This window comes from Amblyomma mixtum, chromosome 5 (assembly GCF_055824585.1).
Source record: "Amblyomma mixtum isolate Tamu chromosome 5, ASM5582458v1, whole genome shotgun sequence".
NCBI lineage: Eukaryota > Metazoa > Arthropoda > Arachnida > Ixodida > Ixodidae > Amblyomma > Amblyomma mixtum.
The window spans coordinates 134,161,493-134,222,440 of record NC_143016.1 but is presented as its reverse complement, the minus strand read 5'-3'; the positions used below and the strand labels follow the sequence as shown (position 1 = coordinate 134,222,440).

The 60,948-nt window shown below is 43.3% G+C and overlaps 2 protein-coding genes across 2 annotated transcripts; both read left to right on the top strand.

Moving 5' to 3' along the window:
- Positions 1-1,745: 1,745 nt before the first annotated feature.
- On the top strand, positions 1,746-7,785 carry LOC149343806 (uncharacterized). Its single transcript, XM_089547073.1, has 3 exons — positions 1,746-1,785; positions 4,152-4,303; positions 6,497-7,785. The coding sequence occupies exons 1-3, from the start codon at positions 1,746-1,748 to the stop codon at positions 6,836-6,838; spliced, it is 534 nt and encodes a 177-aa protein (XP_089403199.1). The 3' UTR covers positions 6,839-7,785.
- A 14,769-nt stretch (positions 7,786-22,554) lies between these two features.
- On the top strand, positions 22,555-28,626 carry LOC149343805 (uncharacterized). Its single transcript, XM_089542497.1, has 3 exons — positions 22,555-22,640; positions 26,040-26,191; positions 28,110-28,626. The coding sequence occupies exons 1-3, from the start codon at positions 22,589-22,591 to the stop codon at positions 28,449-28,451; spliced, it is 546 nt and encodes a 181-aa protein (XP_089398623.1). The 5' UTR covers positions 22,555-22,588; the 3' UTR covers positions 28,452-28,626.
- Positions 28,627-60,948: the final 32,322 nt, after the last annotated feature.

The window sequence follows — 60,948 nt, the reverse complement described above, 5'->3', positions numbered from 1 at the left end:
CTATCAAGCAGAGGTTCCGTAGAATTTCGTCTAAATAATTACGCGGCCTTAATGTATGCTTGTGCGCTCACAGGATTTCATATATTTTTTTTTTCAACAGAACGCCACCGTTTTCAAGCCTGTCACAATGAAGCAAGCTATTGGTACCATCTGCATTTTCAGTGTTTTCCTTTTCGCAGGTAAGAGTTGGAGATGCTGTCGCACAGACATCCCCTCACAGTTAAAAGTATATGCTATCCCTCAACACTGGTACAGGCATCGCAGGCTAGCACAGGGTTTCTCACTGGAACCGCTTTTGCCCCGTGAAGTCACATACAGGGCTTCTTTAATACCACAGCTGTTCGGAGGTGAAGCGGCAATGAACACTATTGCGCGGTCCCCGCACTCGATCTACACATGCATTGAAGAAGAAAAAGAAAGCCGCTTACGGGGCATCTGTCCACTCACCTGATTTAAAACTGTCATCAAGAACGGTGGCGTAGAAACGCTCAAGGACATTGAATTCTGCCAATTTCAAATAATACACTTCGAGATACAAACCCACTTTTGTGGAAGCGACCCCGCTGTCGGCGCTTGAAGGTTATCCACTAACAGCATTATCAATTTCAACTTTTGTAAAAATTGCATTTTACCAAATTTACTGACCGTCTAAAACCTTATTTGAAACAACGCTCGCATCTGCCAGTATATCGCATGACCCTAAACCAGGGGTCATATAATAGATGTCGGGCATTACAGCACAACAGACATCAGAAAGCACGGCCCGAACGCCTGTGCCGTGGCCTGGTGTAAATGAAAAGTTGTATTGGCATGTTCTCCTGACTAGGCGAGGTGAATTGAACACACAGCCCCCTTCTTAGAATCCGGCTGCTGTCACACGTCAATTGTATGTTACCTAAAAAAAATATTCTGGATGAATAAATTTCACATCTAAAGGACAAAGGCTCCCCAAGCAAACCTGTCATTTGAATTGCGCTCATTAGAAGCTTGAAAGAAGGGAACTGTATTAGTCTTCACGAATGCTCTTCAAATGACTTCGAAGGTTTTAAACGCAAATTTCCTTTTAGTGTGAAGAGCATAAATAAATATGTAGAAATTTGCAGCCATCAGAGCTTTGTTCTCTTCGGATGTGACGTGACCACTTCCCAAGCACGAAGAGCGCCTTATTTTCCAAGCGCTATTAAGGCCATTTAGCATGGTGCGCACCGCTACCACATAGCGCGTAGAGCACGTTGTCAGTTAGCGTGCACAGATCACCTTGACGGCGCCAGATGGCGACAAGGGGCTGTAAGCTGCACGCATGCCTTCCGCTTCGGTACCAATCAGCGTGTGCGCACTGGCGACGCGAGGTGTGCGTTCAGAACGCTAAAAGACACCTTTGTTGCTGCGAATCTGAAGCGCATCTCTGCAACGTAGTCAGGTCTTCACGCAGATGTTGTCGTAAAAGCGGCTTTACAGAACTGTAATACGTTGAGGAAAAAACAGCTAGAGTTAGTACAATCACTTGAAGCAGAAACCAAAGAATACAGGACGCTCATTACTGCATTCAACCCAAACTAATGCTTTAATGCGAAAACATTACTTGTCCCATTACGGGAAAAGCAGCCGGCGTGCGTGTGCGTGCCTGTGCACTCGCAGATGGTGTGAAAAATTTGAGTGATGCCATGAAAAATAGGGTGACCTCATCAAGTGGCCGTAGAACGCACAAAGACAGCCTAGCACCGACAATACAGACAATCCCATAAATGTCGTTCGCTTGGATATTCTCATCACTGGCCGACCTCCGTGAGGCGTTTTTCTGACAACATTCGTACCAAAACCGTGACGCAACTGTTTCTCGTTCAGCGGTTCAGGTGGTGTCATACGGTTTCTAGTTGCATATAGTTCGCATGCGTTAGTGAAGTTGGAGGCTAGCTTGCAACAGGGATTGGAACCGATGATATATGCACCTTCAATTATATGACTTGCCAGACTTTGTCCCTTTCCTTAAGGTGCTGTTGAGATGTCCACCGAGATGTGAGAGAGTTACTGTGCTATATTATATACTTCCCTCAAAATACAATTTTTGTATCAAAACTGTTACGCAACTGTTTGTAGCAAAGCCTTCCGGATGTTGTGTGTGTCAGTGCACCCAGGGACAGTAATTCTTTCGCATTCGCACACGAAGCCACTGTAGGTGCCTCTTACGAGTTTTTTCTTTATTTTCTCATGTCCTCGGGGCTGGTCTGGCAGATCCTCCCTATTCCAGGCTAACATCATAAACTACTTTCCAAATTGAGAAGCCTAGGAATTAGTGAAAATGTAGTATTGTGGATTCAGGCATATATAAAACCGTTATCAAAGAGTACGAATCGGAAAAGTGAATCGGGGAAGTGTGAAGTTGTGTCTGGAGTGCCGCAGGGGTCTGTTTTGGGCCCACTATTGTTTTTATTGTATGTTAACGATATTCCTTCTAATATTAACACGCCTGTAAAAATTAAACTATTCGCCGATGATTGTCTAATTTACACGCGTGTAGCCTGCGCGGAAGATCAGATTAAACTAAATAAATGCCTGCAATCATTAAACTCGTGGTGCCAAAGATGGGGCATGGTAATTAACTACAAAAAATCTACATACACTCACGTAACTAAAAAACAGAACGTGATCAGATTTGAATATAATATTAGAGAAAATACCTTGGTCGAGGTACAGAGTTTCCGATACTTGGGGGTGACAGTGACGCATAATTTAGACTGGCGTATTCACATTGAGAATATCTATTCAAAAGCATATCAGAAGCTTTGCTTTCTTAGGAGAAAACTTCCAAACGCGACTAGAGAAATTAAGTTAGTCGCCTACAAAACGTTTATACGACCAGTTCTGGAATATGCGAATGCTGTGTGGAGCCCCCACCAAAAATGCTTAAAAAAGAAGGTAGAAAGAATACAGCGGATTTCAGCACGTTTTATATGTTCCAAGTATCGCCGTACTGACTCGGTTACAAAGATGATGCAGCAGTGTGAATTGGAAACGCTGGAAACTAGAAGAATAAAACATCGACTCAAACTTTTTTCCAGATAATGCAAGGGGCATTAAAAATAAATAAAGAACATTATTTGAAAGCGCCTCTAAAACATGGTTCCCGAAAAAACCACAGCAGGGTACTACAGCCTATTAACACACGTACGGATGTGTACCGGTATTCCTTCTTCCCTGATGTAATTGAAATGGGGAACAAATTGCCAAGAGATGTTGTGGAGAGTGCTAACGTGCAACAATTTGAGCTAGGTGTGATATGTTGTTGAGAAATGGTGCACAAATATTGAACTCTGACTCATGATTGCTCATTGAAGTGCTTATGAAGTCTATTTGTTTTTGTTCCCTCCCTGTAACGACCCTCTTTTGAGGGTTAACAGTATGACCAAATAAATAAATAAAAATAAATAAACACCCCTGTTTGTGCATCTGCCTTTCTAGCGAGAGTCATGGAGTTTGGCTATCGCTTTGAAGGGCGTGACAAAGTTCCAATCCTGTTCGTGGAAACAAAAAAAAGAGCTCAGCGTTTGATGTATTGCGCACATAATGAAGACCGGGCACTTGCGTCGTTTTCTTATTCTGGACTCATGTCTTCTACGGAGGACGCAGTGAGAGCGGAGTAAGTAATTATGTGGTGGTGGCATTGCAGTAGCAGCATTCTAACAACTAGTATCACTACGTTCCCGACTTCCTGATGTTCACGACGAAATGTTTTGCCTGGACCGCAAGTAGTGCTATGTATATTTGCTCTGCAACTAAATGAATTTGCATTTTTACAGCAAGACTCTTAAATTGGTTCCAACAAATGAAGGTGACTCATATTAGTGGTCTTCAAATATCCCCGAATCTTGCATTCTACTGCACTGTCATCATATGAGTAATTCAAGCGAATGTTAGAAATATTTTTTGTTCTCTACTATTCACTCTCTTATTCTCTACGACCACATTATTTAAAGAGCAGATGAGCCTAATGAAGAAGAGACCATATATTTTTTCACTTGTAATAACTTCAACAGACGTCAACTAGAGACAGCGAGGCACACATCATTTAATCGAATAAGCTAGCTAATCTATCAAGTATCATCACTGAACAGTTCACTGCTAACTCAAGGTGGTCTTTCTCTCCGTTCCAGCGTCGGCCTACAAGCTTTCCGAAGATGATTACAAGTTGGATGCTTTGGTCGATGAACAATTCAAAGGCGACGCCGAGGAGGCGATCCTTGTTGGCCAAATCTTGCGCGTCGCGGCACAAGACATCTCCCAGACTCACGAAGAGGGGCTTGAGGTAAGAAAAAGCGCCGTTCGAAACGTTCATTTGACAACATTCAAAAACCATTAAACATTGCGGAGGTATCACGAGCATTTGTGCTGCTGCAGTAAGACGAAACTCTCAGTAACCAGGACAATAAGGCTTGTTTTGTGGCAATTTGGTTAAATGTGAGCACGTGACTATTTAAGACACGCAACGCCGGGCTTTTGACCGAGACACCGAAACACGGGCAGAGAAGGCAGAGCCTCTCCAGTTGCATTCATGTTCCGACTTCTCGCGTATGTGTGTTGCGTGCATCAGTACAACAATTTTGTGGTACTTTCGTTTGGGGAAGTTTGCCCAGTAATGTGAACTTCATTAAGCCCATTATTTTTGGACATTAGTGCGACGGTGTATTCTCCTTAAGACAGGATATACAGGAACTCACTGAATGAAGCTAAGGGGATCTCCTTTCAAACCGGGTGGTGGCATCCGCAACCAGGCTTGGAATTTTTAGCGCTTTATTTGTCTACTATCTTTCCTCCGTATAATCAATAAGAGGGTCCCTGTATATGTTCCCGCAGAAAGCAAATTAGCGCGAAAATCCGCATTACGTTCAATGCTGTGCCGAAAACCCGCTCCAAATAAGGCCAGGATTCATGATTTGGGCATCGCCGGCGATGTTCTGTACTTCGCTTGCTTTTTCTTAGGCAGCCTGTTGGGTTAGATACGAAGCAACACGATTTCCTTGAAATGTTTAAATTTGATTCCACTGATCCAACAGCACAGCACTCTTTCAAATAAGACTATGCTAAAAGATCGATCTACACATCAATCGTTCAAAAATATTCGGCGATCTGGCCTTTGTTTTGCTGCATTATGATATGAGAGTGATCACCATACATTAAATTAAGCATAACAAAAAGATACAACACCAGTACCTGAGCATATCGGCAGATGACGCCAGATGCCTGCAGGTGGCGCCTCAGAGCAATCTGCGCAAACGAACAATCAGCGCTACACGTGTGAATGGGACTCCTCCGTAACGAAATGGATGATATAATAACATAAGCGGGGTGATGTGATGTCCGCTTCGAGAATAGCGTTACGAGTGGCGCGGAGAAAAATGTCGCGCTATCCTGCTCCCTGTGAGACCATACGAGTATATCACCATATGCCGCCACCTAGCGCCACCTTTTGGCTGCCCGCAGCAAAAAACAACGTAACTCAAAAGAAATTTTCGCAAGAGGTAGCTTTAGAGCAGGGTGAGATTCTCCGCGAGCATATTGAAAGTGATATCGTGCTCATCACATGCGCTGCTATATGTGACGTGCAAAACAATTCTTGCGGTCCCACCAAATACCTCTCACGCCGACCGCACGTCAGTGGCGTGCACGAAACATTTCGGATTCCCGCCGCAAATTTGGATATTCAGCGCCTTACGCACCTGATATAAACCACGATGACTAAAATTGTTTGGGAATGAATTTCTGGGCTTGGCACTCAAAAAAAAAAGAATGAAAGCGAGCAGCCTCGCCAGTTTCCCGCCGTGGGTATGTGCCATTAAGACTGAGGACATCATCATCATCAAAAGCAAAATGCACTATGTAGGTTGCTCTTCGACTTGAAGCATGTTCATCGCTCCGTTAATTCGCATTTATTTCGCCTTTGTTGGTTCTTGATGTCAAGGTTTGCACAAATAATTTTACAGCTTATTTCTGAAATTCAGGGTAGTATCAAACTAAAAAAGAGCTCAGTAAAAAAAAAAAACCTTGGCAGCATCAGTTACCAGTAAGTTTCCGGAATAGTGCGGCCACTGAACACCACTTCTTAAGGAAAGAACATGTTAAGCTTAGATGAAGCTGCTCACTTAAAGTCACGGATTAAGCATACTGAATGTCAGGATAGCCATGCATCCGCTCTGTGGTACGGAGTTTCCTTCACTGAATAGACCCCCGCTTTAGCTACATCACTGTTAAGACACCACCAAAGTGTGATCTCGGAGACTTGTCTTTCACCTATTAACGGAAAACGATGTAATCGGCTGCGATTTATAGGACACTGCTTAAATACACAAAAACCTGTAACCTGCTGTAAACCTGCTTTCGAGAAAAAGAACGTACCGAGGAATGACAAAAGAAAAGCACTGGACGGTGACGTGAAGATTACGTGATTTGTCGAAATCGTAGTGCTTCCGATACCTTACTCTTCGCCTTTTTATTCTTCCAGACGGAGGAGTACTCTCAACGCGGTTTTTGGGCGAAGATCAAGGAGGGAATAAAAAAGGCCGCCCTCAAAGTCAAGGGCTTCTTCAAAATGGTAGGAAAAGAGGTCAAGGAATCTGCGAAAGAAGTCGCAAACGCCGCCGCCAAAGCCGCAATGGAGGCAGCGAAAGAAAAGGCTAAAGAGAAAGCCCTAGTGCTTGTAAACAAAATGTTTGACCAAACTGCGGCCACTTACAGCTTGGAAATTTCCGAAAACAACGCAGACTTCGTGAAATATTTCTGCGAACGAATGGACACCGTGGGACAGCGCCTCATTGAGAACGGAGAGAATCGACTTGCTCAGTAACACTGCTTTGCGCAATGCTGGCCGCTAAGCTGGTTACGTTTAGATATGAAACTGCCTCACCCCGCTCTTACATTGGTGTTTTTGTCCAGAATGGATTTGTTGAAGGGGCTAAACATTTGCGAATAAATCACAATCACCAAGTGTACGATGGCTTCATGTTGACTTTACACTCATTATAGTGGTCTGGTGGTCTATCAGGATAGTTGTCACAACACAATTGCTGTGTTCGCACGATGTACGCATCCTTTCTTGGCGGCTGGATGATGAAACTACTTTTTTTTCCAAACGTCCTTGCTTATTATTGATCTTCACGGTTTTCCCAATTAACAGGCAGCATTGCTTACCCGGTGCCTAGTCTTAACACATTACCAGCCTTATCCAGTGGCCTTAGTGGGCATGGAAGCTGTCACGCACTTGATGCTCGCACGACTTGGTGTGGGACGCATGTGCCGCCTGGTGAATGATGCCAAAAAGAGGCCTATGTGAAAAATTAAGCACACCAAACCTCTCGTTAAATGTGAAGTTGGTGTGGTGTACAGCATTAGGCTGCATTAACGACGCTTGCTGACCACATTCGCCGTTGCTCACACAAAGCAGCATGCAAGCTGTTTTTGGAAAGGACACGTGTGTTGCGCAAGTTTAAGACTCAAAAGAACCGGGAAATATTTTAAGCTTTTAGTATAATCAATGACAAATAATACTGCGTCAGCGGTCCTTCTGTGGCGCAATGCGAAAAAGAAATAGATTACCTCAAGGCAAAAGTTTTGGTTCAGCCAGGCAGGCGATAGATAGAAGGTGCGCCGATCTGGAAAATATGAGTGGCATGGCTCTCGTGCCTTCTGCATTTGGTTTGGTATTGTATTGTTATCTGGTCGCGGATTACTATCTCTTTGCTCCCCCTTTTTACATAAAACCTGTTTGTGGAATAAACCTCAGTTGAAATCCGGCGTTCGTCCTGTCTCCTCTATCTTCGTCCGTGTCTTTCTTCGCCGCAGGAATGTCTCACAATTGTACTAGCAACTAACTAGCCCAGCTTCTGCACGCTTAATGACTTGGTGTCACTCGCTGACACCCATGCGTAGATGTAAGTGTACTCCTGTTTGAAGAGGGACAAATCAAAACATTTGTTCATTTTTAGGTTAGAGGTCGCGACTCAATGTTGGTGTCACAGCTTTCATTTGGATCGATTGGAAAAACGTTCATGCCTGCACAAATGATTGAAAAACTTTTTTTTTCGTGCTGTTTATCTCCTCACGGCATGGTTATGGGTAAACGATTAAAAAAATGATATTTTTATGAATAAAAAGAAGTTTGAAGACCGAATGAAGCCCATGAGAGACTGATGACATGGTGTCTGCTTCCAGAAATCATAAGATCGGGAGAATCCTGTAAAAGATCCACTTTAGCTTCGTGTCGGAATTTTGTCGCCTTTATAAAGTTGGACAGACCCACAGTAGACGCTAAATGTCGGATTCAACATCATGGGATAGGCACTGAACACCAGGGATTGGGAAACAATCCTGGCAAAATTTCTTGTTGGATGCAGATTGTAATGAACTACCGTGCCAATGTGTGTCATCTTCGATAGCTGCGGTGGGACAACATTAGGGTGCAAATAATGATAATCCTTTACAACCTAATTCTAATGGGAAATCAGAATTGGACGGAGCTACTGTGGGGTTTCTTCGGTTATTCAACTGACGTCATCGAATGTGCAGTGGAGAACTATAATGGAAGCATTTCCCCAATGAAAAGGATAGCATGTTTGTGAACACATCCACCCCATCGCCTTGCAAAAGATGGCGGTTTATGAGGGGCTTCTCTTTTGACAGTGTAATCTGTATGGTGTTTTTACCTTTATTTTTGTCGTTGTTCATTGATTTCATCTTTTTTACACGATTTGTTTCTTTTACTATGTTGAACTTCGGTTTTTGATCGTCTACTTGCTTGGATCAAGTTTCTTGCTCGACGATTAACCTAAGTAGCTTACAAAAAATTTTGCTTGTTATTGCGGCTCTATAGCTAGTCATGATGAATTTCAGTGCAAATCCACTAGGGTGAAAACAACTAGGGCCAAAAATCTACAGAATGAGAATGGTATGGTGTGCATTCTGCAGGTACTCTCAGGTGATGAATACCAGTTTTCCTGTACATTTTCCAGACCTCTGCAAGAGGGTGAACGCAGAGATATCCGAAGCCGATAAGATCAGCTAGTCCAGCCAGGAGCGTGCACCAGGCGATGGCCATGCGGCTCGCGCATATTCCTGTCGTCTTCCTTACACTGAGAATATTTCATTCAAAATTTGCCGCCATCTTTTTAAAAGTCCGACGCCCGTACGCATAAGGACTCCGTGATCATAATGTTCAGTTTAACAGCAGCGCAGCCTGGCTTGAGAGATTCAGGCCCAAAATGATAAGCCAACGCAGGTAGCTTGCTTACAAAATCAACCGGGGATGGCGACACCTGTATTTCATTTTCTGCTTTTACTGGGTTGTATCAAGTGAGGCTAGCTTAGCAGATTAGCCGGTATTAAATGGGATGTCATAGGGCTTAGTGAGGTTAGGAGGACAGATGAGGCGTATACAGTACTAAAGGGCAGGCATGTACTGTGCTATCGTGGATTAGCACATAGGCGAGAACTAGGTGTGGGATTCCTCATTAATCAGGATATAGCTGGCAACATCGAGGAGTTTTACAGTATTAACGCGAGAGTGGCAGCTATCATAATTAGGCTTAATAAGAGGTACAAGCTGAAGGTGGTGCAGGCCTACGCGCCTACATCAATCCATGATGACCAGATAGTTGAAAGCTTCTATGAGGATGTGGAATCAGCAATGATCAAAGTAAGATCACAGCACACTGTACTGATGGGCGACTTTAATGCAAAGGTAGGTAAAGAGCAGGCTGGAGACAAGGCGGTAGGTGACTATGGCATAGGCTCTAGGAACAGTAGGGGAGAGTTATTAGTAGAGTTATTAGTAGAGTTCGCAGACAAAGAAGTTACGGATTATGAATACCTTCTTCCGCAAACGAGCAAACAGGAAGTGGACGTGGAAGAGCCCTAATGGTGAGACTAAAAATGAAATAGACTTCATACTGTGTGCACACCCTGGCATCGTAGAGGATGTGGAGGTCCTTCGTAAGGTCCGTTGTAGCGACCACAGAATGGAAAGGTCTCGTGTTAGCTTAGATTTCAAGAGGGAACGGAGGAAACTGGTGTAGAGAAAGGCTATTAACGAGTTAGCATTAATAGGGAAGGTAGAGAAATCCAGAATGTCGCTGCAAAAACCGATTTTCCGCTTTAACTTAAGAAGACGACCGTAGTGTTGAAACAATGAATCTTACAGCTATCGTTACAGAGTGTGCCGCAGAAGTAGGTGGTAAGATGGTTCGACAGGATACCAGTAAGCTATCTCAGGAGACTAAAGATCTGATTAAGAAACGCCAAAGCAAGAGGACGTCTAACTCCACAGACAGGATAGAACTAGCAGAGCTATCGAAGTTAATAAATAAGCGCAAGGTAGCCGACATAAGAAAGTTTAACATGGAGAAAATCGAGCATGCGCTAAGGAACGGAGGTAGCCTAAAATCAGTGAGGAGAAAACTGGGCATAGGTAAAAACCAGATGTATGCGTTAAAAGACAAACCAGGGAATGTCATCAGCAATATGGATGAGATAGTTGAATTAGCCGAAGAGTTCTACACACATCTATACTGTAGCGAATGTAATCATCAAGTTACTGAGGGAGGCAGTCGAGCACAACAATGGGACATCCTGCCAGTAACGAAGGAGGAAGTAAAGAAAGCCTTAGGAGCAATGCGAAGAGGGAAAGCAGCTGGTGAGGATCAGGTAACAGCAGATTTGTTGAAGGACGGAGGAGAGATTGTGCTACAAAAACTAGCCACCCTGTATACGCAACGCCTTCTGACCACGAGAGAACCAGAAGCTTGAAAGAACGCTAACATTATCTTAATTCATAAGAAAGGAGACGTCAAGGACTTAAAGAATTACAGACCAATCAGCTTATTGTCCTTTGCCTACAAGGTATTTACTAAGGTAATCGGTAATAGAGTCAGGACAACCTTGGACTTTAGTCAACCAAATGATCAGGCAGGCTTTCGTAAAGGATACTCGACAATAGACCACATTCGGTTTGGTTTAGTTTATGGGGTTTAACGTCCCAAAGCGACTAAGGCTATGAGAGACGCCGTAGTGGAGGGCTCCGGAAATTTCGACCACCTGGGGTTCTTTAACGTGCACTGACATCGCACAGTACACGGGCCTCTAGAATTTCTCCTCCAAAGAAATTCCAGCCGCCGCGGCCGGGATCGAACCCGCGTCTTTTGGGTCAGCAGCCGAGCACCATAGCCACTGAGCCACCGCGGCGGCCAATAGACCACATTCACACTATCAATCAGGTGATAGAGAAATGCGCAGAATATAACCAACCCCTATATATAGCCATCATTGATTACGAGAAAGCATTTGACTCAGTGGAAACCTCAGCTTTCATGCAGGCATTGCGGAATCAGGGGGTAGAAGAGTGTTATGTGAAAATATTGGAAGATATTTATAACGATTGCACAGCTACTATAGTTCTCCATAAAGTCAGCAATAAAATTCCAATACAGAAAGGTGCCAGGCAGGGAGGCACGATCTCGCCAATGCTCTTCACTGCGTGCTTACAGGAGGTATTCCGGGAACTGGAATGGGAACAGTTGGGGATAAGAGTTAATGGAGAATACCTGAGTAATTTGCGATTCGCTGATCACATTGCCTTGCTAAGCCACTCAGGACAAGAACTGCAAATCATGATCAATCAGTTAGACAGGCAGAGTAGAATGCTGGGGCTAAGAATTAACATGCAGAAAACCAAAGTAATGTTCAACAGCCTAGCAAGGGAACAGCAGTTCGCAATTGGTAGCGAGGTGCTGGAAGTAGTAAGAGAATATGCCTACTTAGGGCAGGTAGTGACCGCAGATCCGGATCATGAGAGGAAAAAGACTTGAAGAATAAGAATGGGGTGGAGCGCATATGGCAGGTTCTCTCAAACCATGAAAGGTAGCTTACCAATATCCCTGAAGAGAAAAGTATACAACAGCTGTATCCTACCAGTACTCACCTATGGGGCAGAAACGTGGAGGCTAACAAAGAGGGTTCAGCTTAAGTTAAGAACAACGCAGCGAGCTATGGAAAGGAAAATGATAGGTGTAACGTTAAGAGATCGGAAGAGGGCGGAGTGGGTGAGGGAACAAACGCGGGTTAATGACACCTTAGTTGAAATCAAGAGGAAGAAATGGGCTTGGGCAGGGCATGTAATGCGAAGGCAAGATAACCGCTGGTCATTAAGGGTAACGGAGTGGATTCCAAGAGAAAGCAAACGTAGCAGGGGACGGCAGAAAGTTAGGTGGGCGCATGAGATTAAGAAGTTTGTGGGGATACAGTGGTGGCCACTGACAAAGGACAGGGTTATTTGGAGAGACATGGGAAAGGCCTTTGCCCTTCAGTGGGTGTAGTCAGGCTGATGATGATGATGATGCAGCACCTAAGTTTTCGGTTAATGTAGTATTTTTGTCCTGAGACTGTTATAATCTTCCGATAACGGCCAACGTTCATGCGTCCTTAGAATCCGTTTCAAGGGTCCTCTGTAACGGAGTGGGTTATGAGAGAAGATGATAACCGTCCCTATGAGATTTTTCATTTTTCTTTTACAATGGCAGCACCTTTACTAGTTGTCGAGTGCTATTGCCTAAGCTACATGATGGCTGTGGGGGACTGCTATAGTAGAGGGCAGAGCATTAGTTTTGTAAACCTGTTATCCTTGAACGTTCGCCGTGATCACATAACACAAGGGAGTTTGCTCGTTGTAGCACATCCAACTGCTCACCTGTACCATGGCGTCATTTTCGGAGTCAGGACGTCTGAGTTAGCCGAAAATGGGGCAGCGACATGCATTTAAAACTTTAAAGAAGCGGGTTTTGGGCAGTTCTCAGACTCCCTTATGCCCCGTGATACCTGATGTAGGTGATGGAAATCCTGAGAGCTCTTCTCGTGAGATGCCGTGCTTGCCATGTGTTAAGGCAAGCGTTGGTAATGTGAAAGAAAACATGGCACGCTGAAAAGACTCCCGTCCTATGGGCAGGGACTTTCTTATCGCATCTGCAGCGGGAACATCCCGAAGTGTATAGGTAACTGGGCCAACTGAATATAGGTCCCAATACGCAAAGGTGAAAGGCCTTGTTTACGTCCGTGTACGTGAAGTTACAAAATATTTAGTCATTAGCTTTTTGCTCTACCGTGCTGCCATCGATTCTTCCGCCCGTATAAGGAGAACGGCTGCAGTCACAGAAGCATTGCATCATAATATGCGAGACAAGCCACCTCGGGATGCCTATGTATCATGCAGAGGGCAATGACCTCAGAGGCTTCATAAAGACATAAATGCCAACATGTTTGCTCAACGAATTAAGAACAAACTGAAAACATGGGATGCTAACTAACGTGATCCTGGCCTACAGCAAGATGCGGAAAAAATCCAATTTGGCACCATTGAAGGTTGATAAGAAAGTAGCGAGGCTAGACATGAATGCCACAGTGTGTTAACAAAGAGTCCAACCTCTATGTGGTGCGGAACAGGCTTAACACTACACGCTGAGCTATGCGCGGCGTTTTACCTAACACTTTACGCAAGTTTTAAAGATATGCTGAACTAAAAGAGCGCTTTTTCCGGCTTAGCTTTTTCAGAAGTGTTGTGCATCAGAACAGAGTTTTTAATTAATATTTAGCAGTTCACTTTTAACTAGTACCTTTAGGCATGGTAATTACTTTCGAAAACGGGGTTACCCTCGGCATTGTGAATCAACAAATTTTCTCTATTTCGACGAGTGGCATGCACTGGAAAGGCTGCTTTGCCTGCAAGCTTCTGAAAAGCGCCTTTATTTTGGCGCGATGTAGGCAAACGTTTTTGCATCACAGCGCCGAAGGTATCCGCGTTTTCGAAATTCTGTAAATTTATACGGATATTACTTAGTGTGGGCTACACGCTTATCAATAATTAAGGAACCTAACGTTTAAGCGCTAACCGCATGAGGCGATAATTCGCGGCGACACGCCGCGCGATGGCATCGCGCGATGAGCTGAGGGCCGCCGAACCACTGCCGCTCATCGCGTCGCCCGGTTTCTGGGTTTGCAGAAAATTTCGCCCATCGCCCGGAAGTGCCGCGCGAGACTAGCCAATGACGGTAGGTCTTGCGGGTGCGCAACTTCCGAGCCGTTTTGCGCGTGAAAGTCGTTTCTTTTTTTTTTTTTTCACCGGAGCAGCAGCCGACGTAGCCCTCACCACAGCCGGTCGCTGCTGAGCGCGCGCGTCGAGACCGGCCGTGCCCTCACCATGGCAGGCTGTTGTGTAGTGTTTTTTTTTTATTTTGCATTGAATATGGAAGGTATAAGATTTTTTCTACCCCGGCATCTGCTATCGCTGCTGGAAGCACCTGAGCTGGGGCAGCGGAAATAAAGGATAGCAGGCAGTATGTAGAAGTGAAAGGAAATGGGTGAGGGGATAGTAGAAAGACAGGCATTGTGAGTTTCCATCGGCGTACAATGGCGGACAAATACGCTGGGGAGGCCGGCAGCAGACTGGAAGAGCGCGCGCTCATGGAGGAAGCAAAAAATGCGTGCGCTTTTCTGTCACGTGACTTTGCGTATTAGACAAAAATAAAATTATTGCCCACATATATTTTTTTCAATGTTTTTATTGTGTTTTATCTTGTGTGGAGCCTTAGGAACGTTGTTCTACGCGTTAATTAACGCCAAATGACTGAACGCTGAAGTGGCAGCAGTCGAGCAACATTGAAAACGCGCCGCTCCGACGCCGAGTCTCGTCGCTTCGTGCGGTTTGCGCCAGCGACAGCGATGGGCGACGGCGTCGTCATCGCGCGACGCATCGCGAAGGAATATCGCCTCATGCGGTTACCGCTTTATGGTTAAGAAGTTAACTATTCAATGTTATTTAACAAGCATGAGAATTATCACACCTTAGTTGTATTCTGATGTTCTACAGCACTGACAACGTAATGCCGAAAAAAGCGCTCGTGCAACTAAAACAGCCTATTTTTAACACTTGTGTAAAGGCTGACGTGAAACACACTATATACTTATGCTCTTCGAGCGGGTCTAGTGACGGGTGCTACGGGTGGTGTGGCTGAAGCAATCGTTACAGACGGCGTGGCGTGACATGCCCACTGCATCATTCCCGGTTTGCAATCGTGCGTTCCCCTTAGACCTTCCGGTGATGGTTTGTGTACACTGTAAGGTGCTCACACCGACAATGCAATATTTTCTCTCGCGGCTTTCATAGGGCCTGATAACGGCAGCCTGAAACACTATGGAAGAGAAGTTCTCGAATTGTTTGTTCCTTTTTGCCGTTCAGATAGAAGAGAGTAATGCCTTTATGACAGAAACCTGCTTTAAAATAACGGGCTCTACGGCTCTCTGGTCCTTGACTATTTGAAATGGTTAACGTATATCGGCTGTTGTTACTGGTTGCCATGATTGCCAAAAGAATTAATGAAACGTTTATTCATCAGCTCTAAGAAGAAGCCAATGGCAATACTTGCATGTGCAATCCTAGCCTTGACTATATTGAATTTCTGCATGTCTATACACTTATACAACAAACGGGAATTGGAACTGAACCCTTTTTAATAGCACCGGAAAAAGCGAACACAGACCACGGTCGACAGGAGACGGGCACTCGTCCCGTAGTCTTCCCTTTCGTCTTCGTGGGTTGAGCTCGTCTAAACAAGGCCTCCAAATTACTTTGTTACAACCGAACATTACATGAAATGTGCGCTCTTGTGGACGCTTGCAATACATTTGTTTATAATATGTTCGGGTTTTTGCCTCTTAAATATGTTATAATTCATTTACGATCACGTGAAACAGGTGAAAGGTTAAAAATGACGTTAGTGCTGCGAGAATATCAAGCGGTGAGTTGAAACACGCCAAGGAGTAAAGTGAAAAAAATTCACCGCAAAGTTAGGTTCTTTTTTCAAGCCCGGGATGGTAAGGGGGGGGGGGGGGGCTACCACGTTTCAGAGGCAAGAAAGTGCACACTGAATTTTTTATTTGTTTAAATAGCCGCTGTTGTTAAGCGGGACTTTTTGAGTAATATTTTTTTGCGAATCGAACGAGGGAGCACGCTTTTATGGGTTGTTTTAGTAACAGTGTTTTAAAACCATTCTGGCAAAAACCTCACCAACTCACCGACTCACCAACATTTGCTTCGCGTGTAATCCGCGTGTACTCTGATAGGCAGCAGTACCATAACACATCATCTTCGTTAAAAATACGCTTCGTGCAGAGCAGTCTGGAGTTCATCAGTTTTCTAGTAAAACTGAGCCCACACGGCTGTGTACATTAATATTGGGCCCTGTGGGGGAGTTGTCTGTTCCCAGTTATTGTCTTTCATTTCTGGCGTTGCTACAAAAAAGGTATCAGCATACAACGTGTATAACCCTAACCAAATTAACTCTCTATTACGAGGAGAAGGTTTTCAGAAAAGGAAATCACTAGTTGAATATGTTTCCTATATGCTGTCTTAGGATAATTCACCTGGACTCCAGCTATGCTGCAGCGTGGCAGGTCAATGAACGCTCGATGACGAAATGAAGGCAATATCCGTCATGTCTCTTATCAGAAACAGCTTTTATCGCTGTTTACGCGGGAAAGTACACTTGATAGCTCCAGTGCGAACAGAACTCACCTAAACCGCATCGCAGTTGTTTATCGCATGGTTGTTGGCTCATCCTTTAGGCATAACATAAGAGAAAGCATTACCTCGCCGCGAATAGACGAAACCTGGCTAGGTATTTCTTAATACGTTGCTCAAACTGGAACATTTAGCCACATTTCTCCTTCGATATTATGACAACAGTATTTTTGGGAAATACGTTGACCATGATTCAGCAAATCAAGAAAGCAATGAAGACAGCAATTGAATTTCACTCTACAGTGTCTGATTTGCGTTTTCAATACGGATATTTTAATATTTTTTTTATTTGGTTGTACTTACGCTGGTTTGTGCGCGTGCTGAATGCTGAAGAATAAGTTGCACTTTTCGATATAAACTTAACGTGTGGAGTGGCAGATTTCTCGCCATTTCGCACCAAATATACAAGAATATCTTCAATATTATTGCATCGGGAAGAGCCAGGACATGTAAGAGGCCAAACTTTCCACAACATTGAAGGCCAGATATAGAGCTTACCTGTACATGTGCCTGCCATTTTAAAGTGTTCATGGATGTCTTATTTTTGGCGGCGTTTTTTCTGTTCAAGCTGGAGTTTGCGGGTTTTTCTCCTGCGTACATTGACATGTTTAGGATGATCACCGGCGGTTAAAATTTAACATGAATGTAAACGTCAACATTGTGATGAAGATGGCAAATGGTGAGCGGCTTGCTAATCAACCTTTCTTAATATGAATGGCGTATACGGATCCGTTTAGATGTTCCTTCTTCTTATCACCCAAGCACCACAAATTGTAATGTTACGTTGGGACCCCAGTAGGCACTTTGTAGGTTCTGCAAAAAGACACAACATCGCCTCCGTGGGGCTGCCCGCAGATCACTGCATTCGGTACCATTACGAACCTATGCGGACAGCCTAAATGCGGCCACCAATGTGGGCCACCCACCTAGCTCCCTTATCCTATTTACTTCCCATACAGCTCCATCGCATAAATGATGCACAAAAAATCGCTTTTTTTTTCATTCTGCTTTCTCATCGGCTATTTTTTGAGCCATGAAACAGTCACACTAATAATTTATATTTCGCTACAGTACACACATAAAAAGAGCAGAAACATTCCCTATATTTTCCTAGGTTTCGGTGGCTGTTGGCTTTTTTTCATATGTATGTGAAATAAAGCCCTCATTTTCCTAACGTTATCTGCTCAAAAGTTTAACAAAGTTCTTGGTTCTGGAAGTGTCAATGGCATAGGATATTAGGATTTTCACACAGTTTCCGCCCTCACTGTTCGATCACGTTAAACGCGACACTGGCGATAATACTAAAATTAACTTCATCCGCCTCTGTGCAAGAGGGCGCGGTGGTCATCACTTTCAGGGTTAGGTTACATGCGACTTAAATCCCTCCCAATGTAAAGCGTGGACAGTCACCGCTGTTGCACACTTGGTAGAGCACCGTTCACAAAATTTTGAGGTCCTCTGTTCGGATCCCACCAGCAGCATATGGCTGTTTCCTTTTGAACTTTCAATCAATCCTTCAGCCATGAAATAGCTACACCGCTGATTTTCTATTGACTAACACGGCAAATTAAAAAGGATGAAACCTTTCCCTAGACTGTAGGTACGCTGTATCGATGAAATATGAGCTCAGAATAAGGAATGTAAGACAATATCCGTCGTGCCATTTATCAGAAGCAGCGCCTATCGTTGTTTGCCCGGGAAAGCACTTTTCATAGCATGAGTGCAGACACCCGCTTGAGTGTTCTCAGAGTTGTTTACGACAACGCAGCTGGCAAGGCTGCGAGAGTATGAAACAAGAGAAAGCGATGCCTCACCGTCGATTACAAAACTAATTCTTTTTCTGGACCTGAATGAAACTGGATGCTGTGACTCTTCGATGACCACCATTAAAAATAGAAACAATGAAGGTCAGAAAAGGGTAGAGAAAAAACAAACAAACATTAGAGATCACTTTGAGACCCGCATTTGCGAAAGCACTGACGCCCTCGGCAGCGGTCGCCTTTTTTTGCCTCTATTTATCGTATTATTAATTTCATCGCAGAATTAGTGTAATTATCTCATTCTTTAATTAAATATTGATTTATTTACTCCATTTATACATTCCTTAATCTCAGCCAACCATTTGGGTTTTTCAAATGTGTCGCCGTGGTTGCTTTCCCGTCCACTTACTATATCCCCGTCCAGCTTACTGAACCATCCAACGGCGCCCGCCGCGGTGGCTCAGTGGTTACGGCGCTCGGTTGCTGTCCCGAAAGACGCGGGTTCGATCCCCGCCGCCGCGGCCGAATTTCAATGAAGGCGAAATTCTATAGGCTCGTGTGTTGTGCGATGTCAGTCCACGTTAAAGAACCACAGGTGGTCGAAATTTCGGGAGCCCTTCACTACGGCGTCCCTCTTAGCCTGAGTTGCTTTGGGACGTTAAACCCCAATAATTCAAACCGAACCGTCCAATGGTTTTTGCTCATAATTAATTAATTATTCTGTGTCAATGAATTTTTTTTATTAATTATCAGTCATCAAGTACATTTCATTTCATTTCAAACATTTTTTTCACTCCGATGCCTAGTTTTGAACTATTCCGCCGTCCACGTCTCTTTTCCCGTCCGTTAACCACATGTACGACCGCGCTATTTTGATGTATTTTGGACATTTTTGGTCTAATTAATTGACTAATCATCCAATCGATATATTTCTTTTTGCGCCGCATCATCGCATAATCTTCTTTCGATTACAATCATTCGTTTCATGCTGCCTCTTTCGAGAACGTGAAAACTACTGCTGACGCGTTCTGCGGACACGACCTCACCGACATTGTCTAGTAAGGTAATAATAGTTATACAGCGCGTATTTAGTAGCCAACGTGGAAGCTGACTTACGGGATATTTTGCGATCTCTCACAAACCAAAAACTTAGAGCAGCAGTCTTTCAGGTTAGCTTTTCAAATCTAATTTATTACAGGCATGTATCCCTCACATAGAGCTGGCAGCAAAAGCGTTGTGCATGATATAAGCTCTTGATCTAGACACCGGTATGCAATTCGACTTGTCGGGTGGAATAACAATATGAGTGAAAGGCGTGGGCATAGGGCATATTTTTTCATGCACGGATGATTCTTGTACCACCTGGCAACCGGGGTGTCCTCTCGTCATGCTCCGGATGATAAACGTGAGCGGAATACGTGATAAATTCGAATGGCAATATGGAAACAACCTGAATCAGTCTCCTTACCCCGCTGTATGCTTTCGTTGTTTTGATGCGAATTTATTTTCGTGTATTCAGTTTTCTTTTTGATGAAATGCTTAAGCAAAAAACTTGGTTGTCTTCCAGGATATTCCTTTAAAATTACGTTTTCCTCTGAAAACAAAAAGTACAGGCTTGTACTTGGAACTACAAATCAGAACTTCGTTTAAAGTTACATGACTTGTAGCGAAGATATGTAGTGCATAGTTGATATTTGCGCAATTTTGGTCAACAAAGTTGTCTAAGGGTCTGTACTCAGTGAGGTGTACGGACATTCATCGGTGAACTCCAAGCAACATACAAAACTAACTAGGGTTTATTTTCCACATAAGAGAAAAAATTAGGACTCGCTACGCACCCATAGAACCACATTGGTATCAGAACGCGCGCAACTCATATCTTGCGCTCATGCACCACCTGAAGCGCTTTGTCGTGCTTTCTGTCGTCTTGATGCGATGACCCCGCTATCTCGGTTGAGTGGATTCGAATGCTGTGGACAACTTAAAAATAGAATTTATAAGTTCTTGAAAGGACTCCCTCATGACGTAGTTTTGGAGAGCGTTCTCAAGGAAATTTGGCAGGTAATGAGAAACTGAAAAGCTGAAGCTCCGCTGTGCCACCCAGCGACTTTTGCGTGTCTGGTTTTCTTGCTACTAGCCACTTGGGGCTCTTGACTAAGAGTGAGGTTGTGAACTTCGGCAGTTGTAAAAAAATCTGAACATACACAATATTTATTTTCTTATTATATTATTATATTAGTGAAAAAATAATTCACAAATAGCTCAACCTTGTCAAACAGATAGACCTGTTATGTATAAAATAAGAGAATCCTAAAACCAGCCCAGAAAAATTAAAAATGAAGTCCTAGATTACAGCTTGGGACGCGTCGCTCTTGTTCCTGTTCATTTCAAAATGTTTGGTCTCTCTTACGTGGGTGTTTTTGTATGCGCTGAAGCGATCACCATTGTCATTTTCAGTGTAAACACGCTCACACAAGGACAAATGTCCCTCCAGTTAATCCCTAGTTAACCGTGCCCTGCGCAAGCTACGGCTACTTAATGACCGCAACTAATTACTTCCTTGTCTGATACGTCCAGCTCACTTTTTGCCACCCCTTGGTGCCTTCTATTGATATCCACTCTATTGAAATCCAGGTAGTAGAAAGCTCGAACCATTCCACCTGCCTCTAAGGAGGAGTTTAGAAGGTTTTTCTCTACATTGGTGTTGAAATTTAACTGAATTCGAAAACGAGTGCAACTCCCACCTCTAGAAGAGATCCTACCCAGTTCAGGACAGATGTTCGAAATCAAAAGGATGACAAAAATGAGAAGTGCAACTAAAAGTTACCGCTGTTTAATCTGTCGTCGCCCAAAATACAGCGGTTGTAATTTTAAAAACGACTCAAAGAAATAAAGGAGCGGCAGATATTCAGGTGGTGCAGCCTTTGGAATTGTGGTGTCTTCAGCTGGCTCAGAACATGGTTAATTGGAGGTAAGAGAGAGCAACATTTGTATACGTAATATAGACGGAGTCAAACGTAGAGTATACTGAAGATCGCGCAGTTACGGTGATGTTGAACACCCTACATTGCAGCCATGTTGAGACTGAATGACCTGTAAGGGACCAGTAAGCTGTTACAGTTCCATCCTTCTCCTATCTTCCGGCTTCTCTAAAAGCTCTGCCGGTCGACAGTGTCTACGAGGATGTATATAGACAAGCTGCGGAACTCAAGTGGTTTTGCATTGCGCATACTTACATATCTTATGCTGGTAGCGTTTTTTCTAGAAAAGACGTACTTGGCCAATCAACATCCGCTCGAGGACACTTATGTTGCCGGCGGTCATTAGCTTCATTTGTTAACTTTAACCGAAACAATAGAGCCTATCAGTTTATCAGCAGCCAGCCAGCGAGAGTAGGGAGGCATGCTGCCAGGCACCGCATAAAAGACGCATGCTAGCGGGAATGCAAGCGCGACCGAATTTCTAGGCCACACCGACGTTCCTAGTGTGCTGTTTCATACGGTGAGCGAACTTTTGCTCTAACAGAGTGTACATTAAGTGAAAGTGGTTTCCATGTGAAGTTCATTGAGCTGGCTGAATGAAGTGAGCACTCAGTCTCGATGCCGTTCCGATAGAAATGTTACACTTGTTTCGATCGTTCAAGACGTTCGGCATAAGACTTAGCAAAATGGCGCCAGCCGTCGCCTTTGCTGTCACGGCCGGATTTAGGCAACGCAAAGAGGCAGTCTTAAAACTTAGGATTTGAACTACTGCAAATTGCAGCCGTCTTTACATCTATATTTGAAAGCTCAGGAATTTTCGCTTTAAGATTGTAGTAAACGTCGAGCCTTGGCTAAAGAACACATCGCTTGATCTGCAAAGTTTATCTATTGCATAGTATAAGCACACAGCTATAATAAGTTATCTTAGGCAGCCCGAGCTTTTAGAATGTGAGATCTGTACGGCATGAATTGTAAATGACTGAGTTCCATGTTTTTGCTGGTGTTCATTATGTGCAGTCCACTGTTTTAATAAGGAAGTAATTACTCATTGGCATCCACCCAAGCGCAGCCATACGGCTACACCAGTCCACTGTTTTATGACACTCCGGAGAGATCAAGTAGGATCTTAGTTCGAACATTTCCTACAGTCTTCTATATCGTACTTTTGTAGCATAAAAAAGTCACCTTACACAATCAATGTTTTTTTTTTTCAGAGCGTCGTATACAACACTGCCACAATGAAGGGAGCTGTCGTCAACATCTGCATATTTAGCTTGGTTTTCTTGGCATGTAAGTTCATTTGTTTAGTTAGAGTAATCAAGGGCAATGACTGTTCTTGCTTGGAAACTGTAGGTTCGCCACAGTAAACCGGGCTTAATCTGAAAACTTCGTGGGTATCGAATATGCGACCCTAGTACGCCAACAGATTGGTCGGCGTCAAACATTGGATGGCGCCAACAGATTGGTTGGCGCCAAACAGTACGCCAAACATTTGTTGTCAGTTCAGCGCTGTGTTTGTCCTCTTCTTCCCTTGGCCTTGTGCCGTTGCGCTGCTTCACTAGATATGTCAGACCAACTCGCCCACCAGTTCATGTTGTACAACAGATTGGTGCTATTACAGACTTGAACTTGTGCGCCCATATCGAACTTATATCTTTTTATATTACCTTCTGTTATATATTATATTATATCATAAATATTCCTCTATATATTGGGTTCTGGTACTTAAAAAGAAAAGAAACAATGAAAGTTCCCTGCGCTACCCGTGGCTAGCCCCAATATACCGATGGTAATTTATGTGCGAGGAATTTTAATATATATATAAAATTTAATTCAACCGTGAAGACAAGTTTATAGCAAACCACGCCCACTAATTTCAGAAAATAGACACGGCCCAAATCATCAGATTTGGAGGTTATTTAACTACAGGTAATATCAGCCATCCGTTATTATTCTGGCTGTTCTCTCCCCGGAAGGGTGTATTAAATGATAATTAAAGTCAAGTGTTAGTGGCAGATTTCTGTGTTCTAGCAAATATTTATCCTCACAAGCGCAGGAGCCCAAAGAGGCTTGAAATGCCATGGCGCAATACAGTAGAGCCGGCCTCGAAAGGGTAACTTCAGACTCCTTTAAGTTACCTTGAGATAGCGCGACATTTTACTCCTTATACCTTTCTGTATTCATAACATTACTTAGTTAGAATGAATTAATTGACCTAATCTTTAAAGGGAAACAAGCACAGAGGAAACCCGTTCCCGTTCCCAAAGATATGACGCAAAAATATAGAAGGAGTGACTACTATCTATCGCGCGCACGTTAAATGTTTTAGCTAGCGACCCTTAGCAATGATGTCGTTGATGTAAAAAAAAAACCTAAACCACATGCACGCAGTTACTCTCTACGGATGAATATATTGCTTGTTAAAAAAAAAAAGTCGAAGGTGCCCTCAGGAATTTTTGCCCTACTTGAGACCACAAAGTGGGAAGGTAACTTTGGAATGCGCTGTGCAAAACAACGCTGTATAGCTGCAAAATGGAAGGAAGAGGTTAGAAAAATAACTAGGAACTACAGTAGAGATTCATAAAATTGAATTAAGGCGGAAAAACTACTGATTTTGCCTTCCAAAGCGCTAAGTTGCTTCAGCCCCTGAAGTGTCGTGGAAGGAACATTCACTTTTTAATGAAAGGTATCGCACAACCAAAGTTCAGCACATCAGTTTTATTTTTATCGTCAACAGGTATTTCGTAATGCTCTTCACCTAGGTCGAAGCGCTTGTTATAGTGAGGGCTTTCAGAAATAATATCCGAGGCACCAACGGCGTCGCCACTTGGCGGCGGTTTTCCCCTGCTGGTTCCAGATGCCTTAGGTGGGAAGTTAATGCTCAGTGAATGCGGCCATTCCTGGTATTAGAAGCGTGCCGAAATATATAATAGCCTCTCACAATGTGTACAGGAAATCAGCATAAAGGGGTCAATATTAAGTTTTTCATTATATACGCGCCGCCCATCCGTGTATTCCAGAGATGAAGGTTCTCATACACAGTAAGGAACCTTACAGGCAATTCCTGCAGCCATCTAAGGGGGTAGCCAAAAAAAACCGGACTAAATTTTTTGGTCGGCAAAGCTTCTGTGGTACCGCGTTTTGCCACTAGGAGCGCACAGAACGAACATTCCAGAGTCAGTAAGCCGAGTGCCGTCGTTGAAGGAGGTCAGACTAGTTTAGGCAGAGTTTTAGAGTGACGACTGTTTTGTGTGAATGTCGTTTTTGCAAGGGTGATTTTCGTGAACAGCGTGCGCCGCTGAAATTCTGATTTTTGCTCGGAAAAAGTTGAATAGAAACTCTTGAAATATTAAGAAAGCCGTACAAGGACGATGCTATGGGGACAACCAAGTGTTCCTGAATCTAATCCTGAATCAAAACAACAATCATGCCAATGGAAACTTCAAATTCACCTCGCCTCAAGAAAGCTCGGCAGGTGAAACCAAACCTCAAAATGCTGATTTGTTTTTTCGACGTGAGAGGAGTCGTCCATTGAGAATTTGTTCCGCAGGGTCAGACAGTTAGCCAGGCTTTCTACTTGGATGTTTTGAAAAGATTGGGCAACAGTGTGCGGTGGAAGCGGCCAGATTTGTGGCGGTCGGGTGACTGGTTTTTCTATCATGACAATGCCCCTGCTCACACAGCCCTGTCTCTACGACAATTTTGGACCAAAAATGGCATGACGCCTATTCCTCAACCCTCATACTCTCCCGAGCTTGCCCCGTGCTACTTTCTTTGTTTCCTAGAATGAAAAGACAGGTGAATGGAAAGCGTTTCGCTGATGTTGCTGAGGTGAAGAAAAAAAACGATGGAGGCACTGTCAAGCATCCCAAAAGATGAATTTGAACAATGTTTTGAAAAATGGAATGAAAGATTCGACAAGCGTATCATTGCAAGTGGGGAATACTTTGAAGGAGATTGAAGGTCTGTGCTTAAAATGTGAACAAATAAGTTCAAACAAAAATAAGTCCGGTTTCTTTTGGGTACCCCCTCGTATGTTTACAGACATGGCAGATAAGCGCTGCATGGGCGTCGCCATTTTTCTTGCTTTACTGTTGTGTCCATCTGGCACTAGTATATTAGAAGTCTCTAGCTTTGTGAACTGCATTGCAACAGTCCACAGCGCAGATATTTGAACATCTGCGTGTACACGAGCGAAACGCTTATATGACTGCACCCGCCCATGCAATGTGCAACCACCTCATGGTCTAAGTTTTTTTTTGCATTCAGGGTTCAACATCTTGTGTTCCGAGGTTGTAAGAAATTGCGTGCATAGTGTTGCTTATTCCACGTATCTCGCGCTTGAAGGGGTCCCTGGGGCTGTATCATAAACAGTATCCCGTCAAAAGGCACGAATGCAAGATATATAAAACAAAAACCTAAAGCTAACAAGCTTCGTATTCATTTGTGGATTGGCTAGCTAAATTTGACCATCTCTGGCACAACATTTGGAGGAAAAATTTGAAACGGAAGGTCCGAAAAACCTTGTGTAAAACAAATCCTGCTCTGTGTTTTGATCATCTGTGTTGAATAACCTTTGCTTCGCGTCATAAATTTTCTTTTCTTTTTATAACATTCGATCAACAAGAAAAACCTAGCTTGCATTACGCCTTGCAGTGCCCCTATAATTTGTTGATTTTGTTATTGCAGCGTCGGCGTACAAGCTTCCGGAAGATGACTACAAGTTGGCCGGTTTTGTCGATTCACAAATAATAAGCAGCGCCGAGGAGGCAATTCTTGTGGGACATATACTGCGGGAAGCAGCACGGGACATCGAGAAGAGTCATATCGATGACGATGAGGTGAGGGCAGCACTCTCGCCAACCATGCAATTTACAGCTAACTATCACTGTTTCTGGGGTATGAACGCCGAATCAGGCCAAGGGCAAACCTTAATGCACCAGATAGGTGGCTGTTACTAGAATATACAAGTGTCAGACCGGAGAAACTACTCACTGAGCAGTGACATTTTTTGACGCAATGGGGCCACTGCATTGTGAAGACGACAATAAAAAACATGCCTTTCATTTCTGTTTTTATGGCGAGTTTATACGATGGAACATTCTGAAAGCTTGAATTCCTGGCATGAAAAGCAAAATGCGATGCTGAGAGATAAGTCAATTTGTTGTGTACCTCGCAGTCCCTATTAGTGGAGTTTCACATCATCTTACATTATGACCAAATTGCTGTTGCTAGATTCGGTGTGTGCTTTGGAATGCTGCTAATAGAGGGCACTTAATTCATGAATGCCATGGAAGCCGAAGTCGCTAAAGGGTTTTGGTGACGTTTGGTAATTAACGAATATAGACGTTGTTTTCTGATTAATACAACCGTTATCGTTATCGGCGTAGTCAATAATTAAAGTACTACGTTATTATAATGCGATATATTAATTTAACTACTCATTTGTATGTTCAGTATTCAGCAGTTCTTGACGGTACTTCAGAGTCGTCTTACTTGGAAAAGCAGCTCGACTGCATGTACGTGCACAAAGTTACTTCGGTAGGGCCATATAGCAACACGCACATAGATATAGTGAGTCTAGGAATGGAGAACTGCACCATACTTTTCCTTAGATCACCCCGAATACATCGATAGGCTGAGATCAGAAAACGATTTTTCTTCTCTCAAAGGAGTCTAACTTTTGTGTAGAGCCCTCCTTTTTCTGCAGCAAAAGCGCGACCAAAGCATAGCGGCGCGCAGAAGAGAAGAATAAGAACATTGCAGAGCTGTGGCACGTGACGCTGCGGCACGGCTGTTCCGTTCTGGTGTTCATACGTGTTGGTGTTCTTTGTCATTGGCGCCCGTGACATAACCCTGCAATTCCAATATATCGCGCATTGCTAATACCCCAGGAGGAGATATCTAGATTTATTTAAAGAAAAAGGCAGATGGGTAACATTAGGTATCTTTACTTATCCGCCAGAAAAGCTAGCGAGTGCAATCAACATCAAACATGAATAAATGCAGTACTGCTTGCTCAGGAAAAATACCGAAAAAAAAAGAATCCAGTGTGTTGTTGAACAGTTTGGGTGCATTGGAAAATTTTTTACTCAATTCACTTGAGCTTCATCTCTATGTATATATTTTTTTTACTTCGAAATCTATACGAATGTCACAATTCGATAATGCCGGGCTTTTTAGTCTGTAGGTTCAGAGAGCCAAGCACAACTCACCAGAGATACTAGCCACCTCCCCATTGCACCCCCTTAGGGTGCTGGCCACCCACCCGCCTTCCTACCCTATCCACGTCCCTGCCGTGACCCCGCCCACTTCCTCTTTTCATAGGTATCATGCACCACACACTACCCTATCCCACCCTTAGAAAGGGCAACCTACCAACAACCTGCCTCCCTCCATCATCCACAATTTGTCGAACGATTAGAAGCCTACGCAGCAGCAACGGAAAGAAAAAGTGACGGCGAAATGGATTTCAAGGAGAGAGTAGGAAGGGCGTCTCAGCCCTACCTCCCTAGATATGGGCTGCCCTTTAACTGTGCCTCTATCGAGCCCTCTCCCGACCCGACGTTCACCCTCTCACCATATACCTTCACCCACTTGCACCCTCCAGAAAAAATCTGCCGCGTATGCCAAGCCTTGGCGCTTACATGAAGAGTTCGTTAGAGTAAAACAATTATTGTAATTATCGAGGTTAAATGCACCGTCTTTTGCGAAATGGTCGCATCAGATGTGTGACCATCCCGTCATTTTTTTTTTCAGGTGGAAGAATACTCCTGGCGTGGCTTCTGGCAAAAGGTCAAGCAGGCACTAATAACTGCTGCCGAAAATATCAAGGCCTTCTTCACGAAAGCCGGGAAAGTGCTTTATGAGGCCTTAAAAGAAGTCGCGAAATCCGCCGCTGAAGCCGCTCTGGAGGCCGCCAAGAAGACAGCTTTAGAGAAAGCTACGCAGATTGTGGATAAGCTTATTGAAAAATTTGTGGCAAGTTACAGCTTACCAGGCTCCGAAAACGACGCTGATTTCGTCAGACATTTTTGTAAGCGCATGGACCTAATAGGGAAACACCTCATCGAAGAAGGAGAGAAGCGGCTTTCTCAGTAATATGGGCCTGCTATGCGTTCAGAAATACGGATTACGCCTGACGCGGGGCCGTGTTTTTGTCTGCATTGATCTCAAACCAATGGTTCCTCGGACGTCGCCATTCACAATAGATGGCATGAGCAGGGATCAATAAATTGCAGTTGACATATGCATGTTGGCTGATTTTTGAATATGACCTCACCATACAGAGTACGTTATTCGTTATGGCGGCATTGAACACAAATCGCTGCATGCCATCAAAGTATGTATCTTTTTATCAATGAAGAAACATTGGTTCCCCCCATGTTATCTTTAAGGGGGTGCTTTGTTCCGCTTTGGTGATGGCAAGTTTGCCACTCAGTGGGCACTGTAAACATATCATGAAAGTTGTATTAAATAGATTCTGGAAAACTTCATTCTGCACGAGTGTCCTTCAAATCCCCACGGCCAGTTTTAGGCTTTCCGTTCTGCCATCGAGAAACAGGTGTTTCACGATTCCTTTGGTACCTCTCATCTAAACCCTTTTTGGCCGCCAACAACTATACGATGATGCAATGAAATCGTGGCAAAATAGTTTGAGTGGCGAAAATACAATCTGTGGTCTGTGGGTTTCCGGAAAAGGCAAACATACCTAGAGACGGGAACGTTTCAGGGAAAGGCAGAAGTATGAAAATTTGCTGAGATATGATGGGCAGCACTGAAAAAACAGTGTTCTCCGTCAACATCATTTGTAGAACGATTTTTGTTGCACCTAAAGAAACTTTCTGAAGAGGAGTTTCAGCGTAACGTCTAGCTGCGCTTGGCTAATTGCTAAGAGCTATTTTGTGTCACTTAGTCGCAAATCTTTAGTGTATTAAAGGTGCCGTTCATTCATGACAAATAAAGTCAAAATCGTTATTCTTTTATTTAGGCACTCATAATTAAGAGAAAGCACAAAATTAAATGTGAAACTCATTGAGATGTTTGTTTAGATTATTTGGACTCTAGAAATGTGTTAATCGAAGCAAAGTGCACCATGCTCTTTACATTTGGAGCACGCTGAATTTATAGACCACCTGGAAGCTTCGTGAATGTGATTTCCCGATTTTATCAAACAACAGAAACAGTTAAACAGACTGCCTATTCACTAGAGGCGATTTTAATTTCCCGGAGCTTGCACGTAAAGTAGAAGCGATACGTACTACTCGCTCTAGTGATGAAAAAGAAATTAAAGTTATCATAAATGGCTTTGCAATGGCAAAAATTGATGAAACAGGCGGCACCAAACGATAACATCTTTGATTTATTATAACACATAAACGAACTTGGCTTAGATCCACCATTGTCGTTCGAGGTACAAGCGATGATGACATAGTATTTTTTGAAATGCGAACTGCGTACGAAAAAAGGGGCGAATGTCAAGCGAACATTATTTTCTCATTTGCGAGCAAATGCACTCGAAATAGAAGTAGGTTTTAAGCCTTAATTTTCGAAGTTTGCAGCATTACCAGAGAGCTATACTATAAATTGCCGGTGGCTGTTTTTCAAAAATCTTCCATCATACACTGAAACAACAATGAGCAGAAAAACCAAACCCTGGTTTCATTCACACGTACGTCCCTATAACAATATCCGTCCCAGAGCAGCCATGACTCCAAAGCCAACCCCGCACCTAGCAAGGCAACGAAGCTTTAAACTGGGAATATGAAAGTGCCGGAAGCCTTGGACGAAGCAAGGAAGCAGTGTTTGAATTTTTTATTGTCACGGCTTAAAAACAACAAACCCCATTAAATCTGGAGGCATATAAGCATTAAAATGTCAGCATTCCACCTATAGTTGAAGAAGATGGGTTAACTAATGACAGCTTAGAGAAGGCAAAGGGGTTTAAATTTTTTTCCGCGTTAATCATTTCTTCAAGCTGTGCTTGTCAGTTTAACTGAAATTGCAGTCAGTGAAATGCAGCACTTATTAATCACAAAAATTGACAAGCGAGGCATCTCAATTCACATTGCGCGCCTGGACTGTTCGAAAACTGGAGGGTCTGGGAACATTTTTGGCTGTGTTTTGAAATTAAAAGCACGCTCAGTGGCGCCGAAAGCAGCGGAATGGACAGCTGTCGCCGTAGCTGAGTTGGCAGAGCATCCGACGCTAAATTCGAAGGTGGAGGATTCAGATCGTACCGGCGGCATGTGGTTGTTTTTTTCTTGTGCTTTTATTAATCTCGCGCTGATTAAAACCTACAATTTAAAAAAATGCATCCCCTATGCTCCTTGGTTCTGGTGGCTGTTGACTACCGCAACGTATGTTCTATAAAGGTTCCGGAAGTTTTTCCGGTTCTAAAACGCGTTTGAGGTGATTTTTCACGAAGAGCATGGTGGAGAATATATCAACACTTCCGTCACAATCACTTGAAAGACAATCTTCTCTTTAAAGGCTTTAAAGTAAATGTCTTGCACTGTTTTTTGTGGCTTTATTTATTTCTTCTCTCTTTGCCTCTTTCCATTGCGGCTCTTTCTCTCTTTTTTTTTTTGCTGCTCTTGGTAACTTACTACCGGAGTTGTCATTGAATACATACCTAAAGAAAAGTTATTTCTTTCCTTTCGAAGGCCACGCTGGGGTCCCAATCAACCCCCCATACGCTTGACTTTAGTCCTTGCTTGACGACCATATTGCGCCGGCTTTCTGAAATTTTTAGCTGTGTGTGTTACTTTTACAGGTTAATGGCGGGTTTTCAGACGTGGGCAGTGAATATTTTTCATCGAACGGCTCGCTGTGAATAGCCAATACCTGGAATTATGGCAGACAGCAAGCAATCTGTCTGTGCTTTTTGTTGCTTTTTTTCTGCAATTTACCACAGTTATTCTGTAATAAAAGAACAGGTCCACAAATATTAAAATGACTGCGTTCATCTCAGACAAAATATTGCCATGACCTCAATAACTCAAGAGTTTAAATGCAATTAATCCATACGATTGAATTCAACTCATGCATCGTTTTATCATTTAATCATAATTTCGCGGGAAATTAATTATTGCGGGAAAAAAACATCGAAATAAGTTGAACTGCTGGTCCATGGCTTTCGTAAATTGAGCAGCAGAGATCCATGATAATGTGAAGATCGCTAGCAGTGTACAGTCGAGTATGGTGTTTGCCCATTGGATGCTGCTCATGCACCAAATAACGGCATGTTCAAATTCGAAAACGGGGGTTTTCCAATCAAGAGTTATAGCCCCCCCCCCCCCCCTCCCCCGTGACTATACTCTGCGGTCTTTCTCCCAAAATGGTACTTTGTGATGATAGTTTTTTATCGGTAAACAGTGCCAGAGTCGTAACAGTCGCCTCATGAGATATAGAATTGAACAGAGGTATATGGAGCCACTGGGTAAATTAAAGAGCAACAGTGGCAGAAAAGATGATTGCAATGTAGAGCGGGAAATTACTTTGCAATGACAGGAAAATTTAGCTTTTGTTGTGAATAATGAGGTTACGAACAATATTGTGCGAGTCGACAGAAGTATGAAAGTACCAGTTCATCGTAGAGAGCGTTTAATAAACCTGACGATTTATGCCTTAACTTAATACATAATCAAATGAGTACATCGTCCATGTTTTATTCAGTAACATGTGACTGTTTGTAATACAGCGTGCTGCTCAACAGGTTTCATGATTTTCTTTACCTTCTACTTCTCCCAAGCAGCTGGATTAATTCGCTTAAATGCATCGTAATAACACTACAGCATATATGATCCCAGTTCTTGTTTGGAGGGCATGCTGTATTTCGGAGAGTGCACCGTGCAGCACATGCCACATGGGTGCAGGTTGCGAAGAGAAAGAAGTAGCAGTGCGCTTGAAATTTATTTGATTATTTTATTTTTCTCTCTTTCAGTCAGTGCAAAATTGAACCGTTACATGCGTTGCATTCGAACTTGCACATAAAGCTATCATCCCGTCTTCGATCTCCCAGCTAACAGGTCCCCTGTCGTTGCGTCGTCCAAACTGTCAGCCTGTACGCTATTGCTACTCCTTTTCCTCTATAAATGCTCCTCTTTCCAGCAGTTCACCGCCTATGTCTTGGCCACTCCCCCGTAGTGGGTATGTGCCATTTCATTTGAGGCCAACCAACGAACCAAATACAGCACCACGTCTTAGAGCAGAGCAGTGCTTGCCGCAAAAACATCGCTGGCCACGGACGAGAATGTCTGCTGCCAGCGCGCCAGCCGTACGCATCGTTGGCAGTACCCAGAAGCGCACTCGCATGAAGTCATGAGAGATAAGTCAGGCCCATTGTTCTTGTATAATAGCTGCGACGCCGTTCCGCTTTATCTCTGCGATGCACCACCGGACAATGTGTCTGAATGCGCACTTCGCACTGCTGCCACTCAGGCCGGTAAAGGCATGCGTCACATGGCGGTGAAAACTACGCACAGGCGGTGGCAAAAAAAAAAAAAAAAACGCATACAGCGCCGAACAGCTTTCCTGAAGAACAAAATAGTAAGGAGACAATAGATCGAAGCGGCCATTAGCATGATAGCTACCTTCTCGCTTCAGGTGAAAAAAAAAAAATTGCACTTGACCGGAAGAAGTCATATGATAGGCCGATAATACAAACTTCGTTGTAATCGAATTCTGCATATGCATAATATGAAGAATTAGTCTTCACGTGATAATATTGATAGTATCCTATTGTACGTTGAATGATTAAAATAAATGTTTTAGGCCTTCGCAAGCCCCAGAGCGGCTTCTATGGCAATGCCATATAGAGAAGGAGAAATCTGGAAGTGAACCACCCAGGATGTGCTCCCAAATCAACACTCTGTGCAAGGCAAGAAGTGATGCAGAGAGAGAAGACTGTTTAAATTATGACAAAGGTGGTGTACATACAGACCCAAAAGCGCTGCTTGAATAACGATAATTAATGCAATTCATATTTTGCGCACAGATTGATAGATGCTTCAAAGGTAATTCTTGAATATTTCTAAAGAATTCCGCGAAATCGATACGTGTGCAGTTTGTGGCACATGATTGCGCAGCCGACACTCTTGAATGGTTTTTAAACACCGAAAAATTGGCCGCAGGACCTTCGCTTAAATTATTTTGTGAAGTAAACGATCCGATAAATCTTCAAAGGCGTACAGTAAAAATTGAAGCGGACGCTTAAACTCCGCTTTAAGGGTAGGACACGATAGCTTTAGTGGGTTAACGCCTATGTATGCAGAGTAGATCATTCTAGAAATTACATTAAGAGATCCTTGGGTGGCCCCCGAGAGGCCGTGCGATGGCAAGCACTGCCATCGATAGAGCTCGTGCAACCCAGCTGTCCCTCCTGGGCAACTTCTCGCGTCAAATAATTAAGATAAATGACACGTGCCGCGATGGTAAATTTGCTTACCAATTCTGGAAGGCAGGCTGTGATGACGCCACAAGTTCACGTGACTTAGGCTTCTCCTCCCGCCACACCGTATTCTTAATGCTGTGGCGTTAAAATACACACCGTCATGTTCTCCTACATTTGCGGGACTGGAAACCATCACAGAGGTGGAAGTGTGTCCAATGCTCGCTGGGCCTGTTTACGCCCACTACACGGAGCTATAGTCATTGTTTTGATAAATTATTACGCTTAAACTCCTAGAACTACTTTCTGGTGTGTGTTTTGTCTCACTCTTGGCTTCATAGCTTACGTATTGTTATCTTGTTGTACGGTTTTATCCTCTGTATAGGACATCGATGACGCCGCCGCGGTGGCTCAGTGGTTATGGTGCTCGGCTGCTGACCCGAAAGACGCGAGTTCGATCCCAGCCGCGGCGGTTCAATTTCTTTGGAGGAGAAATTCTAGAGGCCCGTGTACTGTGCGATGTCAGTGCACGTTAAAGAACCCCAGGTGGTCGAAATGTCTGGAGCCCTCCACTACGGCGTCTCTCACAGCCTTAGTCGCTTTGGGACGTTAAACCCCATAAACCAAACCAGGACATGGATGACAATGACATCCATGCTCATTCAAATGGCACCAGCAGCAGCGCATCTGTCAGGGACTCGACCACTCTTGGTGCCACATTTTTCGCGCACGGTGCACACTACCGCTACCATGATCTTTTCATATGCAGACATCATGCCTTGCGTGAAAGTGTTAAAGAATTTTTTGCAGTGTGCTTTTCTCAAGGATGGAAGGTGTTGGCGCTTGCAGAATCTTAGTAGATGGTGAACTTTTTTTTCTATGCGTGGAAATGGCGGTTGTGTGCTTGAATGCTCAGAAATTACTACACATCAACCTTTGGAAGAACCTAACCTAACAGATAAAGAAAGGCTATCGGGTAGCCATTGGAATGTCAACGCGGCTTTGGACTCGCTGTTGCATAATTATGAAGCAGTACCAACTTGCCCAAACTTCCGTTCTTCTACTGCTTTGAGCTCGTGTTTGTGAACAGTGTTAAATGAGTGTTTATGCAGAAGGAATGACGGCTTCAAAAGCAGCGTTTCTCATGTACAGATAGCTAAAAGATAGTCTCAGCGTCGATCTCAGGTCTCAGGGTCTCAGGGTCACAGGTCTCAGGGTCGGGCCTTCTCAGAAAAACTGCCTAGGTGCTCACCTGTAAATGGGGCTCGAAGTCTTGAATGACGTGGCTTCAGTACGAAGGAAGTAGCATTCGCTCCATATTCTTTCAGTTCATTAAAAATGCAAAACACTTACCGAAACTTCTTTAAATCACAAAGCAGAATTGAATAATTCTGCATGCTTTACGAAGCGACAAACTGTGGCTCGGGTGAAAATTTTGCTTCTGACTATTGAAGTTTGAAATCGGATGGTGCCCTGCATGGTTTAAATGCGGATGTCGCACAATTTTACGACCACGCAGTCTTAACCAGGACCCTAATCTTGTAACTGAGTCATTCTGGAGATGCAGAAGTGCACCAAGCTTACGTGGGGGGGGAGGTAGGCTGTGTAGAGTTGGAGTGAAGCAATGCGTTTTAACTGTAGCAGAGCGCATTCCTTTAGATGTTTCGAAATGGTTGTGGCGGTGGCTATGGGGCTCAAGAGCAATGTGCTGTAGTCCCAAAAGTACACTGAAAATCAGAAAACAAAATATTAATGCCACGCTTTCTTCTTAGGTGTGCTTATAACCAAGGCTTAGCTATGGCAAAAATAAATATATATTTATCGGTAATCAATATCACATAGGTTGTTGGCAGAAAACTATGACTTTTGAAATACAGTGAGAAGAACTTACTCGTTTGCATGAATTACGACGTCACTGAGTATTCCACCTTGTCTAATTGCGATAAGAGTCTAGGCTGCTCCCTGTGCTGTGCCTGAAAACGCTTGCTATGCAGAAGTGGCCTCTGAAGGCCAGTACGCTTATCATTTAATGCCTTCACAGCAAAGGCTCAGTTCGTGCTTCTCGTTCGAACGAACCTAAATGACAGTAAAGGGGAGGGTTCAGTGTGCAAACATTTTCGCTGATAGCAGAACTCAACGGTACTTGGGTCCTGTTGCTAGCGCGTTCCTTGCAGTGCCGTTTCATCACTGCAGTCCAAAGAACTAAAAGATAATCATCTTCATTAGATAGCTTTCTTTATCATTTTATCTCGTCGCTAAGCGTAAACCCTCCCAGGTTTTGAGTGCTTTTTGAACGCGTATAAAAAGCCGCTGCAGCTTGAAGGAAGTCAGTGCGGCGAACGACAAGAGAAAGTCTGGTTGAGTAGGTCCACACTTCTTTTGAAGGTACGTGGTGCACTGAGCTTTCATCATTTCATGAAACACGATTATAGAAGCATTCAGTGTGGTGAAATTTGAAAATAATATAAACTATGCCCATGTTAGTATTCCATACTGACATGTTTTATACTCTCACAAAGGTTCAATATGCGCCTGCTTTTTTGTAAGCTTAGCCACCACGAAAACAAGGCCTTGCAATTAAATTTTATAGAGGCTACTAGCGCTCCAAGAAACCGAGAAATATTTAATGCCTGTGCTGAAACTTCAGTCCGACTGAATGTGTATTTATGCTACCAACATCTAAGGCCTGATTATGTTGTCTGCTTGTGGACAGAATCCCTATGCGACAGTGTTTCTTGCAGACACAATGAAGCAAACTGTGGCATTTCTCCTCATCTCCGGCATTGTAGCAACGACATGTGAGTACAAAAACCACTTCATGAAACCATTTTCGGGAGTACAAATTAGAGTCACGAGCAGAACACCCTGAAATTCTTGTTTCCTTCGTTACACGTAAAATATCTACCTTGGGTTCAGCAACCAGCTCTCGTGGTGCCCTCTATATTGGTAGCTCGTGTTTGTTTCGAACGAGAAAGGTTAATTGGCTGAGCGCACTTTAACTACGCCTAGACGACTTTTATTGCGAAAGCAATACTACTTGCAATTTCACGCCTTTGCCGTGCCGCGGCGGTGACCACCATTGACCTTCATTCGCGAAAGCAATACTACTTACACTTTCATGCCTTTGCCGGGCCGCGGCGGTGACCACCATTGACCTTCATTTGACCTTGATTGCATTAGATTGGATTGGATTGGATTGGTTTGGATTAGATTAGATTAGGTTAGATTAAATTGGATTGGATAGGATAGGATAGGATTGGATTGGATTGGATTGGATGGGATGGCATTGGATTGGATTGGATTGGATTGGATTGGATTGGATAGGATAGGATAGGATAGGATAGGATTGGATTGGATTGGATTGGATTGAATTGTTTGGCAAAGCAGTAGTGTTTCACGAGTAGTTAATTTTTCCTAAAATGGTTGCATACCCTTTGGCGGAGTGCATGTAACGAAAATTGTGTCGTAAATGATTGTGTGATGAACCAGCATACTTTGATCACCGACTCGCATTAGGCTTCGCAGAAGAACGAAAAAGCATCGACACCTCATGCTTTCCAGGTTCTTCATACCTGCTTCCTCGGGAAATCCACCTGACGTTCGAAGAGACTGTGGAGGTCGAAACACAGCGTATCGCTGCGCAAGCCATTCAGACCGGCCTTATTCTCCGCGAGGTCGCGCAGCAGCTTTCCGAAGAGTTCAGTGAGGTAAGGGAATTCTTTTCATTTTGCAGCAATTTCCGTCGGCACCATGAGCAAAACAATGTCTGCGGAAGAACCACACTGTCTGTTTTGAAATTTATACGATTGTTTTTATTCTCATCAGCTAAATTGAGCGAAAATGACCTCGAATAAACAAAAACTATAGTGCAGTGCTAAAACGCTAATTAGGTGCTATAAAATTATTTTTGCCATGTTCAAATAAAAATAACTTCCATAATTCATGCCGCTCGTTATCTCATTTAACCGCGCAGAGGCCTTCATCAGTTGTGGATTGCCCTTAAAAACAAACGTTTCTGCAACTTTGTTAGACTGATGATTGATTATGATTACTATTAGACAAAGTCCCAGGCATGGATAGTATCGAGGATATTTGTATTTTCGATTATATCTTTCGTTATATTTTGTATATCAGTATCGGGTATCCAGAAAAATGAAAGTATCGGAGTATGAAAATAGCACACACTTTGGTGTTTGGTGCATTTTAAAGATGCTCCATACTAAGAAAAAGAAGTGTGCCAGAGATTTTGAGTCCACCTTGGGTGGTGGTGGTGAAAAGCATTTATTACAAGTTACGCATAGAGAGGTAGTTTGGGAGGTTGTCCCTAGTGCGCCACCCCCCTCACAATACTAGGTGTCAGAAGAGGCGAAGACACAGGCTCACCTTTGTGATAGAAACAACACACCTTCACCGGTATTTCAAGTTGCGGTGGTTGCCAACAGAAATGGAAGAGTCGCCTTCATGCTGAGGAGGGAGCTTACAAATCATTAGTTGCTCACTTTGTAAGCCCGATAAACGTAATGCACTCCGCAATACTCTGGCCATTGGAGTCATCAGCGCCGGGGGCGCCAATTGTGTTACGGATGCATTCCTTTCGTTCCGAGGAACAACGCTGCAACAAGCCGTAGTTCTCAACAGGCGCTAGTGAAACTTGAGTTTCTTAGCTACAGCTCGAGGGTCCGAACACCTTCATAAAATGAAACACTGAAACACGGAAACAGGGTGCGCTCCTGTAGAGATCCTTTCTATTAAATATTAGTTCACTTAAATTAAGCACCGCTGTATCACGGGTCTGTTCCGGACCAGCGGTTTCAGGGAATGCTGTTTCTACTGCTAAGTAAAGGAAACTACCGGAAATCAGGAATTTCCTACTTATGTTTTGCCTAAAAAAAAAAACCGTTTAGACTTTCTTTAGCCTTTTTATTCTTTGTTGTTTTCCATCTTTAGCCTTTAGCGAACATGTTCAACTTCAAAAGTCTGTTAAACATAGTGTTGTAGAAATAACTATTCGGCTTTCTAAAGCACACTGAGCTTCTACCTTTTAACATAATGAACGGCGATGCAACCGGTAAATACTGCAGTAACAAACAAAACAACGAAATAAACGAAGCAAAAACGTGAAAAACAGTTCCATGTTCATTCGTGTGTAGTCAAGTACTCAGAGACTGGTCCGAATGAGGAACATTCGCTATGAAATAAAATTGCGAGGCTGCTTACGGAAGTCGCCGCTTCAACGTCTCTATGGCTTCATTCCAATGCTAAAGTTTTAATGAAACAAGCTTGGCCGACAGTGAAGCTTAAAGAAATCTGTGCGGCCGGATTAGTTGAAACACTTGCAAATACAGCGAGATTATCAAATGCACTGAAAACTCCAGAAACAGAGAAATTTTTCAACTTAGCAAATCAAATTACGAGCTTTGTCAATGAGAGCGATTTCGTGGTGTATCGAAGTATCGAAGATACAGTATCGAGTATCTGTATCGAAAATAAATTCTGGTTAGCTACCTTGATATAGATAGGTATCGGAATACAATTTTGGAGGATATCGGCTATCAGTGTCGAGGATACCTTTTTCAATTATTGTGCGCAGCCCTGCATGGCGCACTTGAAGTGATGCTTGTCACCAATTTTTTCCTCCAGACTGACGAGTACTTTATCCAAGCCTTGTGGGAAAAGACAAAAGACGCCGTCAAGCAGGCCGGACAGAAGATCGGCAATGCCGCGAACGACGCAGTCAGTGACCTCAAGACCACAATCAAGCAAGTCACCGAGACCGCCAAGGAAAAGGCCAGGGAGACGGCTCTTGAGATTATGGCGAAGATTTTCAGCAAAATGATGCCCACGTATGCCGCCGACGACCTTGAAACCAAGGCTGACTCCGTCCAGGCTCTGTGCAAAAAAATCGCCGCAGTTGGTGAGCGACTGATCGCAGAGGGCACAAAGCTACGCACCAAGTAGAATACGCCGATAGAATATGTCATCAATTGTCGCTGCGAATAAATACACTCAAACAATTTCATGTTGTACTGTAATATTAGAAGTGCGGTGTTGTAGTCTTTGCCTAATATGTATCGAATGCGACAGTGTTAAAGGTCCTCTTCAGAGACTGAACCGGATATAGTCGTAGTTGCCTACCGGTATTTGCGGAAAGGCTGGGTTGGTGAGGGTAGTTACCAGACAAGTGCAGCAGTGGAATGAAAAGGAACTAAAATAGTTTAAAACTTTTCATTAGAAGGTCGCAACACTCAAACGTTATAAGTTCAAGTAAGTCTGTAAAGTAAATGTATTGTGCTGAAATAAAGATTCTGGTAAGTCCGTAATCGAGCCCCTGACCCTTCGGTTGCGGGTTAGACACACTACCTCTAGGTGTCGAAGGCGCGCTCGTACGGGGCATTATATCAGATGTTTCATCGAAGATATGCAAGTTCTCAAAAACAGCTTTTTTAATTTAGAAGACCCCTTTCTTCCGCATAGCAGTGCCAGCGGAGCAGCTCATCAGAATAGAGCTATGATGTGCTGGCTAGTCGGCTGGTTAAGTAATATGGAATAGATAGGTTTTTAAGCACTGCATTTAGTCTCTAATTGCTGAGAGGCATTTCGTCCCTAGTATCTAACATGTGTATCGGTTTTAGAACTTAAAATAGCATATCGCTGGGGCTTAGCATATTTTGGCCATTTCGACGAATTGCGTGCTCGGGGGAGGGGGGGGGGATGCTTTACTTGCAAGCTTTTCAAAAGCGCATGTATTTTGGCACGAAGTAGGCAAAATTGGTTGGTCCACTGCACCAAGGGTAACTGCTTTTTCGAAATTCTGAAAGCTGATATGGATATTATTTACGGTGGGCTGCACACAAAAGATAAGGAGGCTAGGAATAGTTAAAATGTTAAAGCGCTCTACTAACTTAAAGATGCACTCTACTAACTTGAGATCCGTATATTTAGTGATAGCAGAACACCTTGTGGGAAATACGCGGTACGCAGTACGGTCTTTCATATAATATGGAGACAATGTCCGTGTCTGCGTAGCGAAGAAAAAATTTTGCGGGACCAATTAACTCTATCGTGTCATACGCCTAAAAAGGAGCCTAACAGTCCCCAAATTTTTTTTTAATTTGTAGAGGCTTAAGTACGGTACAGCAAATCCGCTGCAGTTGGGAGGGCCATCGGTGGATTTTTTTCTACACAATCCTTGGAGGGAGTTTTTTACCAAAATGCATTACCGGTATGCAAAGCAAGCTTTGAAAAAGAAATATAAAAAAACATGGAATGCGTTAAATATTTTCTGAGAACGCGATATATTAGAAAGGAAGACCTTTGATTTTCTGGTCGGCTTACTATAAGCCGTGGTGGCTCCGTGGTTGCGGCCATTCATTGACTGGTGAGCCCGAGGGAGCGGAATCCAATCCAATCTGCGGCGGCCCCATTTCGACGGACACGAAGTGCAAAACACGCGATGTGCCATCGATGTCAGTCAATTTTAATGAACCCCGGCTGTTCGACGGCGATACGCAAAAAAACTTACAACGTCGAGTGTCGTTTGCTTTGGTTTCGGTTTTATGGGGTTTAATGTTCCAAAGTGATTGAGGCTATGAGAGACGCCGTAGTGAAGGGCTCCGGAAATTTCGACCACCTGGGGTTCTTTAACGTGCACTGACATCGCACAGTAGACGGGCCTCTAGAATTTCGCCTCCATAGAAATTCAACCACCGCGGCCGGGATCGAACCCGCGTCTTCCGGGTCAGCAGTCGAGCACCATAACCACTGAGCCATCGTGGCGGATTCGAGTGTCGTAACCCGTCTCAAGTTCTGGGAAGATAAACTCCACATGCCACACTGCTCCTCATCATATCACACCATAATCTCCTGAAATGTTCTGCGAGTAGCAGTCGGTCTGGCTTACCTGCACTCCTTACTACAATTGAGCGCTGCCGTGAAGCAATCTTACTAAGGACATTCAATTAAATTGGGGTGAAGTTAACCTAGCAGGCCTGACCTGGTAGAGTGCCGGGGTAAGGTGGGATAAAATCCGCCTGAAAAGTGTGTGGTGACGATGAAAACTTGGCGACATCATGTCCGCCCACTGCGCACCTAATACACTGTTTTCACTGCCACGTAGTCAACGAAAATACGAGCGTGCTATGTGGAATTCATTATACGATGACACTGCACCTTGGTAGCTTGGCTTCGTCGCATTGAAGCAATGTCTTTAGAGAACGATAGAGAAACCACCTGTTGTAATGCTCTCCCTCTGTGCACATCAAACTGCTAACTTTCGTGTCATTAAGGTAGCTTTTTATGTATTTATCTTGCTGCAGAAGTTCTACCTCGAGCCTTATGTGCTGAACAATGCGTATTGAGATGCCGTTCTGAACCTTTTCAAGGCATGTAAACTGTTGTATATAGTCTCGTAACCTTGTCCATAAATATATTAGTTGCAGGATGTGTCTCCTAAGGCTCGGCACAATTCATAAAAATAGGCTTCTGAGTTAAAAAGCCCCACCGCGGTGGCTCAGTGGTTACGGCGCTCGGCTGCTGACCCAAAAGACGCGGGTTCCATCCCGGCCGCGGCGGTCGAACTTCGATGGAGGCGAAGTTTTAGAGGCCCGTGTTCTGTATGATGTCTGTGCACGTTAAAGAATCCCAGGTGGTTGAAATTTCCGGAGTTCTTTACTACGGCGTCTCTTATAGCCTGAGTCGCTTTGGGACGTTGAATTCCAATAAATCAACCAGCTTTTTGAGTTAAAAGAGCGTGTTTTCCGGCATAACATTGTAAGTGGTGAAGTACATCAAAATCAGCTAAGACTTGCTAACAGCAGGCTGGCTAACTAAAACTGAATAGTTAACTTTTATTTATTACTCTATGCTCCTTAATTATAGAGGCGTGAGTAGTCCACTGGAAGCAATATCCATAACAGTTTTTACATTTTCGAAAACACGGTTACAATCGGCGCAGTGGCCCAAAAAGTTTTGGCTATTTCGACGACTTACATACACTCGAGGATCTGCTTTGCCTACGAACTTCTCAAAAGCGCATTTATTTGGGCACGCGGTAGCCAGAATTTGCTGGACCACAGCACCGAGGGTAGCCACGTTTTCGAAATTCTAAATACTAATATGAAAATTACTTACAGTGGGCTGTATGCCTCTGAATAGTTAAAGGGGCATGGAAACACATCTTCAGTGCATTGTTTTGCCTGTTGGCTGTATTAAATTCGTTACAGTGATGATATTAAGATCAGTCGTACCACGTATATTCCGATTTTTAATATTTTAATTAGCTCGTTACAACAAATCCTGGACGCTGATGGCGTCACCACATAGTGGCGGTTTTTAGGAGCTGAAATGACGTCATTGGGCGGGAGCTTGATTATTGGACAAACAGTAAGTATACTGGAAACTGTATTAATAAATAAAGATAAGTTTAGTCACGTTTTCGGATTTATATAACATCAGCAAAGCCAACACGCTTGCCCTACGTAAAGGAACTGTAAAGCAAGCAAAAGAAATAACCACCACCAGGGGCCCCGACTATTGTTTTGCATCGAAGGAATTTGCACCTCTCTGCACACATGCATATAGACCTAGCAGACAGCACTAAAGGTTACTCTCTGTGTATCTGAGAACGGCTTGGTGGAATCGATGTGATCGAGCCATTGCATTTCACAAGCGTTTGTTTTGGTTCCAAGGAAGGACACAACGAAAAAAGCCATTCTGCTCACATTTACCAATGCGTACCTTCAACTTGTGGAGGATCATCGGGTGGCAGCTCCAGATGGCGCCACATTACGGTCAAAAGCGCGCAGTGGCAAGGCATGGTCCGCGGTAAACGGTGGCGGTAGCAGTACGCGCTATACTAAAAAGTATCTCCCACAGGTCTTCGCTGCGTCGCAGTATCTCGCGCTTGAGTTCGGATAAGTCAGGGAAGACCATCGATCAATGTTCTCTTCTCCGCCGTCGCCATGACGGTGAAGCATCGCTGGGCCAGCTGCGCGTTCACATGGTGGCTGGAAGCATGGAAACAACGCTGCCAGCCTTGGCAAGAAGGAGCTAGAGGGAACAGGCAACTATGGTGTGGAAACTTTAGCGACCTGCTCAGATAGGCTGATTTTATTGGTCCGACCCAATGTCGTCATTTGTAAAGTGAAATGAGAATCTGAAGCACCGCGAGAATTGAGTTGATGGCAGCATTTCGTTTGCTTGTATTTTGAACTTCGTATATCAATTAACTCCCGTTCCTATGAACAAATCAATTAATTCATTTTAAGTCAGCTTCTACGTGGCAAAGAATAACCTGAAGTATAGGCGGCATCTCTTCAAGCAGTGTTTCAGAGCTCCTTTAAGGACCCTTACAGTGGTAATAAAAACTAATCTATACAGTATTGTTTAACCAGCCTGGTAGGTAGCACTACTTAACTTTATTCTGATCTACTACACCGCTGACAATGCTATGGGGAAAAAGGGCTCTTATGACTGACACAGCCTATTTTTAAAAAAATGTGTATAGTTTTAGGCGAAGTGCCGTTTATAGACGCAACTTAGCATGGTGAAATATCATCGGAACTATATTCGCAATAGGCTAGTTCCACGTAACACACAAGGTAGATAGATAGGTCGAGCTTTTAAATTTACATGGCGTTTTTGTATTATTGCCTACTAACATGGATGAATGAATCGGTGGTTGGTCTTGCATACTTTTTCTTTTAAATTACACAGTGGTATTGATCGCGAACAGGCGCTATCTCGATCTCACGCGCAGGGCTGTTTTCGGGCGACTTTGATTGTGAGTAAAAAGAACTATTTCAGAATTAGCAACCACAAAGTTTTTGAACTGATACTAGAAGGCTTTGGTATGCGCCTTCGTATCTTTGTCTGGTTGAAAAACGAGGCCTATTTTCTAAAATTGGCTGATCTCAGCCGCGGGCACTAATATTTGTCAATTTTCCAGGTTTTCATCTGAACACAAAAGCGCTCCAGAGCGGCCATTGTGTATAACGAGACCATATATATCAAACTGTGGAAGCTTTTATTTAGAGGCGTTATAGATATCGAGATAAAGTGCCGCAAACATCAAAAAGAAAAAAAAGTGAAACCAACCGTAGACGAAAGAAGATCTATGCTTCATATCTTTTAAACTTTGTCCACGTATTCTTCTGTACATTAACGCACAGAGGACTCAAAAGCATAGTTCATCATTTTGACATAGATTACACCTCTATAAACAGCCGGACGTAAGATGGGGATACCGCCAGCAGATCTTTGCCTTCGACGTTTTAGTAGCTCCAAGCCTCTTTGGCCAGGCCTGAGAACATTTAGGGGGAAAGTATTCGCGAGGAAAAAAATGCGCGCAGCATAGGAGCATACAGTTTCACTTCGACTAGGATGAATACAGCAGTTGTTCCCAACGAGGTTCAGGCCTACCACTGGCACAAAAAAGAATCGTTATCAACGCTTATACATGTGGTCATCACGACAAGTTCTACGCACAGTTTAGCAATTGTGAGTGAAACTTGTTCCACGAAAAACCTGCTTGACTCTAGGAAAATCAAGAGAGTGCGTGGCCGACAACTTGGCGTTAAACTCTCAAGTAAGCGATGTGAGCACGGAGCCACCAGCCAATCTCGCAATACGTACAAGCTGTATGAGTTGAAAAAAATACGATGTTCCCAATATCCAGTGGTTAGCCAGCGGAAATGGACATAGGAAGATTGCATGCGACGGAGATGACTTGTGCAGCACAAAGCAACGCTCCATAACCCGTGAGCAAACCCCCAAAGCGTTATTCCGGCCGCCAAATATATGGCAGCTGTTTTATCTAAGGAACTCAAAGGTGTGCTTCTCATGTACCTCGAAATTGCTAACTTCCGCGAGTTTAATAAGGAAAAGTTTGGGACGCTTTCAGGGCATTCAATACCAGAATATCTGACCCCTGCAGTTCATCAACAGAATTATCTTCTGAGTTGCACGTAGCATGCACAGACGGCTCTGCATGGTAGAATCTCTAACTATAAAGAACGAAGGTGTTGTGCACTGTCAAATGAGCCTAATTACCCGCTGAAGCCGACAGGCGAATTTTTCTAAATGAAATAGTTTTCCATGCGCTTTTTGAATCATTTTGTGTAGCACAAAATTTGTGAGAATTTATTATTTGCTTACGTGTTAACCTCTGTCTGTTAAATTTAAAGGCGCGGGATTCAATCTCTGTCTCATATTTGTGAGAAAGACACGTGTGCTATTTTATGTCAGTGCAGGTTATGAAAAGCAAGGCTGCCAAACTAATTCGGTATCTTCCAGTACCGAATCTTTCATAGTCCGCGTGCAGTACCGAGCCGTTAAACGCCACATACCCTGTCATATCAGAACAGAAAATTTTCGCACATTGCACACATATATTCGACTGCGCATGGTTGTTTGGTGTCGCGTTACTTGGGCAAAAGTCTCATGGGAAAGCTGTTACTACTAGAGCGTCGGCATGATGCAACATGTTGTGGACGCTTCTTGACGTTGATATATGAATATATTGACAAAAATGTCAAATACAGTATTTTGCATATATTTAGAAAAGTAACATTAATTTCTTCAGGTTGACAGATTTGTTCGCGTGCAACGAAATCTATAATTATGGCACCAAAGACATTCCTTTCTTGAGATAAAAACAAGCCAAGAAAACCAAATGTTCCTGCGACTAAGTTTGACAAATTTTAGAAAAAAAAACTGAAATTTTGAAAGAGACAAAACGAAGGCAGCGACCAAATAATGCATGGTGTCACTCTAAAATATTCAAGGAAGTGTTCATTTAAATAATTCATTTATTCATGCTCAAATACGGCAAATCAGCAGAGCGCGTAAGCTCACAATCGACCTCTTCGTGACAAAATTTTTGCAACCAAACCAGTTGCACATCTCTTTACCGAAGTTATGAGCGAACAACGCATAAAAATATGAAATATATTTAAGATGTGGACCAGCCACCTTTTGAATAACCTTTTGTTGACGCATGTGGTTTCACTGGCTTAGGAAGCTAGAAGTCGCCCGCTGCCTGTAATGTAACGTTTATTCCAGGGGACCCTGGCTTGCAGCATTGCGGAAAACCATTTTAATTTGCACGTTTACTCTTTGTATGTTTTACAGGAAAACAAAACTTCCAGGTTTTCATTCACTTCAAAATATAGCAATTTATTTAACCACTCGCGTTCGCCAGCGTCTGAGTAGATCGAAATTATTATGTTCAGAGCAGTACCAAGATTATTCTCATATGTTAAAGGAAATAATAAATTGAGTATACATTCCAATTGCAGATAAAATTCAGAAAGATAACATACCGTGAAACTGAAAATACTTGAAAAAATAACGCAATGGAAATAAGTGCATTTTTGCGGCGAAATTTATACGCTTTGGCTTTGCTGACGGGCCAAGGCAGTTTATTGCAAGCAACTTATTGGCCGTACTGCAAGGTGCCTTCGAAGCAATGCACTTTGATTGTAGTTATAATGAACCTAATTAATTTAGTCATCTTACGTAACGTCACTGGTGTTCAACGGGACGTTGATTGAAAGAATGGTACCAGTTCTACCTGAAGTAGCCGCGCAGTGTTTCTTCCTGAAATCAAGCCTGAAATGCGCGCAAACAAGGAACCACTGCAGCATCCTATCCGGGAGGCTGTTGTAAAAGAATACGGTGTAAAATTATATTTCCCGCTTTTAAAAATGTATAAGGTATTACAAAATTGCGCAGTGGGTGAATAACTAAACCATAAAGCTTCCAGGGGCTAGTTCACAAAGATGCCTGTTTTTTGTTAGCACACATTTACAGGAATTAACTTTGCCTTACTGAATATTTCTGCAAGCTATGTAGTCTTATTCTCCCGAAGTTGCTTGCTTTTTTCGGCGTTGATTAGTGCGTCCCAACTGTGTAGAATGACCATGTAAACAAGCTTTGTTTTTTTTACCAAACAGGGAAAGCTGATTTTGGGAACCCTCTTGAACTCTCGAGGCCGTGGATTTAACTGCCTAAACTGCATAGTTTTAGACATGCTCAGTGCCATAGGTCCTAATCCCGCACGAACTATGGGTTCCCAAAATTAAATCACATAATACTACAATAAACACCTACTCCAACCTAGCTGTAGTATCACTTAAAATATGTCTGAAGTCAGATGCACAAAAACTGTCCATGAATGTGTTTTATAATGCTTAACATGGCTTCTCGACCTCAAAGTGTGACGTATGATTGATTTTTGAATTTATTGTTATTCCACTGTACGTCCGTTGTGGCAATTATGAAAATCTGTATGATTTCCAAGTGCTACTTTATTTTGATTTCCATGGGGAGGGCAGGCCTTTGCCAGGTGTTGTAAGACGCCTTTAGCTTGCTCTCCTCCGATTTGCAGTCTCTGTACTGACAAAACAATATCAAAGAAAGAAAGAAACTATGTGGTCTTGTGAGAAGCCGGCTGCTGTGCTCAGGCATGTTTGCGGGGATATTTGTTGGTGGGTGTCCCGCGCTAGAGTTTCTAGTAACAACTTTCTTCAGGAGCTATGACTACTGTTTATTGAATAGCAGTGTGGTTGCCAGAGAAAAACTGGAACGTGTTTCAGCTGTAGCCACCCCCTGAAAAAAAAAGAGGCGGCATATGAGGCAAAAACGTGCAGTCAGTGCGGTGATGAAGTCTTCGGCACTTTGTGACGGCCTTAGATTCACGCCACCTGTAAACTTCATCTGCAACAATGTCTTTCCTCGTATCTGTTACAAAACGTGAATGTCAATATCAGGCACCTAGGCAAGTGTATACCCCTGCCAAAGCGGCAAGCTGATTGCGGATATTCAAGCACCTATTGTCTGCTGTTTCTACGTTAGCCTGGATGCTACTGCGTAAAAGAAGACAAAGGACGGCCTTTTAAACTGTATTGATCGAATGATCCACTTTGCTTCCTATCATGCATTCTGCAGTGCTCGATAGTAGAGATCTACAGATTTGTATGAGAAAACAGCTCGACCACGCAGCAGCCATTCCCGAGTTTCCCGTCTGCTAACGGTCATTCCATTCACTAACTTGTCTGAAAGCAAATGTGCAAATTGTGATTTCGCTCACAATCCCGACTAGAGAACATCACCGCTGGGAACTACTTGACATCGCGTTTAGGAACCCTCTTTCAATGGGCAATATGGCTTTTGATTTTATTTCTATGTGTAATCATTACTTCAAGGGGACTTCTTTCTCGCGTTACTATGGTCGCTTCTAAAAATGTGTAATACCGCTGTATTACCTTTTGCATTTCTCTTATTATGGGTTTATGTAATTATCTTCCTGTAAATATAATGAATCGTCATTACGATTTCTTAAAAACAATGCACCTATGCGGCGGATGAAAGCTGGAATTATTTAATATGTTCTGTGGATTTTTTCGAGAATAAACTGACGACTGAGTAAAGAGAGGTCTCGGTGGTTTTTTATATTTTGAGAGAGTTTGAAGGTTGCCTGCTTAGATTCATTAATGCTTCCTTTTTTTTTTGCGAGCGAGGGAAGGAAAGCGCCCACGCCGCAGAGTGGCATGCGCCTGAGCTCCAAGGTTCTTTTCTGGCGCTTACGGGGGGCCAGAAGTAACTACTGCGCAGCAGCGACCACAATCGCGTTTTCTCGACATATAAAACAGCTACAGCTATTGGAAATACAGTAGCTACACACCATTCATAACAACGACGCGCCAAACTGGCAACTAAAAGGTTATCTGTCTCCTACTTCACATGTCATGATTTTATTTTTCTTTCGGTAAATCAATTTTCAAGCAAAGAGAATTCTATGACAATGCTTGTATACGGGAGAAGTATACCCGAATGTGTCCTGCGCTTTGCACAACGCGGTACAGTGTTTGTGCTCTTTTCCAGCTAAGGAGCACAGTGGTCTAATTTTCTTGCTAAGCCATCATACAGCATCAGACGGCCGTTGCGGTTTTCCCAGAATATGAGAGACACTTTCCTAAAGTTAGGGAAACAAGGGAAGGGGAATGAGGGGCTCGTTATAAATATGACAGAAGCCAACAGCCACAGAAACCAAGGGGCACAGGGGATTTTTTAAAATTTATTTATTTATTTTGTGGCGTTGATCAATTTAAAATATTACTGAATATGTTGTCGCTTAAAGCTAATTGATTAGAAAAGCAGAAGAAAAAACAACCACATGCCGCCGGTGGGATCCGAACCCACGACCTCCGAACTACGCGTCCTGAGAGCACAGGACATATTTCCTAAAGTTAGTAAGACATGCCTTCAAAGAAACCGTTCCTCAGCTGGGCGTCTTGAAATGAAATTCGAAAGGTCCAATATGTAATCTAGGGTCTGTCATGGCTTGGCCAGAGTCACGACATAATTCTTTTGAGAGATAGCAGGGAATTTGCGCCAAAGGGTGGGCTGATAGCATCTAATTGGTCACTTCACTCACAGTTTTACAAAGACGCGGTAATATTTAACTCAATAAAGATAGGCGAACAGAAAACCTTAAATGACATCTCATAAATTTAGGGAAAACCATCCGTATAACGAGGCAGTTATGAATGAAATCTTAAAATTTCTAGTCTAATTTCTTACAGTGAAATTAAATCTTGAAGAAGCATCATCTAAATTGTAAAGCAGAAAATTATGGCGAAGAAATACTATTGCGTTGTCATTATACACTGAGGGGTAATGACAAGGGTAATGACAAGGGGCAATGACATGACTGAAATTTATTTAGCGTGCATTTTTACAAACAATACGAACGGAGAAGACTAAGAACGATCGGAAATGATTTGTTGCTATGAATTGGTTTGTTTTCCCTGTTTCTTGGCACTGGTTTGCTCCTCATCCCCAAAGGAGAGTGCTTTTCGCACAGTCGTACACGCCACACAGAAAGAAAAAATAATCCAGTTTATTGTTGAGCTGTGTCCATTGCAGTAATTCATATTGTACACCCGGAATGTTGGCCAAAAATTGAACAGTGAACCCAAATCAGTACGTATATCTTTGTTCTCCTATGCACAGTGCGCTGAGGTGAAGCGACAAGTTGTGATTATGACACGTTCACTCATCAAAGTACCTAGCCTCTTCACTGAATGTTTCAGTGAAAGTGACTCTATTTACTTCATGAACGACGAACACTAGCGTGTGACATTTTGTAATTTTATTAAGCAGCGTGTTGCAGCCCAATAGTTCTAGTATACACTCGCGGACACCATTTAAGGCGGAAGCATTTAAAGGCTCATATTGTCGTCCGTTAACAAAGCGTGTCGCACTCATTAACTCGGGAACCAAAAAAGATACAAGAAAACCAATGGTTTCTCCCAACAAAGGAGAAAAAAACAGCCTAAAACCACGTTTGATAACTGTAGGCTAATTAGTTAATTAATTATACGTAAAAATGTCGAAATTGCGCCGAAGTAGTGCGGACATCGATATAGCCACGAGAATGGTGTGACGTCACATCCACCGGAATTCGTCACGGCATAGTGTCCTCGGCTTTCGCCTCTCAACACTTTAGTTGCCAAAGTGTCCGCTATCTTTTTTACGGACGCACTTGAAGTGGTTAAACCTGAGAAAAACCTGACAATCAAGCCACTGCCGCGTGTCAGCGATGTTTTTGCAACCGTCAATTCTTGCTATTGAGAAGACATCAGCATTTAAAGCTTGTAAAATCGAATCGGAGATTAGTAGGGTAATGTCCGCGAGACCGAACAGCCATTTCCTAAACGCGCATAGCGTCAGGGCTATCCTCATTGCTCAAAAGCTGATCAGTGGCAATTCATTGCCCTCTACCACCCTTTAGGCTGGATCTTCGAGATGGACATATATAACATGTGCAAGGTGTCACATTTAATAACTCCCCAAGTCGTTATCTCTAGTTCTAGCACCATTAGATCCCAGGGTCTCTAATTCTGTCTCAAGATTACTAAAAAACGTGGTTAAGAGTTATACTCCTATTGTAGCGTCAGTATTGGTGAGAAAACTGAATATTATAAAGCGGCCTATCGAATATCTTATTTGATGGGCAAATTTCCTTCAGCATTCCCGTCAATTCAGCATGAATGCGCTCTTATGCGCACTTCCTGGCAGATTTGGAGTTATGAAATGGTCTGTGAAATGTCGCACAAATGCAGCCACCCTACTTTAGGGAAAAGGAGCTAAGTGTATTGAAGCGCAGTTGAGTCAACAGCTGCGTGACAGAGACATCTCTGGTGAGAGCGTAGATAAAGCTGCCTCGTGATCCTCAGTAAATTGCGTTCTGCACTTGAGCTTGCTGATTGCTCGCTCTATGCACCGCTGCATGTGACATAAAGCGGAATTATAGTGTACTGATTACATTGCTGAAGAGCTGATTTTCATGGTGCATTTGCGGCACTATCTAGCAGAGCATGAAGATGATACGGCGCTGAAATCATTTCTGGGAAAAAAAAAGAAATGGGAAATGGGGCGCCCGACTTTCTTGCGTGGCGTCCTGTAATACTCCTGTCGTACGGGCAGAGACCTCTTTGAGGCCTCACGTTGCCATCTGCTGTCCCTGGCAAGTACGTTTCTATGCAGTTCTACTGTGTCATTCAAAGGAATAAAATTTGCATCAAAACTTGCATACTGCAACAAGGCAGAGTAGGTGACGTAGTACTTGTTTTTGTTCCGGATCGTGAGGGTAGATCAAGGTCAGCAGCAGTGGTGAAATGATGATGATGATGATGATGTCCTCAGGCGTAATGGCACATACCCAAGGGGGGGGGGGGGGATTGGCCAGGGTGCATAGCGGATACAAACGCACACATGTAAATCGATGAAATGCCCAGTAGGGGGACTTATATTCCACTTCTTCATCGGCATGCACCGACTCGCCTCGAACAGAATGAATATCTTGATGTTACATTAACATACAACTTAAGCTGGAACACTCACTTTTCTAGCACTTGCTCGTCTGCCTTACGAATACTTTGCTTGCTGCGCCATGAACTAAAAGATTCACCACTTCAGGTTAGGAGACTTGCATACCAAACCTTTATAAGGACTAAACTGGAATATGCGTGCATTGTATGGTACCCGTATACTCTCACTAACATAAAAGCACTTGAGCGGATCCAAAGGAAAGCTGTGCGATTCATGTTTTCGCAATACAATAGAACTGCTTCGGTCTCTGCATTAATGCAGTTGAATTCAATTCCAACCCTTGAGTCCCGGCACAAGTTTCTTCGGTTGAAATTCCTAGTTTTGTTGTTTAACCATAAACTTGGAATAAATTCTTCATCTTATTTTAATCTACAGAACACCAGACAAACCCGATACTCCCACCCCCTTTCTCTGACCCTGTACTTTGCAAAGACTAACTTATTTCAGCACTCTTTCTTTCCGCAAACCATCAATGACTGGAACAGCTTGCCAGCTTCGTGCGTACGGTCTCTTGACCTGATAAGGAACCATTGTTAGTTTTTTTTATTTTTTTTAGTTTCTTTTTCTCTTCCATGTCATTTCGCGCTGCTCGTGTTCTGTTTGCACTTTGGTATTATTACTCAATTTGTGATCTGTTTCTGTATCCACTCCTGCTTGGGCCTCACGGCCTGCAGTATGTAATAAATAAATAAATAAATAAATAAATAAATAAATAAATAAATAAATAAATAAATAAATAAATAAATAAATAAATAAATAAATAAATAAATAAATAAATAAATAAATAAATAAATAAATAAATAAATAAATAAATAAATAAATAAATAAATAAATAAATAAATAAATAAATAAATAAATAAATAAATAAATAAATAAAAATGCAGTAACGCCACATCCCCAAGTGACAGGCTAAGCATACCCGATTTTAGAGACGTCTTTTCCCTTTTTGTCAGCGTGCGCTTCTTGTGGAGTGAATTCAGATCGAACTGAGAGTGTGATCGTTGGTCATTTGGATGGATATCATAAATCTTTATTGTCAAGGTTGGTTGGTTGTGTATTAAAACAGGCAGTGTCACAAAACGTGACGTACCAAAATATTGACCGAATTCTGATTTACGTCCTATGAATATATGGTAAATCTTTGCAGCTAGTAACATGCACTCCGCTGAATTTTTTAGTTCGAAGATTAAAAGGGTGTTGCAAGCAGTCTGTCCTTTTCGCTCAGTCATCTACCAACAATATGACTCCTGGGAAAGACCAGAAAAACAAATACGCATAAGAAACTTGGTCCGCTCTCCTGGTGTTGATCGCACGGTGATGGCAGTGTGCATGACCGATTATATCAGAAATGTGCTAGCGCAAGGACACGGTGATCTTGTCGAAGCAGGCATGTTTTAAACCAGCATTGATCCTGAACTCCAAGCAGAATATTGTGCACACAATGCACAGCATTTCCCTGATAACATTGTTGAGTTTTGCATAGAGCTCAGGCTTCAGTCATAAACTATTCCTCAGCAATACCCGAGAGCGTCCCTTCTTAGTTGTTTCACTGGAAGGCTCGTTGTGACTATTGTCAACCATACACCGGGTGATTTTAAAATTTTAATAGAAGTCAGAGATATTTAGGTTTGCTCTTTGTAGGCAGACTGTAGAGCAATGCCGACATTACTACGTTATAAAAGTTATCTAAAAACGATTAATTAACTAAAATGAACTAATAAACGTTTATACTGCGAATTTAAGGGGGAAGATTATAACGCGACATCGCAGTCCGTTAACATTGAAGGTGTGCCTGGTTTTCAGATTTGCTGCATAGGCAATGTGGTTCAAAATATCGAAAGTCAAAAGCACTTTCAAAGCCCGTTGAGTTTGTTTTGCCGCATGGCACATAAAATAGTGTCGTTCGCACTTATAATGCAACAAATAAAGACGCCATTTGTGCATTTGATGAAGTAGAAGCAGTTTACGTGATTTCGGCGCCGATACAACGCGCACCGGCGCCCTTTAGAAATATGCCACGCGGGAAAGCCAGATAAACGAGCTTTGAAATGCGTAATTTGAATATACGATATTTGAAAACACATCACCGGTCAGGAAACTTAAAAATTGAGCTCGATTTCGATATTGACGGGTTTCAATTCCGCAGCATAATTTTGTACCTGCAATAAAAATTAAAAGTTGATTACAAAGTGTTAACTAACTGTATAATTATTGAGATCTATCACGTACCTAATCTCCACCTTGCTGTAAAACTCATCTGCAAAGACCTCACCGACGTATATCTCGCAGTTCCTCAATCTTCTTTGTATTGCTATCAAGAGCGAGGTGACCCAAGCGCGATTGATCGACGGATTTTTTATCGTTCTTACCGTGAATTTAGGTCGAGGGGTAATTAGTACCGCATTTAAATGAAAACCGCAACCGTCTCCATTGCCGTCGTGCCACCATGATTGACCTGTCTCATACTGATTAAAAATTTGGTGTAAAATCACTCCAGACTCTAGATTACCTCACCGCAGCATTGCATGCGTGCTGTAGATGTTTAATTCTTATACACACGAGCGGAACAATACAAGGAAGTCTGCCACTGGAGAAACCTCTATGCACTCTAATCGTTACTTCTGTTGTAAGCACCTACGTGGCAGCAGCAATAACGTTGCGTGCACGATATGAGTACTTGGAATACCGGCCTGTTCTCGAAGCATTAGCCGAAGAATTTGTTTTTAATTTCGTTAACATTACAATACATCACGCTTTCCACGTGAGCTCGGCCTTCGAAGTGCATGAAACGACGAAGCTAGTGCTGGCGCAAGCGTATTTATAGATATTTTGTGCACGCGCCCACCCAACTAAGCACACGTATGTTATCTCACCCGAAGATAAAAACGTGGACACTACAAGCATGCGCCAGCGCGGAATAGTGCACGTGTGAAAGAGGCTATGACTGCGTTCCCGAACGCAATATAGAACGCATTACAAAGAAATGCTCACGCTACAGGAGGGTGAAATACTACAGCGTATGCAGGCCGTCTTTCTGGGTCTTTTGAAGATATTGTGCTTTTCTATCGGGATAAAATCTATCCCTCGTCCGGTGTATTTCATATGAAGCTCTTCTTTCAGCCTTCTGCTCCTTGCGTGCGTAATTAGCGTCAGTTTTTAGAAAACGTACTCTTATTCTCTTCTCATTAATTAGACGCTAACTCACACGAGAGAGTGCCCATGGCATAAAACAGTATGAGTTACGGGCTAGGTGGGGCTACCTGTTGCGTAGGCCGCGGAACGCACTCCGCAGCCAGTACGTAATGAGTTGGTCCCACAGGATCTGCTGACCTCTCAAAGCCAGGCATATTTAGAGGCCCGCTTCGCGATTCCAGGACCCTCCTTTTATCATGAAAGGAACACCTCCGGCACCGCACACGTGTTCTCATTCCTCCGGGAGCCGTAACGCTCCCCCGTGGTCTTACCCTTGCAGAGGAGGTTGCGCTTCGTGGGATCCGGGTTGGGGTTGCCCTCACACCTACCGTCACTCGGAAGTGGTCTCAGTATCGAGATTTCTTTGCTCGGTCTGGGTGTCCGATATGTAAACGCGAGGACATTGAAGCCGACTTGCATCACTTACTGTGGAGCTGGGCTGCTCTCAAGCCTACAAGGATCCGGCACCTGAAGGTAGGAGGTCTGTCAGCGCGCAAGCCATCTTCATATATTGCTTGGACACTGGGGCCATACCATTGCTAACTACTGGACTTCATAAAACGAGCTAACCTTTTCCCATTGTTTAAATCATTACTACATCCTTCAACACTTTCACCCATTGATGCCCTCAGGCAATAAATCTCGTTCAAAAAAAAAATTAGCAAGTGCATGAGAAGAAACTCGTTTCTGCCAAAGCGCTGTACATCAGTACAATTGCAGCAAGCATATTAGATGAACCGACCAGATCAAATCTGAATTTTGAAGATCACCAAATATCGAGCTTCAGCACATGCAATGATTATTGTGACATTGCAAAGAGCAGAAAGAAACAGGTTTATTTTTCCATTCAGTGGCCTTTGAATGGAAAAATTGGGCTATTGAAGCACGAAGGGGTTAGTCCGTCCAGTGATACTGCCGCCTTCAGGTGACGCGATTCACTGCATGGTACTGTTCTCAGTTCTTCCGCCGTGGAGGAGGACATCATACGCGCATTAACTTCTTTCTGGGACCGGGAGAGTATTGTTTTCATGCGAGAAGGTATAAAAGCAGATGACAAACATTTTGCTCTTGACAGACTTCGAAAGTAACGAGCATGAGATAGCAGGCGTCTGAAGGACACAATTGCGTGTAATCCTCGCGTCTCGATTACTGTGCGTTTTAATCAAGGAACTGTACACAATTCCGTTAACTAGACAACGACACCATCCTCATGTGCTGTCGTAAAAGCGGTACGCAAGTGCATAGATGAAGGAAATGACGAAGCTAGGTTTGTGAGTCGGTGCGGCATTTCTGTGTCTGCTTTTCTTGAGCTTTTAGCTTTCTATTTGCAATCAACATACGTGGGATGGCGAGGAGATGTATATGCTCAAAGAAAGGGCATATGCATAGGTTCGAAGGTTGCTCCAGCCCTAAGCAGCATTTATCTTGCCCAGGTAGACAAGGAAATAAAAAACAAAATTGGGGGTCTTGCAATGCATATTTCAAGATTTGTTGATGATTTTTTAGTTTTAGTATACAGGGACAGTTTCAATAGAAGAGTGAATGACATTCTAAAGGTTTTTTCAAGAATGTGGTAAAGAACTGTTCTTCACTTTCGAGCTGCCGTCAGAAAATGCACTGCAGTTTTTAAGTTTGAAGTTGTTTTTTAGGGAAGAGCACATCTGCTGGATGTATTCACCGCGATCCCAAAAACCGGTGTTAAGTTTTACCTCGGGGCACTCAAAGCTAGTAAAGAATGGAATTGCAATGACTACCTTACGTTCAAGCCTCACAAATTCATGCCATCACTGCATAGCGGACAGTTTGCTGTTACAAGTAAGTAGATTAGAAGCCGCAGGGTTTCCACAGGGGGTGATTTCCGCAACCTGCGAGAAGCTGGTGAGGGCAGTGCGGAAAGATTTCTTGAATACAAAATTGGACAGAACCGGAAAAAAATTTGCTGTTATTCCGTATGTGCACCGAACGGCTCATAATCTAAAAAAGGTGGCGGGCAGATTTGACGTGAGTGTGGTGTTTTCTGCTCCACACAAGTTAGGGGGGGGGGGGGGGGGGGGGGGGTTTGTCGCACGATAGGGAACCGCCATGACAACATATCAAGAATTAGCCCATTTCGTTGTTTGGTTTCCCATAGATCAAGGTGTGTAGAGTGTGCATGTTCAGTTATGTATAAACTTCCTCTTTCATGTAAAAAAGTATATATAGGACAGACCGGCCGATGTATCAACATTCGACTTAGGGAGCATCTTCGTTCACTATCAGATTCAAACTATTCGCATCTAAAAAAGCACTGCAAAGCTTGCAAGAAAGAAAATAAGAAAGTATGAAGACCTTTAGTCGCGCACACACGTATTTTATTTCGCCATAGAGATAAGTCTACAAGGGAGCTCATTGACGCATATCATATTCGGAAAAGACGGGATGAATGCGTCAGTCAGCCTTCCTTATTGATGGTCGATAAAGAGGTCACGTTTCTTGACAACACGTGATTTTTGTTATGTTTTTAGTGATTTTGTTTTTTTTTTGTTTCTGGCTGTCTCGTGTTTTTTCTGTTAATCACAGTGTTCTGAAATCGCGTTGTAAGGTTTTAATCTTGACTCATGATATAGTTCTTAGACTGTTGTATTCGGGGCATATGCGCGAGTGAAGTCAGGTCATGTGATTTTTTTAACTATAAATGTCTGTTTTTTCTGAATAAAAAATAGTTGTGAGTCAGCGCTCGTCCGTGTGGTTTCCTTCATCTTTGTCTTCCGTCCCTTTTGCGCTGTTTTTTTCCACCCAAAATGATCCTCATGTGCTTTTCGAGATCATCAGGGCCAGGCTCTTTAAAGTTTTCTGAACAGTAAATCTTCCGAGAGAGTGGCATCGACACAAGGGATAGTTTCTCAAAGACCACATACGTGTCTAATCAGTCAATCATTGTCAAGACAGAACGACGGCTCAAATACAAAGGGTATCAGCAACCTCTTTCAAATGGATTCCCCTGTGCCCAGGCACCCAGACAAACCGTAACGAACACACGTGGGGTGGAATCAAGCAATTGATTAAGGGGACTACCTGAGATGCTGTAGGCGCGGTGAGAGATGCACACAAGAATAATGAATCCGTCATAATTATGACTGAAGAACAAGAGCTCTTTAACTTGCGCAATGCCAGGATTACTTCTAGAAATGCGGCCAAATAAATGGGGGTGTAATCGAGCAGGCAGAGTGCGAATGACGGGTCAAGGGAGATGGAGAAAATACCAACACCAGCCTTTTCTTCACACTGTGAGGCGTCTGTTGCAATGGGCCCATGAGAGTTAAAGCGCAGCAAGTAATCATGTAATAAACCACTGAGCAAATGAAAAGGCATTAATTTTGCATGTTTTGGAAAGTTGTCATCAACGACAATCTGAATAGACGAAGAATTGGCGCACACCTGAAGGATGTCGGAAATGCGGACGTTTAAGGCCTCGAGGAGGGATTGCACAGAACAAATCCTTGGGGTATGGAAACGCGACCGAGTTTCCTTGAAACATGGTCTAGGCTGACGAAGGAAGATCAAATTTGAGGCATGGAGCGGCAAATCGACATTGGTAGCAACGTTTAGACTGTTAAGAGCCGAAATCTTGAAGTCAATAATGGAATTCGTGCTTCCCGGTAAAAAACAGAGTTGGCCCCAAATTTTGGAAAGGCCAGACAGAGGCGCAACGACTCCCGCTCCAAGAGAAGCACGGGGCGAAGTTTGCACGCAGGAGCACCAAAGAATAAGACACAGCCGAACTTTAAGACTGGACGGACATACTCGTGCATTCTATAAATCATAAGGAGCGAGTGCCTTCTCATGCCAGAACGAACGTTGCTCAGATTGCGCAGCATACCGACTGCTCGGACTCCTTTCGCAGTGATCTGCTCTATACGGGCCCACCAGGAAAGTGAAGAATCATAAGTTATTCCACGGTATTTGATACTTTGCACTTGCGGGATTACATGGTTCCGATAAACAATGGAGATATTAACGGTATGAGAGAGCGGAAAAACCAATAAATCACTTTTATTCACTTTAAGGGACATATTAATGTCCTCTAACCATTGGTCTAGGATAGTGAGGTATGACTCTAAGGACTGGTACAAAGAGGAAATGTCGTTCTCTGAAGCAAAACAGGCCACGGCATCAGCATATATAGAGTATGACACCATAAGACTGCAAAGAAAACTGCTAAGCAAGATGCTGAAATCTACAGGGGAGAGGACCACTCCTTGGGGCACTCAACTCGCTGGTCGAAATCTGCTTGAGGAAACACCGTTCTGGAAGCAGCAGAATTCTCTGTCAGCTAGAAATTCACAAAGTCATGCAACAAAGTGTCTCGGCAGTCCTACTGCCTGTAATCTTTGCAAGAGCGTCCTGTGCTCAACGCCTTAGACACATCTAGAGTAAGAAGAGCTGCGTATTGGCTTCGGCGACGAGCTAATTGTATGCGGCTCTCCAGGTCGGTATGGGCGCACCATATAGAGCATCCTAGCCGGTAACCTATCTGCCAAGGGTTCAACAACACAGTCTCTGAAATGACGGACATTATGCGACCATGCAACACCCTCTGAATTACGTTTACGAGATTCGAAGTTAAAGAAATAGGGCTTATGTTGTATAACACATGTACGTCTCCCTGCTTTTTAAGCAAAGGGATAATCTTTCCTAGACGCCACTCATTTTTAATCCATGGCCCTTTAAGATAGCAATTTATAAGTACCAGTAAGTGGGCGCGAGATTCCTCGAAGAAAACTTTAATCATAGAAGGAGTGACAACATCAGAGCCAGGGGCCGTGGTTGGAAGGCGGGTGACTTCCTCGAAATCGTCAAATGTGGCAAGAAAACTCGGAAGAGAAGAGCAGAAGAGCCGTAAACCGACGCTCAAGGCCTCTGCCTGTCTCTTCTAACAACTGAGCAAGTTCAGCCGGTGTCTGAACTAGAAACTCTGCGTTCATGGTGATCGAGATTAGTTTCCTGGAATTTAGGTAATTGAATAAAGCACGCCTATTACCACATTTAGAAAGGAATTCATAGTGTTGAGTATAGTACAACTCTTTTGCACGAGATACGGTGCGCTTAAACGTACCTGCAATAAACTTATAATCGATCCAG

Bases quoted from the DNA above. Each gene is read 5' to 3' on its own strand.
- LOC149343806 (XM_089547073.1), top strand. From the start codon at position 1,746: ATGTCGTTCGCTTGGATATTCTCATCACTGGCCGACCTCC. The intron at 1,786-4,151 runs GTGAGGCGTTTT...TCTCCGTTCCAG, and splicing joins CTCATCACTGGCCGACCTCC to CGTCGGCCTACAAGCTTTCC. The intron at 4,304-6,496 runs GTAAGAAAAAGC...TTATTCTTCCAG, and splicing joins CTCACGAAGAGGGGCTTGAG to ACGGAGGAGTACTCTCAACG.
- LOC149343805 (XM_089542497.1), top strand. From the start codon at position 22,589: ATGAAGGGAGCTGTCGTCAACATCTGCATATTTAGCTTGGTTTTCTTG. The intron at 22,641-26,039 runs GTAAGTTCATTT...TTGTTATTGCAG, and splicing joins TAGCTTGGTTTTCTTGGCAT to CGTCGGCGTACAAGCTTCCG. The intron at 26,192-28,109 runs GTGAGGGCAGCA...TTTTTTTTTCAG, and splicing joins GTCATATCGATGACGATGAG to GTGGAAGAATACTCCTGGCG.